The sequence below is a fragment of the Trifolium pratense genome, linkage group LG5 (assembly GCF_020283565.1).
Source record: "Trifolium pratense cultivar HEN17-A07 linkage group LG5, ARS_RC_1.1, whole genome shotgun sequence".
Lineage (NCBI taxonomy): Eukaryota > Viridiplantae > Streptophyta > Magnoliopsida > Fabales > Fabaceae > Trifolium > Trifolium pratense.
In genome coordinates this window covers 29490173-29550104 of record NC_060063.1, presented here as the reverse complement: position 1 = coordinate 29550104, position 59932 = coordinate 29490173, and the positions used below count along the sequence as shown (strand labels likewise).

Sequence of the window (59932 nt, the reverse complement as noted above, 5' to 3'; positions counted from 1 at the left end):
GTACTGTAACCAAAATTTTTTCTACGATCCTCGAATCAGCAAATTGAGTTCCGAGTAACCTAACCTTGTTTGCAATGGAAAGCAATCTATCTGAGTAATCTTTAACTGTCTCAGACTCTTTCATTTTCTGCAATTCGAATTCCCTCATCAAGTTCAGCACTTGCATGCCTCGAGTCCTCTCATCTCCTGCGTATTCTTCCTTCAAATAGTCCCAGATGGCCTTGGCTGTTTTGAGTGTCATGATTCTGGTGAAAACAGTTTGTGAAACACCGGCAAAAAGACATGATTTTGCCTTTGCCTTTCTGGTTTTTTTCTCCTTGTGATTTTTTAACTGAGCCATGGTTGGATTATTCGGCAGCGGAGGAACTTCATAATCCTCTTCCACGGCTTCCCAAAGATCCAAAGCTTCTAGGTAAGACTCCATTCTTACTGCCCAAAGGTCATAGTTGTCCCCATCAAAGACAGGAGGAGCAACTTGTGAGAAACTTGAGAAACTTGTTTCAGTTTCCATTTTCACAGGTCCCGTAAGATGATAGCTCTGCTACCAATTTGTTGGTTTATAGTAGAATAATATTGAAAACTAAAGTAAAGTACGTTGAAGAGAATAATACTGAGATGAAATAGGGAAATTCAATTTATTAATGACTGCAGCAATACACTAAATAGTAAGTTCAAAATATCAAAACAGAACACAACCACATCACCATAGAATTAGGAATGTGGGATAATAAAAGCTACTTTCTCTCCTAAGATGTAGAACCACTTATTGACTCAAATAAAAAAAAACTGAAACAATAGAAAATAAAGCCACGTAATGCAGTCCAAAAGCAATAATTAACAGAAATAATAGATGGACAGCAACTGGAATTAAGCTTGCAACAAATTGTGTTGGATGATCTGCCTATGATGACTTGTCTTTTTGTGGGTCCCAAATATTCATTTTCCCTCAAAAACCTTACAGACATAAGTTTCATGCAATGTGACAAATTGAAAATTGCATTCTCCACTTCCATTTTAAGATTCCTACCACAATTGCATAAATTAAAAATAGAAAAATGCAATGAGTTGGAACATATTTTTGAAGATGATGATGATGATTTGGAGAATAAAAAAAATTCAAATTCCTTGTCTTCAACAACATTCTTCCCAAAGCTAGAAATACTTTCTGTTATAAAGTGCAACAAGTTGAAATCTGTCTTCTACACTTCCATGTTAAGATTTCTACCACAGATGCATTATTTAACAATAGAAGAATGCGAAGAGTTGGAACATATTATTGAAGAAAATGATGATTTGGAGAATAAAAATAATTCAAATTCCTTGTCTTCAACAACATGCTTCCCAAAGCTAGAAGGACTTACTGTTATAAAGTGCAACAAGTTGAAATTTGTATTTCCATTCTCTGTACGTAAAGAGCTTCCGAAGCTAAAGTTTCTGATGATAACAGAGGCAAATGAGTTAGAGCAAATATTCAAAAGTGAAGATGATCAGAAAGTTGATATTCCAAATCTAAAAATTGTAGTATTTGATATGCTACCAAGCCTCCGTTATGCCCAGGGAAGTCAATTTCAGTCTGTGAAAAATCGCTTCGTGCGGAATTGTCAAAGACTCACTCTGACTTCAGCATCAACAACCGGCACCTTCAGCGAAGTTGGATTCCCAAGTACACACTATATTCAATATCTCAGTTTGATTTTACAAATATTTGATTTTTGTTTTACCATTATGTGATTTTAATTGGTGTTTATGAAGATTTACGATTGAAAGTGGACATTTTGATTTTATAATAATGCTTATCTATCTAATCATGTTGATAATGTATTTTTCTATAGGTTCTGAATTGCTTAACCATGTGTGGTCTCTATTCAATGGCAACCTTATAGGTAATAAAAATTCAAGTGCAGAAACAACTAATGATTTTGATGCTGGGATTGAAGCTCAAGCAACATTAGAACATGAATCAGATTTAGCAAGTGTTGAAAATGCTGGGATTGAACAACTACCAAATGCAGAAACCGCTAAAGATTTTGAACTGCGAAGTGTTGAAAATGTTCAGGATTTAACAATACTTCCAACAAATTCAGAAGTAAGTAATTTGCTTAGTAATACAGGAGTTGATGAATGAACAATCAATGGACCAACAACATTCACTTGGAGAAATATTTAATAATTTAATATAGTACCACCTCATTTTGCATATAAAGCTAACAAGAAATATTTGAAAAAGTTAATTTTATACTTAAAATATTATATTATAGGCTTAATTAGTCTATGGGTCCTTACAGATATTTTATGTTTCACAATGGTCCCTTAAAGAAAAAAATGTCGGATTGGTTCCTTAAAGATACATCCGTTAGTCATAATGGTCCTTTCCGTCAATTTTTTCAAAAACCATTAGTTTTGCACAATCCACTATTACTAATGGTGTACCACCAACATCCAATTTTGTTTTCCTTCCTTCATCTTCTCCTCCCTTCATTTGTTCTTCATGTTCATCAACATTTTCATAAACTTCCACAACAAAATTTTCAGATCTTCAAACAAACTCAAAATACACACTTCAACTCAAAATACACACTTCAACCCACCATTAGCAATGGTTACACATCTTAGTGGTGCTTTGCATCATAAACGACGATGCAGCATCACTTCTCGCCTAGTATGAGAAGTATCACGATATCAAGCAACAATGGCGGCATTTCCGAAGGAGTAGATGGCGAAGACAACAATTTGGGAATTTTTTAGAAGAATCTGATTTGAGATTTTTTTTTACTTCTTTCTTTCTGGGTTTTGATGTTTGAAGATATTAGAATGTTTGATGAAGATGATGAAGAAGGGGGAGTGAAGAATATGAAGAACTGGTAAATAGTATTAAGTGTTGCTAGTTCACGGTTAGATACAATGCACTTGAAGGATTCAATGGTGTTTTTTTTAATACAAAAATCAAATGGTTAAAATTAAAAATTTAATGAGGTCTATGGTGGACCATTTATAATATTGGTCCACCTTAGACATTTAGAGTTAAAAGATAACAGAAATGACCATTATGACTAACGGATGTATTTTTAAGAGACCAATCCCAACTTTTTTTTATTTAAGGGATCATTGTGAAACCTAAAATGTCTTTAAGGGAGCAATAGACTAATTAAGTCAATATTATAAGCTGCAACTAATTTACATTTTCATGCTATGAAAGGCAATTCCCCTCATTTTCCTTATATTCTTTTGACTCTCTTTCAAATGTAGGAATTAAATTATTCTATAAACATAAACATCCTTTTAAATTTTAAGCAGGGTATTGAGGTAGAAGGAACTCCTACGACTAATAATGATATAGGTAAAGATTTTTTGGATGGATTTTACTTTCTTATGTTACCTCATCATGGTTTTAATTTTGAACTCTCTTTTCCAAATGTTGTTCAGATTCTCTAAATGATAATGCTTTCATGAAAGTAAACTCAAAGGCTGAAGAACAATTTTCTAAATCCTCTCCTAAAGGTATCTTATTGCTTTGTGTTATTTTTAATTAACTTGTTGTGCTCAAATTGGCATAATAATTTTTGAATACTTTCAGGGGATCCTTCTCAAAATGTAGAAGATTTAGCAATTCTAACAACAAAATCAGAAGTAATTTTCAGGCCATGTCAAATTTATAGTCTAAGTGCTTTGTTTTAATTATAATTTCCACCACTGTCTTTGAATCAAACATGCTATTTTTTGTACAGATACAAATGAAAGAAGCACCTGAAGCAGAGCATGAATTTGTTGAAAATGTTCCGGATTTAGCAATATTACTAACAAAATCAGAAGTAAGTAATTTGTAGGACATGTCAAATTTATAGTCCAAGCCCTTACTTAGTGATACATGTATCTAATAATTTTGATCATAATCACCATGACAATGTCTTTAAATCAAACATGCTATTTTTTGTGCAGAAACAAATGAAAGAAACACAAGAGGCACAGCATGAATTAGTTGAAAATTTTCCAAATTTAGCAATACTACCAACAAATTTAGAGGTAATTAGCAGGCCATGTCAAATTCATAATCTAAGCTCTTACTTAGTAATAAATGTAATTAATAATTTTGATCTTATTACAGGAGTTGTTGAATAAACAATCACTTGGAAAAACTCATACTACAGTGAAACCTTCTCAAGTAATTAATGTAATATAGTACAACCTCATTTTGCATATAAACCTAACAAAGAACTATTTGAAGAAATAATTTTATTTAAAATACTAATTAAGTATTACATGCTGCAACTAATTTACATTTTCATGTTATGCAATTAGTTGGAGGCCTCGACATCGGAAAAAATAGCAGTTGCAACTTTGTCTACCGTTTCAGGAACAAAGAACGAGTCACCTATACAAGTAGTTGCTCCTAAACAAAAAGCAATTCTCCTAATTTCTCTTTTATTCTTTAGAGACTCTTTTTCAAATTCAGGAATTGATTTTTACTATAAACATAAACTTCCTTTTAACTTTTGAGCAGGGTATTGAGAAAGAAGGAGTTTCTAAGACTAATAATGATCATGGTAAATAATTTTTTATTAATTGCTACCTCATCACCGTTTTAATTTTGAATTCTCTTCTTTTCCACATGTTGTTCAGTTTCTTCTAATTGCTTTGTTTTATATTTAATGAACTTGTTCCGCTCAAATTGGCATAATAATTCTTTCCTATAATTTTAGGTGACCCCTCTCAAAAAGTAAAAGATTTAAGTTCTTCTTTACTTGTCAAGAGGGAGCTTGAGGAGCTGATCTCCAATAAACATTTGGATTATGAGAACTTGTCTTTGTTAACTGATTTTCTTGTTGAGAATCCTTCTGTTCGTTTAAAGGACACTTCACTTCGTTATAGATACAAGGGTTGTGCTTACAACTTACTAGCCGAGCTATTGAAATTCCTTGAAACCCATAGTTTGCTGGAAGTATCAGGCTCATGCCACTCTGAATTTGTGGAGCTATTACAAGATGCGCGCAACTTTGCTTTTGATAAGGAATGGTTGGATGGTGTCGAGAGGCGTGCTTTATTTTCTGAAATAAAAGTATCTCCAGATGCTTTGGAAAAATTGTTGGATTTCAAGAAACGGGTTACCAAGGATGTTGAAGACTTGCGTTTGAAGATAGATATTTTAAGTCAAGTTGCGGAAGATCTTAAGCATCAATTGACATCCTCTGAAGCTGTTTTGGAGAGTATCATTCAACAAGAGGCAGTTTTAAGTGCCCCTATTGGTTATTAGACTATATTTTCATTGCTAATTTGCTATGCTTTTTATTGTGTGTGTTTTTTATTGTCCTTCAATATTGTTTATTCCTTGAGTGTAAGGTTTCGTCATTTCTCATATGAAATGAACTTATATGAACCGTCTTATTAAGTTTGTGTTGGGTGGATTCACTCCTCAAGTGGAATCCACACAAATTATATTAAATGAAAAGACAAAAAAAAGTGAAAGAGAAAGAGAAAAAAAGAGGGAAAAAAAAAGGAGAAAAAGAGAAAGAAAAAAAGAAAAGAAAAAAGGTGTATTTGTGTTTTAATAGGCCATTTGTGTTGTTAATTGGTTTCTACTTTTCTTGAGTATTGTTGTTCCTATTGTGTACTCATTATTATTCATAGTGGAAGATTTATCTGGCTTTGGTCCCGTGGTTTTTTATTCTCTCACATTGAGAGGATTTTCCACGTAAAATTCTGTTGTTTGATATTTATTATACTGTCATTATTATTCTGCATTGGATTTGGATTTTTCTGGTTGTCTATTTAATTGCACAAGCTTCGGCAAGAATAATTGTGTTTAAGAGACTCTGCAATCTGATTTGTGGAATATGGTCTGTTTTGATGTTTTGTTGTGGAATTCTGTTAGAGTTAACTGAGTTTGTATAAAATGTAGAATTGAGTCAAACTCAAGCATTGTATTCATTCTTCAATATTCAAATAGGTGAAATCAGAGCCTTTAGAAACGATCAATCATGTTTTAGATGAGATATGATGGATGATATAGAGCCTTTAGAAATCTATATATGGTGCCATTTCTGTGCAAATGTGAATGATATGAAAACCGTTTCATAATGAAATTGATTTAGTTACTGATTTTGTCTAAATTTTTATCTTGAAAAATTGGTAATCATAAATTTTGCATTTGTTGTTCACTTAAAAGAGACTAAAATAAAGGTATGTCTCCGACTAAGAAACATCACTTAAAGAATTCAAGTTGAACAAAGTCCATTTTTATCATTGTTACATCACATAAATTGATCAAACATCACATAAATTTTGCATGCGTTGATATAAATACCATTTTTATCTTTGTTACATCCGTTGTTTTATACAGTTATATGCAGGTGGAGCATGTGGGCATGGGAATTTATATAGCCATGGATATGGAACCAACACAGCAGCTCTAACAATGGTGGTTGATGTAACTCTCTCCTTTGCAACATTGTATTGTAGGTGAGTGGATCTTTTTTATTGTCCTTTTTAAGAAAAATATAATTCATGCACTACATACATATATAAGATAATCATAAAGTGGATTGATATTTATATAGAAGAAGATACAATTTTTTTTTCTTTAGAAAATATTAAATTACAGGGGATAAAGTTTTGTCAAAAAGCTTATGGCTACAAAATGAATCATGATGAAATCTTCAACTGCAAGATACAATTCTATCATGTTCATGTCAACAACATCTTTTATTTGTTCTCAATTATTTCAGTAACTGTTTCCTTTACTTTCTGTACAAGTTCTTCCCTGTTATTCCATTGAACATGTTTAGAGACATAAATATTATTCATGTGAAACTTGTTGAAAAACAATAAAAACAAGATACTACATTGTGATAATTTGTAGTAACTTATTCAAAACAAATGGCTCATACCTTTCTGGTTTGAACACAAGGTTCTTTTATGCAAACCACTGCAATGAGAAACATAGAAGTTACATCACAAGGCTATGCTATGTCTCCAAAATTGTATCATATTCAATAGAGTCCAAAAGTCTATTTATCGGACCATCCACTATATTTATATCAACGCATCAAGCCCAATAGTATTTGTCATGAGGCGCTGTATTGAGAAAATTTAATTCACATGTTGATGCATCAGGGGGTGTATTGGGAAAACTCTAAATCCCACATTGAATAGAGTTCAGACGTGTAATGAATTTATAAAGAGACGCACCCCTCACCTTAAAATTTGGCTTCAGAGTTTTTTATCCCAACCCATGATTCTTAAAAACCGCTCATGTCTAGATTTAGTCATCTGGATAGAGAAAAATACAGTTTTGTCCGGATTTATTCATCCGGACACGAGAAAAACACTAGTTCTCATCCAATTATTATGATTCTCATGAAATATAGAATTGTGTAACCTATGCAACCAATTAAGCGTATTAATTTGACTTACCCCAGTTTAGCAAATTCCTATTAACTCAAGAACCCCAGGAATTAAAGGGAAGGCTGTCAATTGCCTGTTACAAGTGAAAGTAAACTTTTTTAGGACATTTATCATAAGGAAATATTAATTAGATTAGATGTATCTAATAAATTGATAATCAAATTAATAAAATTAGCATTTAAATAACTTAATGAGATCAACCCAGTTGAGCCCCATAGTGCAATCACACTAGCTATCCCTTACTCTCCAAATAACTGCTTTTTCAATGACATCTAGACGAGCTTTCTAAATACTTCTCCAAGTATAACTTGGGAAATAACAAATTGAAGCTCTCAAGAAATTGCTCTTAGGAAAATACACTTTTCATTCAGACATTATGAGATCAATATTTCTTCATTATGCATGATACGCCACCCTTGTTTAGACAACATTGCAAGGTTAAAATCATGGAATGTTCTAAACCAAACCCACCTTTCTTTCCCTGCATAATGTCTCCCATTTATTAATCTAATGAATTCGACGCTCACCTTATTTGCTAACTCGCGAGAGTTACTAATCATGTTTTCAATATGTTCACATAAAGTCATAGGAAAACAACCCATTTATTAATCTAATGAAAATACACTTTTATCAAAACTTCTCTTCCCCCATTTGATAAGAGTTTTTATTTCCAACTTTTCAACTTCTCTTCTCCGTAAAAAAAAAAAAAAAAAAAAACTTTTCAACTTCTTCCACACTCTATCATTGACAAAATTGAATATTTGTAGCTTAGATTAGACCTACCAACAAAAATGGGTAGCCCCAGATATTTCGAATGACACCTATGACAAAAAAATTAAAAATTGAGACGTATTTATTCATAAAATTACTGCAATATCATTTTTTTTTTCTTTTTGGACGAAAGTGACAAGGTATCACCAAAAAAGTTACACATGAAAAATTTCAAATTCATAATCAAGATTTTCTTCTAGTCCTTTAACACCCCTTCTTTAACACTCTACATAGATCAATGTAAAATTATTTAATTTCACAGATATTTTAATAATTAGTTTTGTTATCATTGTGGTAAAAAAAAAATAGTTTTTTTTTGTGTAAACCGAATATCTCTGTGCGTAACTGCAGAGACTAATCCCCCGAGTCTTGTGTAACCAATTCTTTCTAAAAATTTTAACACCGCTACATGAAAAAAAAAAAAAAAAAAAACTAAGTATAATCAAAACTAATATTAAATTACATGTTTACTTAAAATCAGGAATTCAGAAGTATGTTTGTTCTAGGATGCATTGGTGTAAGTTTATCATACTAATTATTTTTTAAAAAAATCACACACAACCATAGTAGACAATTTTTTATGAGACTATATATATATTTTCACATGACCCGGATTTTGTGCAGTCACTTTTTCGGTGCAGTCATGCAGTCAAGACATTTATAACCGTTCGATCAAGATCAAACGGTTATGATTTAAACTATTATATATTAAGTGCATTTGTTTAAATCGTCCGATCGTAATCGGGCGGCTATTAAACAACTGTATGAAAAAACAACTGCACGAGATCCGATTCCATTTTCACATATCTGGTTGTATTATTAAATTGCATTTTTATGAGACTATATATTTCGATATATCTATGAGTCAAAAAATATATATTTCGATATATCTAGTTGCATTATTTATTTGCATTTTTTATGCGACTATATTTTATTTTTTTTGGGTACATATATGCGACTATATTTATTTGCATTATTTTATGAGACTACAGGAGTATCTTGATATTTCTAGTTGCACTATTAAATCGTCTGCCGGCTGTGGTTATGAATTATTGGATAAAATTATTGGATAAAACAAAGAAATTGGTTGGTGCACTAGCTAGAAGCCTACAACTAGTATTTTGAATTAGACTCTTGCTAAACAGTAGTATTTTCGAACATTCTTTAAACATTCTATTTAAAGAAATAATTTATTCAAAAAGTGAAACATTTCAATTTTTAATGCGTTCACTTCACACATTTTCATAAAATGTTAACAAAAACTTACGTATTATTTAATATACTTAAAAGTGTCTGAAATACTATTTAGCATTTTCCTTAAAATTAATATTACTATAATAGTGGATGTGAATTTTCGCCATTAATTAAATACACTACTTGTAAAATATTACACCATTAATTAATATATATATATATATATATATATATATATATATATATATATATATATATATATATATATATATAAGGATTTTTTTAATATGTGCAAATTTACAAATGTTAAAAAATTGAAAATAGTAAATTTATATTAAAAATTATACATTTTATATTAAGGGTCCGTTTGAATTCGGCTTATTTTTTAGCTTAGGAAAAAAGCTTATGGAAATAAATAAATTTTTATGTTAATTTATAAGTTTTCACTAACAAAAATCATATTTTTATAAGCTATTTTCTCATAAACTATCTTAAAAATTTTATAATAATGCATAAAAACTTACTCCCTCCGTCCCAAATTATAAGGCAAAAAAAAAACACACTTATTAAGAAATGCATTTAATATTCTAAAATTTGTCAAAAACATAATTTTATTTCCAAAAGTACCCTTATTAACTGTTCTAATATAATGAACACTCAAGGGGGTATATATTTATTAATTTGGACCGTTCAGGCCATGATAAATACAAGAAATGTAGGCTCAATGGGCCTGGAAATATGATAAAGAATAAACAATAGGGGGGTATGCTTGTTGCCGAATATGAATTCGTCCTCTTCCATGAATGTCTTGAGGCTATTTATAATGTCTGATTTGCTTCTTCTCCATGTTTCGTCGCCGATCTTTTTGGGCGCCACGTCGCCAATCGTGGGCGGTTTATATTTCGTCATAGAGGATCGTGGGCGATACGGGTTACCTTTGCCCCCAAGAATAGCGATTGTGGGGGGTCATGGGAGAGAAGATATCGCCTTAGCAGATCGTGTCGCCCGCTATCTGGAAGTTGGCGCCGAAACTGTATCTTTTCCTCTTTTGCCTTCTGAACTTTGGATCATATTTGATTGAGCCATATCTAATTGGGCCTTGGTGATTTTAGTTAAGTCCATCAACCGTCCATTAAAATAATCACATACTTTTAATAGGTGTAACTATACAACTTCTACTCTAATTTCTAGTAAGTGCACGTACACATGTCTAAGCAGTAAACTCTACAACTTCTACAATTTTATGGTGCCTATTAAAGTCCAATACGGTATACGAGAGAGAAGTAGTATGCCAAGACTAATAAATGAAATTATTTTGGAAAACATAAGTAAGGGTATTTCTGGAACTTCAAAGTTAAATTGGTCAAATTTGAATTTTTCCCCTTATAATTTGGGACAAAAAAGTTGGTCTTTTTTTCCTTATAATTTGAGACGGAGGGAGTATTTATTTACATTAATTATACGTTTGGAATAAACTATTTTGCATTAGCTCCAAAATAAGACAATCCAAATGTACCCTAAATATATAACATTTGTTAATGGGTAGAGTGGGTCATAAATAATTAATACTCCTTCTGGTTCCAATTATAAGAGAAGATAAATTTTTTAGATACATTGAATGTTTGATGTATCTAGACTATAATATAGACTAAATACATCAAACTTTCAATGTATCTAAAAAGTGAATTTTTTCTTATAATTAGGACCAGCGAGAGTAAAAGAAATAATCGTTTTTTTACTAAAAAAAATGTCCTCAACAAAAATTGAACCCTTATCCTTTCTAAATTGATTTAGTGCATTTGTCACTAAGCTACATCAATCAATTTTAATAAAAGAAAGAACAGTTGCTTAAAGTCGTGTACACAAACATAATTTAATGGGCTGTGGTCATTGTTGTATAGCCTAAGATTATTGGTGTTAGAAATATTGTCATAGTCTCTCTCTGCTGCTATTGTTTTCTTTGAGTTCTCTCTGCTTGCAATTGGAGAAAGGAGAAGAAGATTTTTGTGTGCACCCAACGGAAATGAGAGGTAACGTCTTTTCGGCTTACTAAAGTTGACAAATCATTTATTTATATTGTTAGTATTTTTATTTGTCGATTTGGATATGATAGAGATCCTTGCATTAATTCAAGACTCAGGTATTTTTTTTTTTTTTAATAGTACATTTAGTAGTGTTTTTATTTTTACATGGGATTGAGCTGATCAATTGATTTAAGATAATAGATAAAGAAGTTGAAGGTATGAAAGGTTAAGGTATAAGCAGGGACGGATCCAGAAATCAATCACATGGGGGGCTGAATTTCTTTTTTTTAATAAATAAATAATATGGTTAAATATATTTTTTGTCCTTATAAAATAACGAGTTTTTATATTTAGTCCTATTAAATTTTAATCGAAAATATCCTCTAAAATATTATAGTTTGGTAACAATAATCCCTATTTTAAAATATTCTTACAAAAAATTGATATTTCTAGTCCTCAAAATAGTCCCTATAAAATGCAAATATAGACTAAAATTAATTTTTTGAGCGACAAAATTTAAAAACTTGTAATTTTATAAAGACTAAAAACATATTTAACTTAAAATTATCAAACAAAATCACAATTATTTATTTACAAGTACATAAAATAAGAGTGAGTAAATTAGAAGGTGTCATTAGCAACTCATATACATTAAAGCTTATACATATGAAACATCATGTATGCATTTGGGAGGGGGGGTTAGAGCCCCTGCTTGCCCCACCCTTGGGTCCGTCCCTGGGTATAAGTTGAATGAATGAAAGGATTAGGCTTTGATCGGTGAAGAAAATATACTACTCTTAAAAAAATAAAATAGATTTCCAGACTTACATGCATATACTAAAATAAAAAAAAATGGTGAAAAAGTAAAGTTAAATATGTATGAAGCCCTTACGACTTTCTAATGGTCCTTATAAATATTTTGCCTTTTTTTTTTTCTATAAAAAAATTCAGCAACTTTTGATCTCTAAAGTATTTTCTATCATGATTTTTTGTCCTTACTTTCATTCAACTCATGTAGACATTCGAAATTTTAATATTTTTTTTCTACAGTCATGTTTAGTATATTAATTATATGAATCTCTCTTTCAAAAGTTTAATTTTTTCTAACTAAGAGATGAATTAATAATGAATTTTTTTCAGTTTTGTCACATAAAAATTCATAAATAATTCATCTTACGTTAAAAAATTCTAAATTTTCATGGGAGATATTCGTATAATATTATAAACATGAAAAAAAAAACTATTAAAAAATGTTAAAGTAAACAAGAGTTTGATTAAAATTAAGGACCAAAAGTTATGATTGAAAATATTTGAGGACCAAAAGTTGTTAGAAAATTTTTATAGAAACTAGAGACAAAACTCGAGATATGTACATGGACCAATTTTTTTTATCTCTAATGTTTTTTTCTGTTTGCACAATTGTTATGAAATTTTTATTGGCTGGTCAAACAAAATTGCCACATATACACGTCAACGGGTACATGTGTACTCATTTAGTGATGTGGCATACCCACTAACATTTAAAAATTATTTAATTTAAAAATGTAATATTTTTTTGACAAATTAAGAGTATCTAAATAGAGCACTGCTAGCGTCACACACTTAGGGGGGTGTATTGGATTGTGATTTCATGGGATTTTAAAAGACTTTTTTATGACAAAAAAATCTTGAGGTATTCAATCAAGACTTTTAAAAAAGTTAAATAAATCTTGTGGTATTCAATCAAGACAAATAAGATTTTTTTTTCAGGGCAACACAATCCGTTGGTATTCAATTGAGATTTGTTCCTACTTTTAAAATGTCCATTGGTATTCAAAAGTCTACCGATTTTGATGGATTCTTGTTTGGAATGGATTTTGAGAGACTTTTTAGTTGAAAATACACTTGATAGACTTTTTCAACAATCTCACCAAAAACCTTGAGACTTTTTTGAACTCTCCAAGACTTTTTACTTTCATATGTATAAAATTTATTCTTCTTCTTTATTACTTTCACAGTTCATCATCACTGCACCCGGTTTTTTCTTCTTTTCTTTGTTCACTTTTTCAACAATCTCCCCAAAAGCCTTTAGAATTTTTCAAACTCCTCAACACTTTTTACTTTCATCATCATTATACCGGTTTTCTTCTTCTTCTTCTTCTTTACCTATCAAATATGTTTTTTTGCAAAAAAATATTTTAACAAATTCTACATCTTTTTTACAAAGTTTTGATTAATTACAACGGCAAACAAAGTTTTTTCGTCACCCATTCATCTGCTTCTATTTTCCATCAATGGTAGTGGTAGTGATAACCTTTTTATTGGTGATTAGAAACATATACGTAAAAATGTACCAAAAAAAAAGAAACATATACGTAACAAAAATGTAAGGTTTTTTTTAAAATCTTTGGATTCCCAAAAAAATATAATTTCTTTTATTAAAATTTATTGATTCTTTTAAAATTTTCCTAATATACAAAAGTTTCCTAATATATAAAGTGTTATGAAATCTTGATTGTAAAAAAGTCTTTTGAAAAAATCTCTCAAAATCCATTCAAATCATGTGTTAAAAATCTTGATTGTAAAAAAGTCTTTGTAAAAAAGTCTTTAAAATCTCACAAAATCAATATAGTCCAACAAAATCTCATAAAATCATCAAGACTTTTTTTGCCAAAATTGTCTCATAAAATCTCAATCTAATACACCCTCCTTACTCACACTCCAAAGAACACACGCTTGATTGTATTGCCACGTCATCTCACTTTCAAAATTCTAAACTTGTTAACCGGCACTTCCGGTTTAGAAAATTTAACATTTTTTATTTTATTTTTTATCATTAATAAAGTCTCAAATGCATACTTTTTGTCCACATCTTCATTCAGTCTCATATGGTAGAGACTTCCAAATTCCACCGCTACACAAAAACAAGTTAGATAAAAACAACAAACTCCATTAAGAATTCATTGCCTTCATGTTAAATAAAGATTTCAAGATGGAACATTTTCCTACCAGCTTCTCCACGACATGGTTTATCTACGGTGTTCATGAAAAATTAAAAATAAAAACTCTCCACAGGCTCCATGGTTACTTTCGATCATTCTCATACTAATTCCGCCATTGCAGGTCAAACTCTTATGGATGTTTATGAAACATCTTTAGCCGTCCTCGTTGATTCCAAACAAACCCATTTACGGTCACATATCACATCAAATCAAATTAAAATTCAAACTTCACCAAACCCTATGCAAACAAGGGTACCCAAATCGAAACCCTTTCATTGTTGAATCTCGAACTTAAAGGAAGATGGTGGGTGGGAACCGGGAAGACGATGGTAGGATGAAGTGCAGAGAAAGATGAAAAGTTTTTTTTTGTTTTTTTTGTATAATAATACTCAAACAAGTTTTGACCAAAAAAAAATACTCAAACAAGTTGGAACGGCAGTAAGTTAAAGTGTAAAATAAATAGATGATGTGGCCAATTATGATTGGAGTGTGTAAAATGGTGTGACCCTAGCATTACTCATCTAAATATCAAGGTAGGAGTAGGCATCGCAATCATCTCGGTACCCCTATCATTTCCCATCTCATATTAAATTAAAAAAAAAAGGAAAAAATAATGATTACAAGGGCAGACTAGGTCTTACCCCAAATTAAAGAAACAAAAAGAGAGTCAATTAAAAGTTTCTGTAATAGCGGAACCCATGTTCATATCCAAGAAATCGTCACATAGTATGGTAATGATTCCCACTTGAGCGCAAACATACTCAATATTAGCAAACTTTTCCGCACGTGAGTTAGTCGCCACCCGCTGCTGAAGAGCGGGTATGGTATGGTGGTCTGTGCATCTGGCTCTTGATCTTCTTTTTCACGATTTAGACAACTGGCATGAATGGTTCTTGTTTTCCTTGTTTTGCTTCTGCCATATCAGCCCAGATCTTCTTTACTACCTGTAACTCTTTTTGAACCACCTCATCAAATTCCTCATCATTAACAACCCTCACAAGTTGTGTTGTAGGGATCATGATATCCTCTCCATCATCATCTTCCGACTTCTAGCAATTGCTAGTAACTTCAACCTGTTGCAAGACTGACTCTCACTGTGCAAGTTTTCTTCGGCAATCTCATCATTAACTTCCTTCAAAGCCATGCTAAAAGTGCCTTTATGAATCAATTCCTCCATCTGAGGTTCAGTATCAAGATATGGCACTAAGTTTCAATTTCTAGTCGTGAATCATTATTATTGACGGTTGTTGCACTGGCTCCGCATGAGTTTCACCCGTAGCAGGCACCTCCTTATGTCTTCCTGAAACCGATGAGTTCGGAGTTAGTGTAACAATATCATCTGCCGTAGCCTGCTCATTGTCCACCTCAGTCGCGGGTCGTTTACTACAACCTTTAAATTATCATCTTTTTTAGTAACTGTTGTAACAATATCTCAGATTCCGCAATAGCCCTAGTCACATATTCATGTTTAACAATCTTCTTGTTAACCTCATGCAGCTCCTTTTTCTTAATATCAATCTTCTGCTTTACCTTCGGCGTGTGTAACCATTTGCCAATCGAAACATTATGACCAACACATGACGGTGGTGACAAAACTCCGAAAGTCGTTCATACACTACAAAAAAAAGCGCTCTTTAGCCACGGTCAAAACCGTGGCTAAACACAACATTCACCGTAGCTAATAATGTTTTCCACGGAAAACTTGAGGGTGGCTTATGTCGGCGTCGCTAAAGTTAGCCACGGTTAAACTAGACATTTTCCACAACAATTTAAGGCGTGGTAACATATTTATTGTCACAACGGTTAAACCGTGGCTAACATTATTGTTAGTGATCGCCAAATTGCAAGTGCACAATTGTTGTCAAGTAGTATTAACATATCGATCCACGAGGATTGTTTAGATTCCGATCAACGCAATCATATCTAGACATATTTTAAAATTAAAAGACATTGTTTGGGGTGAAGTTATCAAATTGATTTCGGAAGCTTTTCAAAGTTTTAACGAAACGATTCGAGATCCTTCGGATCCTTCACTCGCACACAGCAACGTAATTTCATACATGATTAAATCGATCAAGTTCCGCTTAAGATAGAATTTCAACTAATTGAGTCTAATCTCTTGGTACTCAATTCTCCCAATTGATCACAAATCCCTAATCTCTTAGGTGATTTGTGATTAATTGAGGTTTTCCACACATAATTCCAAGATCATGATGGATAACATCTAATCTTTTAAGTATTACCAACCATTCAAAGATTCCTAGTTTCATGATTAATTCCTATTCTCATATCAAAATAATCACATGAATCATCACATTACTGGCCAAGAAAAGTAAAGCATTAAGCACAAAGAATATTTGATTAAGTACAACTTGATTCAATTACAACCATGGACAAAATTACATTGAAGAGTTGAAGTGAATTCACCTAAGATCTCCCATCAATGGAGTCTAGTGACTCATCCTAAGCACCAATTCAAGTAAAGAAGATGAAGATCTCTTCAAAACCATCTTCTATGCAAGAATCACTGATGAAACTGGTCGAAAATCGCAGATCCACAAGCTTGAACTTAATTCTTCGTCAAAATTCCGAACCATATCAAATTAGACTATGTTTTCTTTTATAATCTTCGCACCTACGCCATGCGCAGGCCCTCTGCGCCACGGCATGACCTGGCAGTTAAAACCTGCGCCATGCGCAGCCAGCAGGAAAATCTCCTCCTTTGAAAACCTTGTATTGCGCCATGCGCAGAGCCACTGCGCCATGGCGCAGCCAACAACTGAATTCTGATCTTCCATTCTTTTTATTGCGCCATGCGCAGAACTCCAGCGCCATGGCGTAGCCGACAGCTAAATTCTCAATCCAAGATCCTCGAATTGGGCCATGCGCAGACCTGGCGCAGCTGACAGAGTTTTTGCTCCTTTGATTTGCTCAATTGCGCCATGCGTAGTGTCTCCTGCGCCACGACACAGGTTCATCTTCAAAATTCATTCTTTTACTTGTACAACACTCCAACTTCAAAAGAGGTCTTTCTCCACATTACCCACATATTTCTTGAACTTCTTGACATCGGCCACTTCTTGAACCCACATGTCCCCATATTTTAATGCCACCAATTGATTTCGTCTTCTCCTCCCCATAATAGTCTCATGGAAATATCTAGAATTGGAGTCACCTTCCTTCACCCATTTTGATCGGGTTTTTTGTTTCAACAAACTATCTTTATAATGTAGTTGCTTCTAAAATTCCTTATTAAAACCTTCTCTTCTAATCATATCCCCATCATCGATCTGCACTCACCGATCAAACCTTCAATGTCATTGAGCTCTTTCACTGTCTTCTCAATATTTAAGCCGAGAATTCCAGCGCCATTCTTTTTATTGCGCCATGCGCAGAACTCCAGCGCCATGGCGTAGCCGACAGCTAAATTCTCAATCCAAGATCCTCGAATTGGGCCATGCGCAGACCTGGCGCAGCTGACAGAGTTTTTGCTCCTTTGATTTGCTCAATTGCGCCATGCGTAGTGTCTCCTGCGCCACGACACAGGTTCATCTTCAAAATTCATTCTTTTACTTGTACAACACTCCAACTTCAAAAGAGGTCTTTCTCCACATTACCCACATATTTCTTGAACTTCTTGACATCGGCCACTTCTTGAACCCACATGTCCCCATATTTTAATGCCACCAATTGATTTCGTCTTCTCCTCCCCATAATAGTCTCATGGAAATATCTAGAATTGGAGTCACCTTCCTTCACCCATTTTGATCGGGTTTTTTGTTTCAACAAACTATCTTTATAATGTAGTTGCTTCTAAAATTCCTTATTAAAACCTTCTCTTCTAATCATATCCCCATCATCGATCTGCACTCACCGATCAAACCTTCAATGTCATTGAGCTCTTTCACTGTCTTCTCAATATTTAAGCCGAGAATTCCAAACACCTCTTTGTTCCACACTTTCAACCTATCCTTCAAAAGTTTCAGCTTTTCTCTCAAAACAAAAGTTTTCTTACCACTGACATTAAAACTCTTCCATGATGCAAAATTAAGAAAATCGGGGTGCTCAAGCCATTCATTAATGAATCTGAAAGATTTAGGTCCCCAATTACTAGAATCTTGAATTAACTAAATCGGACAATGATCAGAAATGTCGTGTTCACCAATTCATTTGCTAGTGATCCCATTTTTCTCCATAAAATCTGACGATACTAAGAATATGTCAATACGACTCAGAGCCTTGCCATCTGCACTGAACCATGAAAACTTCTTTCCCTACATTGGGACGTCCTCTACCTGCATATCTTCCACAAATTCTCGGAAGGCAATAATTTCACCATAATGCATGTCTGAACTACATCATTTTCTTTCAGATGAACGTAAAACGACATTAAAATCACCTCCCAAACACCACTCTCCCTCTTCACCCCTAGCTTTTAATTTCACTAGATCATCCACAACTATTTTTTACCTTAGAAGTTTCACGAAAAATACACGTACATTAACAATATTCAACTTCATTTCCTCTCATTCCACACACACTCCCAAAAAAACCTTAACCATTAAAACTATGCAATAATTTAAATAAATTTGAGTTACAATTTTACTTTTGATATTGGTTCTCGACATTTATGTCATTTTACCATGTTTTTGTCTTTTTGTTGATTTTTTTCTACACATCTAACCTGACACTTGCCAAGTCACTAAACCAATGTCACATCACAATCTAATTTGGTACAAATCCTATTAAGGAGTAAATCACCTATTAAGGAGTAAATCATGCAGGTTTTTTTTTGTTACCATGATATTGATACGAAGTTTCCACCGTCGATAGCGATGCAGGTTTAAATTTTATAAGGGTAAAATGAACTAATTTTATTTTATAGGAATTAAAATCTAAATTCGTTAACTTTACCGGAACTAAAACAACATTTTATCCTATTTTAAAATATGGGGCCAATTCTACAAAATAGGGAAAATAACATGATAAAACTACAATTAAAGCCAAAAATTTATAAATAATACAATGTAGAGAGGAAAAAAAAAGATAGGCTTAAATGCAGTTTTACCCCCTATTTTGAAAAATGCGGAATTTTGCCCCCCTATTTTAAAATGCGGAATTTTACCCCCCCTATTTTATAATTTGTTGGATTTTGCCCCCCACCAAAATCTACTTTTGAGCTTCAAGGTCAAAGCTTCGCACATAACTCAATTTAGATCAATAATTCACCAAACTGGTACCGAAACGACTGCAATCGAGTTAGTTTTCCACAGAATCGAACTGCACTAAATTTGGAGTTACAGAGAGAGATTAATTACCGTTTTAGTGAAGGTCTGTCCAATAACTAAATTGAAGATCACAAGTAGATTTCTGCAGAATTAGTAATTGGACAGACCTTCACTAAAACGGTAATTAATCTCTCTCTGTAACTCCAAATTTAGTGGAGTTTGATTATGTGGAAAACTAACTCGATTACGGTCGTTTCGGTATCCGTTTTGTGAATTATTGATCAAAATTGAGTTATGTGCGAAGTTTTGAACTTTAAGCTCAAAAGCAAATTTTGTGCAGAATTGTGGTGGAGGCAAAATCCAACAAATTATAAAATAGGAGGATAAAATTCCATATTTTAAAATAGGAGGCAAAATTCCGCAGTTTTCAAAACAGGGATAAAACTGCATTTAAGCCAAAAAATAAGCATATCTCCTCGTCAAACACACCTCTCCGATCTCCATCAATCAATATCATAACCGTCCATCGTTGCCAATTCCTTATCACCCTCCCTCTCCTTCATCGCCATTTAAACTACCAAACCAATTCCAAACCTAAAATTGCTTATAAGCTCTTCCTGATCTCATCCATGGAGGTTAAAATCGGAACAAAAAAATCCACACTCTCACTAACATCACCATTTCCTTTTGATGCGACGATTGAATGTTCTCAATTGTATCGGTTCAAATACAAATCAAATGGATCCAATTATGAAATTGCTCCAAATCCGCTCCACCAACCTCTTCGCTCGCAGAAGCATCAACATGCAATGTGAGTTTTCTGGGTTAACGTGAGGGAAAGGAAGTGGTTAAAGTGGGATTTGGGTTTTTTTTTTTCTCCTTTCATTTTTGGTTTAATTACTAAAAGATCCCTTAAAGATATTTTTGGTTTTAGATTGATCCCTTAAAAAAATATCCGAATAGGTACCTTAAATTAAAAAAAAGTCCGAATAGGTCTTAAAAACATCTCCGTTAACCAGTTTGGTCCCTAAAACAAGGTCCAAATAGGATCAAACTGATTAACGGATATGTATTTATAGGACCTATTCAGATTTTTTTTCTTTAAGAGACATATTCAGACTTTTTTTTCCTTAAGAGACCAAATAAAACCAAAAATATTTTTTAAGAGACTATTTTACTAATTAAACCTTTATTTTTCATTCATTTTTAATCGTTTTATTTAATATTAGATTTTTTTTTAACCGTTTTAGTTAATATTAGATTTTTTTTATGTTAATGACACGTGAGATGCCAAATCATTTAATGAATCCACGTGACATCCAGCAATGTGTCTATGTGGTCATTCAATTTGTCCAGTCAATAATAACTTTCACCTAACTTCAGGCAGGACCAATTCTGCAAACAGAAAAACAACTTTAGGACCAAAAATTTATTAATAACTAGTAACCGGCCCGTGCGATGCACGGGTTCGTAGTAACTTCATTTATATATCAATCATGGTTGTTGCCAATCATGGATGTTATGGGTCAAAATAAGCTAGACGTAAGCATATCGATATTAATCAAATTGGTCCATTCCACATCTAGTAATTTAATTGCGATATCATTACATCAAGCATCTCTATTAAACTCGTACTCGTAGTATTAGCGATTATCTTAAAAATTATAAGCATGTGTTAGTGATATATGGAGGTTTATATATGGTGTAGAGATTAAGAAATTATATAAAAAATTAGCATTAATTATAAGAAAACATGAGGAAACACCATTTATATATCAATCATGGATGTTATCAATCATGGATGTTGTTGACCATAGTAATACTGCATAAGTGAAATTGGAGTGATCATAATTTCACACACTTATACACCATGGCAAATTATAACTCTTTCACATTCTTATTATGGCAAATTATAACAATATTTCATTTTAGGTTTTGCTACCATTACACATTAAGTATATAGCATGTTATATTAAAAAAAGTGTAGCTATATTCTGAACCCAATTTAAGTATTATAAGATATCCAATTACATAATCAAAACGAAATGTACAAATAAGTAATCGATTTTCTGATACAAACTATCTCCAAATTACAAATTAGTCGGATAATAGAATTCTCCTCAACTGATAATTTATTTTCAAATGCTAGTTTAGAGAACTGGTTGGCCTTCTTCTATAATGAATTTGGATGACTGAATGAGAGTTTAAGTTTCATCCCTGGAAGTAAACAATACGAGAGAAAATCAAGCAAAATCAATACAAACATGAAGCATAGGAATCTGGTTTTACATTTAACAATATAGTCCAACTTGAAATTTGGAAAGAAAAAAAAAACAATGTAATGTGTTTCCATTCTAAGATAGAAAGAGAAGTCACATATACTCGTTATGTATCATTTTGGTTTTGATTATCATTGTAATGTGTACTATAAATAGAGATAACAAACAAATAAAAGGCCAGAATAATAAGTTACACAAACCTTGTGAAGTGCAGGAGCATCATTCGTTCCATCCCCAGTAACAGCCACAACATGACCCTTCCTCCTTAATGCTTGTACTAACAATAGTTTGTCATTGGGAGATGACCTTCCCATAACCTAATAGACAATATTCATTAATAATGTATATCACTAAGAGCACAAAAATAAGGATGCCATAGTAGCTAGACTCTACCGATATTGAGTCTGCAATTTCTTCTCTTTCTGACTCTGACAAGGCTCGAAATGTTTTGTCTTCAATGACAGTTCTCTCAATAGCATCAGCAAGTGAACTAAGTATTCCACATTCCACAGCAATTGCCTTTGCAGTTTTCACATTGTCACCCGTGACCATCTTTACCTGGGATCAGAAATCCAAACGGTGAAATCAAAAAATTATATATAAAAAATGCATAAGGAAATTTCAGATGATCAATTTGCAAGCCATTGAAAACCAAATGAGTTTAATAATATGAATTTGGATCCTTAAAATCTTTGGGGTAAAATTAGAAAGAAAATACAATGCATATGTTGACACAGTCCATCAAATGATGGTCCACAGGAGCAATGTCCTCACAAATACCCAAAATTGACAGTTTTCAATTTAAGTGGCTAGAGTTATATTAGTATGCAAGTCATGTTGTACGTTTCACAATTTTAACATAACTTGCATATTGTCTACTATCACTGCACCAGCATCATGACAACGATGACACTTTGAAATGTAAAAACTAAACATGTTCATTCAACAATAAGAGCCTTTTGGGACGCTAAAAAACATTCAAAACCAGAGATTTATAATACCTTAACCCCGGCTTTTTAGCAAAGCTGTACTGAATCCTTGACACCAGGTCGGCAAGGGTCCTGTATTTTAACACAATATTAAAAAAAATATTCAAAAGCCATGTAAATTTAACCGGTGGAAGCATATTCCAGAGACATGGTGTCAGAAAGAAACTATAATTTTCAACATTTCTTTGTGTGAGAAATGTACAGATAGACAACTCCTTCATAAATTATAGGTAGAAATTGAATATTTTTAATGAAATCATTATTATATGTCTGCAGTCATATAACAGCGGCATGACATTAGTAAAGGTAAAAGATATGCAAAGAAAAATGGACCAAGAATGCAAACCTTTTCAATATATGCAATTGTACGATGAGCATCCAATTGGCAGTCATCTGGTAGAAATGCAGCCGGGGTGTCTTAATCCACCATCGTCACTCACCGACCGACATCAATCTTTGCTACCAAGAATAGGATGTCTGTTTGAAAATCAAAAGAGAAAATAACCCTTTCCAAAATTTATATCCATAGATAACACAAGGAACCGAAATGAAAATAATCTTTAGTTATGCAAGTTTCATAGAGTTATTAGCCATTTATACCTCTGCTCCATCATCAGACAAATAGCTACCGTCCTCAGCTTTTCTTTTGCTTGGTAAGACATCAAGCAAATCTGCACAAAGAGCAGGAAAAGCAGGAAAGAACATACTTAATGCAAAAACAGGAACTGAAAAAATAATCTGAATAAAGTATACATTGTAAAGCAATACATAAAGCTAAAAAAATGGTATACCTCTATTGGTCTTAACTTCTTTAGGATCTTTCTTTTCTTTAGCTACCCCAAAAACATCATGGCACAAATCTTTCATAGTAGTAGAACCCTGCAGCACCCATTCACAATTCATTTAAATTCATGAACACCACTCACAAGCTTAATAAAATCATCACACATTAGATATTCATTGTACATATAAAACACTTACACTGGAAAATTCAGCTTCAGATGTACCACAGAGTTCAATTAGCTTAATCTTATCAACTTTGAGCTGCAAAGAACAATCACAAATCATGTCATTACAATATATAAGTCTAATCTTATCTCATTTCATTCGATGGCAAAATTTATTGGCAAGACTTATCTCACATAAACAGAATATAACCTAGACCTTCAAATGTACTGTTACAAAATAGATTAGGAGAAACCACAGCACCCCAATAAAGAAAAGTAAAGAAATGTAATGTAGAAATGTAAAGAAAAGTTTGGTTTTTAATATATTAGCTACAGAGGTACCTGTGATCATGGACAACATCACCAGCAAATCATGCAAGGTGGATTCCCTGGTCTGTCTGCAGAACAGTCAGTTCTACCAAGTTTGGAGATTGTCCATCAGCATGCTTTAGATTGCCTACATTCAAATTAGGAACTTGCAGCTTCTCCAAAGTTCTAACAACTTCATTCATGTTAGGCCTGAACTTGGATTCTAATGATAGGCATTGCAAAGCAAGAGTGGCTACCTTGTATGCCTCTTATAGACCAAGTTGTCTCTTCCATATTTAGTCATGTCAAGTACCAACTCACCAGTTAATATTTCTAGCAGGACAACTCCAAAACTATAGACATCACTATTAGTAGTAAGATGGCCTACAATAACAACGATTTTAGCGATTAACCGTAAGTAAGGCTACTAAGTTGAATCAGTAATACCTTAACAAAATTAAAAAAAATGAGAAACATCAAGCCGAAAATACCCGAGTCTACATATTCGGGATCTGCATATCCCTCGGTTCCCATTATCTTGGTGGAGACGTGGCTTCCGTTGTCATTCGGACCATCCCTTGCCAGGCCAAAATCAGAAAGCTTTGCATTATAATCCTGTAATCAAATCCAGAATTACGATTCGGACATGTTATCCAAATAATCACTTGCATTTATCTATCCTAGGTTTTCAGCAACACATTTTAGTGTTTTTTCTCAATAGCATTTCATCAAACATGTAGCAGACATTATTAAAACCACAAAATCAATAACTTACAGCTTAAGACCGTCACGAACATAAGGTATAATCCGAACACAACCGAATTGAATCGCCAATTCTCTCACATCTAGCTTCAACCTAAAACACCAAATTCATCAATTAAAAAACAGGAAAATCTAAATAAATCAAAAAATAAATCTATAAAAGGAAATTATAGATTTAATATAAGCTCTTTCAGACATTCCACTTAGTTTCACCACAGATGATCGATGGAAGAGAACACCATCCACTATAACCACCACATCCTCACCAACAACAAAAAAAAAGCAACGAAAAAAAAAATAAAAATAAATAGAGCATATAATTTGAGATCGAACCAGAGGAAAGACGGAGCAAGAAGCTTCATTGCCGCCGTTGCCAAGCACCGCCGTGTCACCACAAACGGCCACAAGAACTCTCTCAGCCGGAACTCCTCCTCCTCGCCAGAACTTCTCTCCCGTCGGCTTCTGTCACTCGGCCGCTCCCTCACTCTTACGAGTGGTTGATTTGTAGATGGTGGTGGAGGCTGTGGTGTGGATGTTATGGTGAAGGATGAGATGGGGAGGAGAAAGAGAGATGAAAGTGTGAGGAGAAAGAGTGAGAGCGTACGAGAGAGGAGGGGGGGAAGAGAGAGAGAAAAATTTGACAAATGAAAAAATGTTTTCATAAACTACTTGTGCCAATTGTTTCTATAAACCAGCAATCTCAAAACCAGCCAGTTGTTTGCAGGCAAAGAATTGTATTAAGCCATGTGTAAGATGGTATATGAATATAAACCTAAACCTAGAATGAATTGTTTGCCTAAACCAGCAATAAAACCAGCCCATTGTTTGCATAAACAGTTGTTTGCATCAATCATAGGAGGGGTCCACATGAGACAAAGATGTTAAGTGCTCATTGGGCAATAGATTAGGGTTACCAATGTATCACACAATTAGGGTTACAATCTATAAGGAATTGAAAAACCTAAATTTGGCAACATATGATTGGTCAATCTACAAAGTTGTAAAGTGCTAATTGGCCAAAGGATTTAGGGTTTGCATTTGGTGGTTGAAAAACCACTCATCCTTTAGTATATAGAGATGTTAGAAGATCGCATATTTATAAGATCTCAATCATAGTTTAAATAAAAAATTTATCATCATGTTCAATTCATGTAAAACAGGATACAAAGGGAAGTATAGACCATGTTCATATGTTTAGGTGGAATTGTTGACAAATTTAAAGTGTGGCTAAACATGTTATAGTATCTACTGCTAGTGTTTGCATTAAACATTACATGATTGTTTGTGTAGATTGGAGAAAGAAGAAGAATGTTCATAAAACTTGATCATATGCACTGAAAGTAGGCAAAACAAGGTATACAAAATATTCATGCTTACCTTTTATTTTACTATTTTAGTTTTTGTTTATGCAGATTTTGTTTAGAAGCATAAACTTAGAGATTTAATGATACGAATGTACAATGAGCTAGTACTCTAGGAATAGACATGCAAATGCAATGTTCTCATAAGATTTATTATCAACCATTTTAATTTATATTACACAATGAAGTTTGAAGTATATATGTAATTATAACATCTCATGTCAATTTATCTAGAATGTCGACAAGAGTGTACATAACTGAATTGGGAAACATTAAATTTTCATTACATATTGTCCGAATACATAAATAGGATTACAAAATCCAAGAGATTAATACTAAATTGAGCTAACAACTGAAAACATAAAGAAACTAAATCTTATACAAACTATAAGATAACATGACGTCAGCTCAACTAGCATAATCCAAGTATCTGAACTCCATGCTTGTAGACCATGATATCTCGATCAACCTACTTATCTGAAATCAATAAGTGGCGGATGAGAACATATCTCATTGTAATCAACTCCTTCCTTTTGCGTTTATTATATATATATATATATATATATATATATATATATATATTACATCAAATTTAATATTTCGTCCAAATCATGCTCTTATTATTGAATAAACTACCGAGCCCCATCTTGTAATAGTAATAACAAATTATGGTGGCTCGGCATCTTGCTCCTTCTACACCGACCAGTTCAGAAGTATATGATAGTCCCATTTGTGTGACCCTGGATGTGAATGTGGTAGAATCCGTTTCGTCTAATCTTACCATACCCAATTTGAACACAACAAGTCCTTCGTCGGTGGTTAGCCGGCGAAGGACGCTGCGGCAATTTACACATGAAATGAGAAAATTTAAACAAACTAAACAAACTAAGTGGGAGAGGTGTGTGCCCAGATCCTTCCTAAGCCCAGATCTTCAACTCCAAACCTCTCTTCCACCTTTTTATCATAAAGAGTGAACTAGTGGCGATTAAGGTTGGGGGGAGGCCTTTTGGATTTGTGTATTGAGGAAGGGTGGACGAACGGTTGCTCTAGGGATGAGGGCTCGATTGTGGCTCCAAAGCTATAGTGGCAGAGGGAGAGAAAAGGAAGTGGTGGGATCGATGAAAGCTAATACTAGGAATGATCTTTTGGCTGTCTTGAATATGCTGCTACATTACCTTCAACTTCAAGTACTAGAAAGAAATAAGTTCACTGCAAGAGCCATTCAAGCTGTCTTTATTGGTTATCCACAAGGCTACAAAATGTTACAAACTTTTCAGCATTAAAACTCAAATTTTTTCATCTCATGAGATGTCACTTTCCATCAAAATACCTTTCCTTTCCCGTACTAGACCTTTTTTCTGATGTAGTAATTGCCCTTCCAACAGTAGATACTCCTTCTGAGGCTGCTCCTCATGATCAACATCCCTCCCTATCCACCTTGTCAACCTATCAACCCTGAAACTACTGCACCCGTACCAGTAAGAGAATCAAGTAGAATATTCCACCCTCCCTGCCTATTTGAATGATTATGTTAGAGATCCACAATCCTCTACCTCCGCATTCAAATTTTTTATTTTTATGTAAAGCTTAATACAAATCCTTCGTATATGCAGCAACTTCTGCTTTAGAACCAGAATTCTATCTTCAAAGCCTTCTCCTAAATGGAGACAAACAATGAATGAGGAAATCAATAATACTTGGTCACTTTTCCAACTTCCACCTGGTAAACATTGTATTGGAAGCAACTGGGTTTACAAGGTGAAATTCAAAGTTGGTGTAGATAGAAATTAAGGAAGGCTTTTTTTTTTTTTTTTGAACAACCAATATTATTAACCCCACAAAACCAAGGTATAAGACATACCAAGGGAGGAACAGAGATACAAAGAAAAAGGAGGAAAACAAAGGGCACAAAACAGCCAGCCATGCTTAACACCAAAACAACAGTAAAAACAATAACAATGATGCAGACTACAACAAAAATTAAGCGGAGAAACGAAAAACAACAGGACCCCCACGATTAAGGAAGGCTTGTAACCAAGAGCTATACCCAATACGCTGACAATGATTTCTCTGACACTTCCTCTCCAGTTGCCAAGCTTACTTTTGTTAGTGACTCTTGGTTTTGCACAATCTAAGAATGATTACTCACTCTTCACTTCAAGTTCTGGATCCTCCCCAAAATTAGAAAATTGCTGAAATTCAAGTCCGGTTGCAATCCTTGTTAAATTTGGAGGTCATTGGAGACTTTAAATATTTCTTGGGTTTGAAAATTGCTCATTACACCAAGGGCTTATCATTATCTCATATAAAATACACTCTTACTCTCCTTGATAATTCTGTTTCTTTGGATGCAAGCCAGCTTCCTTACCCATGGCCATGGATCCCAACCTGAAAATTAGTTGTTGCTAAAGGCTCATTGGACGTTTAATGTACTTAACCATTTTATGACATAAGCTTAGTCAATTTATGCATCAACCTAGGCAGGCTTCATTCCTGCCAACAAATCTATGATTTTCTCAGCATAAGCATATGCACATGCTGATTGGGGCAGCATATACACTGGTTTTTGTGTTTTTTTGTGATGACTTAGTATCTTGGTGGAAGGCAAAGAAACAACGAACAATCTCTAAATCTTCAGCTGAATATAGAGCCCTATCTTCTGTTGCAAGTGAAATTGTTTGGTTAAAATGTTTAATTGTGTATTTTGTGAGAATTAATCTACAATTCATTTGATTGTTAATCCTGCTTATCATGACTTTGACATTGATTTTTATTTCATTCGAGAACTAGTTCGATCAAATTTTCTGAAGTTAATCCATGTCAACACTTAGCACCAGCTAGCTGACATCTTTACCAAAAGAGTCCATGGTCCTAACTTATCTAACTTCATTCACATGATGAGAATAATTAACATATTCTTCACCTTGAAGTGGGTTTTAGAATATACACAATAAAGTTAGTCCAGTTAGTTGTTATTTTCTATTTTCAATTGCTATATCAGGTGGTTTGGACATGTAGAGAGAAGAGAAGACCTAGAAAAACTATAAGAAAAACTATTAAGAAAGACTTAGCGATTAATGAGTTGGATGTAAATAAGATTTATGATAGAATGTTATGGCGTCGTTTGATCCATGTAGTCAACTTCACTCAGTGGCGTAAGGCTCGACTGTTGCTGATTAATTAATATATAAAGACGATTTTTGAAATTATAAATTGTTATTCTTTCATCTTTTTGGAAAGAGAAAGACTCTAATTTTAGGACAGAGGGTATGTTGTAGTGAATCATTATCTACATTGATCCTAATAATACCTTTCATTCTATATTTATTACTCATAAAATCAGGCTCAAAATTAAATTAAGTCTATCTGAAGCTAGTGACCATATATAGATGACTTTGTTTTATTGCAATTCATTTAGATGGCGAGTTTCCTCCTAGATTTGATGAAGCCATATGTGGCGAAATTCATTGACGGGGCAATAGCAGAAGCACGTTATGTATTTTGCTTCACATGCATTGTTAAGGAATTTGAAGAAGAAAGGGCTATGTTGGAAACAGAAAGGATAACTATCGAGCAACGTGTCAAAGATGCAAGACAAAGAGGTAAAGATATTCTAGCTAAAGTTGGTTCTTGGGAAAAGGAAATTGATAAGCTCAATCAAGCGGACACAAAAACAAAACAAACATGTTTCTTTGGATTGTGTCCTGATTGTATATGGCGATATCAAAAGGGAAAGGAGTTGGCAAATAACTTGGTGAAGATCAAACAACTACTAGAAAAGGTTGAGAAATTTGGAAATATTGAACTTCCTCACCCTGTTCCAGGTATTGAACGCCATTCAACTGAATATTACATTTCTTTTAAAAGCAGAGAGTCAAAATACAAAGAACTTTTAGATGCACTAAAAGATGACAAAAACTATATAATCGGATTGCACGGGATGCCAGGCACCGGAAAGACTGCATTGGCCATAAAAGTGGGTAAAGAACTAAAGCAATCTGAACAGTTTGCTTATGTCGTTGATACGACTGTGTCGTTTACTCCTGATATAGAAAAGATTCAAGATGAGATTGCTGGACCTTTAGGATTGAAATGGGAGGATTGTAATGAATCAGACCGACCCAAAAAACTATTGAGCAGATTAACAAATGGTGAAAAAATTCTTGTGTTACTGGATGATGTGTGGGATCTAGACCCACCACTTGATTTTGATGCAATAGGGATTCCAAAACAGGACAATCACAAAGGTTGTAGAGTTCTTGTAACCTCACGCAGTATAAAAACTTTCAACATAATGGATTGTGATAAGAGAATTGAGTTGGATGTTTTATCTAAAGAAGACGCATGGATCATGTTCAAAAGTTATGCCAGAATAAGTAATAGCACCTCTAAAAAATTGACCGATAAGGGACGTCAAATTGCAAAGCAATGCAAACAATTACCCATTGCAATTTCAGTTATCGCCAGCAGTTTAAAGGGCCAACAAAATCGAGAGCATGAGTGGGATGTGACATTGAAATCCTTGAAGCAGCCTGTATCCGTGCATGGTGTTGATGATCATGTGGTTGGAATTTATAACTGTTTGAAGATTAGCTATGATAATTTGAAGGATGAAAACACCAAGGTGTTGTTCCTCTTATGTTCGGTTTTTCGAGAAGATGAAGAATATTCTGTTGAAGATCTAACCAGACTTTGCATAGGAGTGGGTCTTTTTGCGGAAGATTATGGTAGCTATGATGATGCTCGAATCGAATTAGTTGTAGCCAAAAACGAGCTTGTAGATTCTTGTTTGTTGTTGGAGGACGGTGAAAAAAGTCTAAAAATGCATGATTTGGTTCGTGATGCAGCTCAATGGATAGCAAACAAAGAGATTCAATGTGTAAGATTGTTTGATAAAAAAGAAAAGTCATTGGTTGAAAACCAGACAAATATCAAACATTTATTATGTGAAGGGAAGTGCATGGATATTTTTAACTTGAAATTTGATGGTTCCAAACTTGAGACTTTAATTGTCAAGGTGGATAGAGATGATGACCGCAAACGTATAGAAGTTCCAGATTCTTTCTTTCAAAATGTTATCAAGCTTCGTGTTTTGAATTTTTCAGGAAATTATGGACGACCTTTATCATTACCAGACTCAATTCAGTCATTGTCCAATATTCGATCTGTGTTGGTTGATAGTGTGGATTTAGGTGACATCTCTATTTTGGGAAACCTACAAAGTCTAGAGACTCTTGATTTGGTTAAATGCAAAATCAGTGAATTCCCAAACCAAATTACAAAATTGGGGAAGTTTAAATTGTTGAAGTTGGAAGATTGCAAAATTAGAAAGAATAATCCATTTGAAGTTATTGAAAGATGCTCATCACTTGAAGAGTTTTATTTCAAAGATAGTACCAATGATTTTTGTCAGGAAATAACCTTACCTGTGTTGCAAAGATATCATATCAATAGAGGTGGGATGTTCTATTCTTCTTCAATGGAGATGGAGATAATCAATTTCCCAAAATATGTGGTGTTTCATGGAGGTAATGATGAAGAGTCTCATTTTTCAAAAGGAACACTCAAGTACTGCATGCAAACAGCAGAGGCTCTTTGGCTACATGGAATTAAGGAGGGGTGGAGAAATCTCATGCCTGAGATTGTTCCTGTAGATCTAGGTATGAATTTCCTTGTTGAACTTCATTTGTTTTGCATTTTACAATTAGAGTGTCTCATTGACACCATTGGTTCTCAAGTACCAAATGTCTTGTGCATGTTGGTTGTACTAGAACTGAAAGAAATGAAAAATATGGAAGAACTATCCAATGGACCCCTTTCCTTTGAATCTCTGAACAATTTAGAAAATCTATCAATCATGGATTGTGAACAGTTGCAAAGCTTGTTTAAAGGTAAGCTGAACCTCTGCAATCTAAAGGCCATCACACTTGAGAATTGCCCTATGTTAGTTTCCCTATTTGAAGTGTTAACTTCTCGAAGCCTAGTGCTACTAGAGACATTGAAAATAGCAAACTGTGAGAGACTGGAAACCATAATAGCAGATGCAAGAAGAGAGGATGAAGAAATAGATGACGGTGATAATAATAACAAGAGTCATGGTTCAATGTTTTCGAAACTAAAAGTTATTGATATTGAGAGATGTCACCGATTAGAATCTATACTACCTTTACTCTCTGCTCAAGACATTCCAGTACTAGAAACTATCAGAATAACAGAATGTGATGGATTGAAATATGTGTTTGATCAATCCCAAAATGTTGAACTTGTTTCGCTAAGTAAATTGATGCTCTCTAAATTACCAAACTTCATTGGTATTTTTGAAGAATGTTATGATCCCACGTCTTCATTTGTGAAGGGATCATCATCCACTTCCAATTATGGTTCCAAAGCACAAATACAATTGGATCATATCAAATGCAATATCTTCTCTTGGACTCATATATGTTGTCAAACCAGAATCCCATTGGCATCAGTAAGCCTCTCATCTTTTTTCTATCATATTTTGATACACTTTCTGTTTTTACAAGCTAATAGGTTGTATCTTATATTTATTTATAGATAGAATTTGTGCATAAAACACCCCAAAATTGAATATTACTGTTAATACATTAGTAAATCACCAATTACTATTAAAAGTAATAATAACTTATAACACTGTAATGTATACATTTTTGGGCGTTGATACCATTATTGTAAGTTCCTTAATTTATTATACAGTACAACCATGTCTTCCAATACAATCAAAGTTCCTTAATTTATTATTTTGATTGAGTTCCTTTTCATTGGGATTACATAACTACATTGTAGGAATCAAATTCATATCGCCTTAACATATGGGAACGTGCTCAATGTCTTCCAATACAATCAAAGATCCTCTGCAATATTAAAGAGCTTGTATTGATTCATTTTCCGAAGATGAAATCAGTATCTATAGCTCCACTAATGCAGTTGGAAACTTTGAAAATTAAGTACTGTGATGAACTGAAGTACATAATAATAGACACCGGGGATCATAACACTGGTGGCAACAACTTGGTCAAGGTCTTCCCAAAATTGAAAGAGCTCTATGTTGAAGGTTGTGAGCAATTGGAATACATATTTGGACACGACACTAATGATCATCAAAACCACATGGAGATCCACCTTCATTTTCCAGAATTGAGAAGTCTTAGGCTTTTTTTTCTGATAAGTTTTGTTGCCATGTGTCCCAAACAGTATCGAACAACATTTCCTTCTCTGGGTAATACAATCATTAAGGTATCCCTCTTTTCATATATCTTTGTTGTTTGTGAGATTTCAATCTTACTCAAAGAATGGCATTAGTATGCAATTGATTTCTTAGCAATTAGAGAAAAAAATTGTCCCATAAGTGTAGCTCAAATGGTAGCTACCAGGGACATTATTGGAGTGGCTGGGGTTCAAACCCCGAATTCCACATTTCTCCACATTTATATGTGCGAGAGTCTAGCCACTAGGCTACTTGACAAAAAAAAAAATTAAAAATTAAAAAGGTTTGTTCATCAAATAAATCTGTCACACTAGCACCTAGCCTTAGTGGCTTAATGCATTTTGTCAAAATAAAAATAAAAATTAGTGGCTTAATGCATTTTGTCAAAACAAATAAAAATTAGTGGCTTAATGGTTAACGTGACAGAGTATAACAAAACTGTTACCCTTGTAATCCATGTCATTTACCTAATGTTTAAAACTAGATATTTTGGTTGACATGGCCAAGCTCATTTGCTTTATCTTATTACACAAATTAATAATAAGTATGTATATCTATTATGAGATTATTTTAAAATTTATAAGATTATCTATATTTACTGTGACAATGTCTAAAATAAGATTACCTTTGGTGAAGAAAATCCATGAAAAAACCCAAAACAAAAAAATCATGGCCAAAGAAACATACAAATGTCTACGAATATGATCTTTTAATTTCATGTAACATACAAATGTTGCACTTTTGTCTCCTTAACTTTAAAAATAGATATTTTGATACCTAATTTTAACCCATTTTTCAAAAATTACTCTCACTGATGTTGACCAAGTTAACACATATGTGGACATTAATTAAACCGAATCACATTCCACATATGCATTTTATTATTTTTAAAATTTATAAATTCCATATAATAATTAAAATAAACATAAAAATAAATAATCTGTATAAAATGAGTTATTTAATTTTATAAATGTTAGTTTATTGAGTTTTAGAAATTCTATTATCATACTAGTAATTTATTTATGTACGTACATGTAGGAATTAAGTGGGAACGCGGAGCATTTTCTCACATTGGAAATGCTTCAGTTACACTATTGCACAGTAGAAAATATATTTTCTCTCAGTGAAGTAAATGTACAGCCACAACTGGACTTAGGTTTGCAAGACATTGAGTTGCATGATCTGCCTATGATGACTTGTCTTTTTGTGGGTCCCAAAAATTCATTTGTCCTCAAAAACCTTGCACGCATAGATATTGTGCGATGTGAAGAATTGAAAATTGCATTCTCCACTTCCATTTTAAGATTCCTACCGCAGTTGATTTATATAACAATAGAAGAATGCAAAGAGTTGGAACATATTATTGAAGATGATGATGATGATTTGGAGAACAACAAAAATACAAATTCTTCAAGAACATGCTTCCCAAAGCTAGAAGGACTTTCTGTTATAAATTGCAACAAGTTGATATCTGTCCTCCCATTCTCTGTATGTAAAGAGCTTCCGAAGCTAAATGTTCTGTTGATAACAGAAGCAAATGAGTTAGAAGAAATATTCAAAAGTCAAGATGATCACAAAGTTGATATCCCAAATCTAAAAATTGTAGCATTTGATAAGCTACCAAGCCTCCGTTATACCCAGGGAAATCAATTTCAGGCTGTAGAAAATCGCTATGTACAGAATTGTCAAAAACTCACTCTGACTTCGGCATCAACAACCAACATCTTTGAGGAAATTACTGAATTATGTCGAATAAGTACACGCTATATCTAATATCTCAGTTTTTTTTTTTTTTATTTTCTTTCTAATATCTCAGTTTGATTTTACAAATATGTGATTTTTGTTTTACTAGATTCATGACTGAATTTTCTTATAAAATTCATCTCTAATAGTTGTTTTTATCTTATATAAAATATAGCAGTGGTAAATTCTAATGATTAGGCAGCCCTGGATTTCTTTAAACTTTAATTTATGATTGTAGATAATTTGATTTTATAATAATGCTTATCTATCTAATGATGTTCATAATGTATTTTTCTATAGGTTTTGATTTGTATATGAATGTGAAAAATCTATTTGAACAAATAGTAAGTGCAGAAACCACTGAAGAAACCACTGAAATTTTTGAAAATGCTGGGATTGAACAACTGCCAAGTGCAAAAATCACTGAAGATTTTGAAGTACCAGTTGTTAACAATTTTCTGTATTTAACAATACTACCAACAAATTCAAAAGTAAGTAATTTGCAGACCATGACATATTTATATTCTAACCTCTTACTTAGTCAAAACTTTATTTATAATCTAATCTATTTGAACAATCAATGGACCAACAACATTCACTTGAAGAAATTGATAATATAGTTTTACCTCATTTTGCATATAAAGCTAACGAGAAATATTTGAAAAAAATAATTTTATACTTAAAATATTATATGCTGCAACTAATTTACATTTTCATGCTATGCAATTAGTTGGAGGGATCAACATCAGAAAAAACAGAAGTTGCAACTGTGTCTACCATTTCAGGAACAAAGAATGAGCCACCTATACAGGTAGTTGCTCCTAAACAAAAAGCAACTCTCCTAATTTCCCTTTTATTTTTTAGACTCTTTTTCAAATGTAGGAATTGAATTACACTATAAACATAAACATCCTTTTAAATTTTAAGCAGGATATTGAGATAGAAGGAACTTCTAAGACTAATAACGATCAAGGTAAAGATTTTTTGGACCGATTTTATTTTCTTATATTACCTCATCATTCTTTGAATTTTGAACTCTCTTCTTTTCCAAATGTTGTTCAGATTCTCTAAATGATAATGCTTTGATGAAAGTAAACTCAAATGCTGAGGAACAATTTTCTAAGGGTGATGAAATAATTGTTTCCAAATCTAAACCCTCTCTTAACATCACATCTCCTATTGCTTCTCCGTTCCCTTCAATGCCTTCTATAGGTATCTTATTGCTTATTGCTTTGTTTTATTTTTAATTAACTTGTGCACAAATTGGCATAATAATTCTTTCGTATACTTTCAGGGGATCCTTCTCAAAAAGTAGAAGATTTAGCAATTCTAACAACAAAATCTAAAGTAAGTAATTTGCAGGCCATGTCAAATTTATAGTCTAAGTGCTTACTTAGTAATACATGTAATTAATAATTTTAATAACTATCACCATGACTATGTCTTTGAATCAAACATGCTATTTATTGTACAGATACAAATGAAACAAACACCTGAGGCAGATCATGAATTTGTTGAAAATGTTCCGGATTCAGAAATACTACCAACAAATTCAAAAGTAAGTAATTTGCATGTCATGTCAAATGTATAGTCTAACCCTTACTTAGTAATACATGTAATTAATAATTGGGTAAAATATGCTATTAGTCCCTATAATATGGGCAAATTTGAGTTTTAGTCCCAAAAAAAAACCCTTTCCTTTTACTCTTGCAATATGAAATTCCTTTCATATTAGTCCCTCGTTTTGACATGACACTCAAAAATATTGGTGTAGCCATAATTTGCTAACTAGACCGCTGCCACAGGTGTAAGGAACACTGACTTGACATTTTTTTTGTCTGACTCGAAGAAAAAATGAAAATAGTGTGAAAAGACGTAAATGTCCATGGACTAATTTTAAAACACAAATCTCAAAAACCTTTTATTATTTTCAAGAAAGAAAAAAATCCCAGAAAAATCACTCAAAGTTCAAACCCAATAGTTTACATCTCTTCATTCCAAACCAAATAATTTTCAACACAAAATTAAATTCCTCAACCTAAAAAATTATTAAAGTAAACAAAACAAAATCAAGCGTGCTTCATTAGAATGAGTGACGGCAGTGTCCAACAAAATTCTCCTCTGTCTACTCTACACCACAAAATCACAAAATTCAAAACATTTCCTTCAGAGCTCCTCACACACTAACCAAACAATCTTTCCTTCAAAAAAATTTCCATCGCCGGAACCCGGAAAATTTATCCCTCATCTCCCATTACTGGAATTTTCCCTCCCTGTAAACTGCCACCATGTCCAATGGTCTAGTCAGCAGATCCAATATCATGTCATCTTTTTTGTGTGATGTGTGTTAAAATGAGGGACTAAAATGAAAGGAATCTAATATTACAGGGCAAATCGTAAGGATTTATTTTCAGGGACAAAAACTCAAATTTGCCTACATTACACGGACGAAAAATGCATATTACCCTTAATAATTTTAATCATAGTCACCATGACTATGTCTTTGAAACAAAGATGTTATTTTTTGTACAGATACAAATGAAACAAACACCAGAGACATAGCATGAATTTGCTGAAAATGTTCCGCATTTAGCAATACTACCAACAAAATCAGAAGTAATTTGTAGGCCATGTCAAATTTATAGTCTAAGCCCTTACTTAGTGATACACGTATATAATAATTTTGATCATAATCACCAAATGTCCTTAAATCAAACAAGCTATTTTTTGTGCAGATACAAATGAAACAAACACCTGAGGCAGAGCATGAATTTGTTGAAAAATTTCCAAATTTAGCAATACTACCAACAAATTCAGAAGTAATTTGCAGGCCATGTCAAATTCATAATCTGAGCTCTTACTTGGTATGGTAATACATGTAATTAATAATTTTGATCTTATTACAGGAGTTGTTGAATGATCAAGTAAATAATGTAATATAGTACAACCTCATTTTCCATAAAAAGCTAACAAGAAATATTTGAAGAAATAATTTTATTTAAAATAATAATTAAATATTACATGCTGCAACTAATTTGCATTTTCATGTTACGCATTTAGTTGGAGGCCTCAACATCAGAAAAAACAGCATTTGCAACTGTGTCTACCATTTCAGGAACAAAGAACGAGCCACCTAAACAAAAGGCAATTCTCTTAATTTCCCTTTTATTCTTTAGACTCTTTTTCAAAATCAGGAATTGAATTTTACTATAAACTTAAACTTCCTTTTAACTTTTGAGCAGGGTATTGAGAAAGAAGGAGTTTCTAAGACTAATATTGATCAAGGTAAATAATTATTTTATGAATTTTATTTTCTTTCCTCATGACCGTTTTAATTTTGAATTCTCTTCTTTTCCACATGTTGTTCAGTTTCTCTAAATGATGACGCTTTCATGAAAGTAAACTCAACTGTTGAGGAACAGTTTTCTAAGGATGATGAAATAATAGTTTCCAAATCGAAACCCTCTCCTAGCATCACATCTCCTATTGCATCTCAGTTCCCTTCAGTGTCTTCTAATGGTATCTTATTGCTTTCTTTCTTATTGCTTTGTTTTATTTTTAATTAACTTGTTCTACTCAAATTGGCATAATTATTCTATCCTATAATTTCAGGGGGGCCTTCTCAAAAAGTAGAAGATTTAAGTTCATCTTTGCTTGTCAAGAGGGAGCTTGAGGAACTGGTCTCCAAGAATCATTTGGATTATCTGAACTTGCCTTTGTTAACTGATTTTCTTGTTAAGAATCCTTCTGTTCATTTAAAGGACACTTCACTTCCTAATAGATACAAGGGTTGTGCCTACAACTTACTGGCCGAGCTATTGCAATTCCTCGAAACCCATAGTTTAGTTGAAGTATCGGGCTCACGCCACTCTGAATTTGTGGAGCTATTACAAGATGCGCGCTACTTTGCTTTTGATAAGGAATGGTTGGATGGTGTTGAGAGGCGTGCTTTATTTCCAGAAATACAAGTATCTCCAGATGCTTTGGAAAAATTATTGCATTCCAAGAAACAGGTTACCAAGGATGTTGAAGATTTGCGTTTCAAGATACACATTTTAAGTCAACATGTGGAAGATCTTAAGCATCAATTGATATCCTCTGAAGCTGTTTTGGAGAGTATCATTCAACAAGAAGCGGTTCTTAGTGCCCCTATTGGCTATTAGTTTCATTGCGTGTGCCATTGTCCTTCAATATTGTTTATTCCTTGAGTGTGAGGTTTCGTCATTTCTCATATGAAATGAACTTATGAACCGTCTTATTTTGTTTGTGTTGGGTGGATTCACTCCTCAAGTGGAATCCACCCAATTTATATTAAAAGAAAAAAAAAAGAGAAAAAAAAGAGGCAAAAAAGAGAAAGCAAAAAACAAAAAATGGGCGTATTTGTGTTTTAATAGGCATTTGTGTTGTTAATTGATTTCTACCTTTAGTGTGTATTGTTGTTCCCTAGTGTTTACTAGGAAGACTATTGTGTAATTATTATTATTTATAGTGGGAAATTTAACTGACTTTAGTCCCATGGTTTTTTATTCTCTCATATATTGATAGAATTTTCCACGTAAAATTCTATTGTGTGATATTTATTATTATGTTGTCATTACTATTCTGCTTTGGAATTGAATATCTTCGACTTCAACTATCTTCTTCTCTTACTAAGAAACATCACTTAAAGAGGCTAAATCAAAGTATATCTTCAACTATCTTCTTCTCTTACTAAGAAACATTACTTAAAGAATTCAAGTTGAACAAAGTCAACACTATTACTACTATTTTTATTTTTAAGTATGTATGCAAGTATATGGAAATGTATATGGAATTGAAAGGAGATTTCAATTGTGTTTTCCATTTTCCATTATACTTCTCAGTATTGCAAGTCAAGATGATTGTTTATATTTATATTTTTCATTTCAAACTTTCACTATGTCATTTGTATGATAATATAAAGATATGTGAGTCTGCTTGATGAAGTTCTTAATTATGACTTTGGAAAACATTTTGTTTAATACAGTTTGATAAATGACTATATATAGTCTTCACATTGATTACATTATGGAACCATGTTATTGAAGGGTTCTACATTTCTACTACTCTTTCTCAAGTCATGGATGGACTAAAGCCAGTTAATTAAATATAGGAAAACAAGTAAACTGAGCTCTAAAACAAGTGTTGTTCAAGTTTTTCTTCTACGACGATCTCTATTTGGCTGTTGCTTCTCCTCACAGTTCACACATATTATGGAGAAAAAGTACTGTCTTTTGGATTGCCTTCAAGTAAAGAAAAAACAAGATATTTTTTAACTAAATATAGAAAAACAAGTTAACTGAGCTTTAAACAAGGTTGTAGATATTTTTTATTATGAAAATAAAGTGTTGTTCATGTTTTTCTTCTAAGACGATCTCTATTTGGCTGTTGCTTCTCCGGAGAAAAAAATACTCTCTCTTTTGGATTGCCTTCAAGTACCTCTATTTGACCTAAAGGACATCCAAATGGAAGATGTTTGTAAATTGAGGCTAGCATCGGACATTCGAACATACGAGTTAAAACAAATAGAGAGTAACTGATAAGGTAGGTGATAGATTATAATTTATGGTTGATGATTGATAACTGATAGTTTATAACTCATAAACTAATTAAAATGTTTGATAAAATTAGTGGTTCCAAGTTGTTCGTTGGTCGATTTTAAAGAAATTAGCTGATAAACAAATTTCTTAATTTGGTGATTGTGCATTGGTCGATTTTAAAGAAAAAATGTTTTGATCGTTTTAGTGCGGAAAAACGTTGCTTGTTGGTCACGTTATGGCATTGGCAGATAAAAGTGTTGTTTGTTGATCGCTTAGAACGGATATAAAAAATTATTCTTAGGTTGGTAGTGATTGTTTTAAGAGGAAGAGATATTCATTCAATTAATCTTTTTTTAGTCCAATTTTTGTTTGTTAAAGAGCATAGCTCAGTCGGCACGGATATTGCATTATATATGCAAAGGGTCGGGATTCGAACCCCGGTCATCTCACTTACTCATCTTAATGGTGAAATTTCTAGTCATTATTCTACTCTGTTTTTTCAACTTATATTATATTTTTTTTTATCCTATTTGTAGAGGAGAGATATTCTCTTTGTTCTGTTCTGCCTCCCCCTTCCTCTGTTTCGGTTTGTTTTTATATTCTGATATATTATTAAAACACATCATGATTAACGGTTTAAGAATTTTTATTAATTACCATTAAGAATAAAGTATAAAGTATTTTGCCAAATATTAAAATAGTGCCTCAGGAATACTCGTTAAGAATTCAAATTTAAAAGTTTTTCTTAAAAATGATGGCGTCAACACAATAAAAATCTAAATTTTGATATTTTCACTTCGAATTTTTTCTTTTTATTTCTCATTTTACTTTTATAGTTAATGATGACAATATTGTGGAGTAAAGTATATATTTTTTTAAAAAAAAAAATTGAAAATGAGTAAAGTATATATATATATATATATATATATACTAAAACACTTGTGGAAGTAAAGTATAAAGTATGTACATAAATAATGAATAAAAGAAAGAACCGTTGGCGGAGTAAAGTATATACTTAAACACTTATTGTGGAGTAACTACTGTACACATATTTTTATTTTTATTTAAAGGGTTGGTTGTCGTAAAGCATAGATTATTGGAGTTAGAGAGATACTATAGTTTCTCTCTTGTTTAAGGTTTCTGAAAAACGGGGAAGGAAGGGTCCGGAAGGAAAATAGTTTGTTCACTGAACGGAAAATAGTTTATTGCAGGTAACCATGCATTTCATTCAAAACATTTTTTTTTGTTGTTGATACCTCCGGCCAGTTTTATAAATGAATTTTTTTTTTATGTGTATATATTCCGCGCCAGTTTGTGTTTATTATACAAACTTATGTCAAAAAAAAAAATGATATGTCATATATTATGATGAGTTTTTTAATAAAAGACTTTTGCTGCTAAAAAAAATTCTTATGTTATGGTAAGTTTGTTAATAAAAAAAATTTGCTACTAAAAAAAAAATATTAAGAGTATTATTATTTTTTTGAAGAAATGTTAAGAGGATTATTTGTATTATGAAAAATTCACACCAAAAGTTTATATATATATATATATATATATATATATATATATATATATATATATATATATATATATATATATCATTAATTTATATTACTGTTAATATTTTTATTTGTATTTGACTACATTTCTTTCATTAATGCACGCCTTGAGATGATTTTTTTTTGTCAGGTAGTCTAATCGCTAGAAATTTCACCCTTAAAGTGGATAAGCGGGGTGTCCGCGATTCGAACACCAGCACCTGCATTTATTTATTTGTTATTTAAATTTAAATCCACCACGATATTTATAAATTTTTAATAAAAATAAAATGGTTTTTTTTATAAAAAAAAACAAAATGATTTTAATTTGTGTTTTTTGCGTTTTATTAAAAATTTATAAATATCCGGATGAATTTAAAAGTAAATAAAAAAAATTACAAATACGCATGTCACATTACTAAAATGTACAGCTATATGCCAACATGTGTGGTCAGGGGTTAGAAACATGGAATCTTTGAATTATAGGGGGATAAAAGATTTTTTTTTACAAGGGGTAAAACAAAACTCTCCCAAAAGGCGGAGCTTCCATCCTATCCCATTGGCAAGGATAACGTGGCCTTACGGGGGGAGAGTGGAACCTCGAGGACTAAAAACTGAGGGGGGTGGCAAAAGGTCCGGACTCACGACAAAAACACCTATTCACCCTGAGAATTTCTTTTAGCACCCTACCATTTTTCTAACACGCCTTGCTAAATTACTAAAATATTTATGTCAGCTACTTAACTAACAAACATAATCACTATTAAGAATAAGTGGAGTGTCTGAAGTTCGAACCGCGACTCCTATGATGTCTCTACCAACTAAGCTAAGCTGACGGGGCCGATAATGAGATTACTCTACTTGTGTGTTTTGTAATTTTGTATGTTTTCAATCAATATATTTTGCTGATTCTAAAAAAGAATATGTTACTTATTATTATTTTTTTTGCTATTTAGAGTATGTAAAATGGTGACAAATTTAAAGTGTGGTCAAAGCATAGATTGAATTGAGCTTACACGTGTTATAGTGTCTATTGCTTTTGCTTGATGCATAACTTCAACTACATTAAACATCACATGATTCTTTGTGTGTAGATTGGACAAAGAAGAATATTGTTCATAAAACTTGATCATATGCACCGAAAGTATGCAAAACAAGGTATACAAATATTCATTGCCTTATACTCTTTTAGCTTTTTTGGTTGGATTTTGATGTACGATTAAAATTAGAGATAAATATATTATATGAAATTAGAATATACTTATTTGTTAAAGCAATAATTATGTTTATTAGAATAGTTGATATAGAAATCATCAATATGTTAAACCAAATTTTCCTTTGTCTGATCACATGTTACATGATTTGAAGTTATCAATGGGGCAAATCTCAGACAAACTTATTTCGGCGTGATGCTCGCCTGATAACGTGGTGGCAAATGAGACCTAACCTATCTATTTATAAGATAACAACCCTAGTTAGTACTACCCATCATGTACCCTAGGGTTGGGCCTACACTTTGTTTCTGCACAAATCAGAATTAGTGTTCAAAAACCCATTATTACTGATCACATCAGGCCTAAACATCATCAAATGGATCACAATTTTTATTAAAACCAAAAACCGACAATTGATTGCAGCTCACAAAATATTAGAAAATATTCTAACATTCTCCCACTTGGACAAAATCAATTGTGTATATTTAATATCAAGAAAACATTTTAAAAATGACTCACTGGTTGATAACGTATTTATTAATGTGGCTACAATGATCCCAAGATGCATCATCTAATTAAGACTCCATCCAATAAAGTTAAATGATATCGAATCATGGTGGTAATTATATCCTTGTTGATACAACACCTTCCACCAAACTCCATCGACTAGTCGTTTGTGTAGAGTGTAGCGAGAAAATCATATGTGTGAAAATATTCTACCAAACTCCACCAAATATTAGAAAATATTCTAACATTCTCCCACTTGGACAAAATCAATTGTGTATATTTAATTTCAAGAAAACATTTTAAAAATGACTCACTGGTTGATAACGTATTTATTAATGTGGCTACAATGATCCCAAGATGCATCATCTAATTAAGACTTCATCCAACAAAGTTAAATGATATTGAATCATGGTGGTAATTATATCCTTGTTGATACAACACCTTCCACCAAACTCCATCGACTAGTCGTTTGTGTAGAGTGTAGCGAGAAAATCATATGTATGTGATCCATCAACCATACTATCATTTTCTTCTTCGGTCCTTAATTTCTCTCAAATGCCTTAAAGCCAATTAAATTCTAAGCTCTATTTGATTAAAATACTTTTAACATTACAAAGGAGTTAATATAAAATTTAAACTCCCACTAATCAAGCATATAAAAAGAATCTTAATTATTTGTCACATACTCAAATGTTCTTTTCAAACTCCCACTAATAAAGCATATTAAAAGAACTCACAATTAATGTTTGTGCTTGCAATGTTACTCCTTAAAACAACACACCTCAATCTCCTAATTAGGGGATCAACTAATATAAAATTTTAAGAAGATCAATGCGTTAATCAATTGTAATCAATTCTCTCCCACTTACCCAAATATTCCTTCTATTCAGGTGTGCTCTCCACATTATTCATAGACTCATTCTCGCAAATCTTGCTTTCATTTCTCATAATTTTATTAAAACAAAAAATCGACAAATGATTGCAACCCATAAAATATTAGAAAATATTCTAACATTTGATTCCCTAAAATCCTATATATTTCTTACATTTAGCTTTTGATTGGTTTGAGACCGATAGAGACGAGATAGATAGAGAAGAGAGAAAAAGAAGAGAATTTGAAAACTTCTCTTGTTGGCAAGGAGAGAAATTGAGAACACAGAAGAATAGTTTAGAAGTCCCACATCGGCTGCGAGGGCTATCCTCACCTTACAAGCCGGTTTGTAGGGTTGATTTAGGCCAACTCTCAATTCTAAGATGTTATTAAAGTATCTCCACGATCCAAGCCGTCTACTATCAAGTTTCTGCCCTGAATATAGGTTTATAATTGAGAATAATTCTCACCTTACAAGTCAATTTTCTAGGGTTATGAGGAAATATGAAAGATGGACCTTTTCATAGTAAAAAGTCATTAAAGTATATGGTGGGTCCCATATTATTACGTTAAAATAACTAAATTACTTAAAAATAAAAAAAATAAAAAAACTCTCTTAGGTCGTTGTTATAAGGAACACTTTGAACAAATCACATAGACCAAGGAAACACATTGTACATAGTTCTTTTCATTTAATACTTTGTAAATTTAAATGTATTTCATGTATACCCTTATTTAATTACTCTTAATTCAACTAACTTAGTTATTTTTAATATTCTCTCTCATAATAAATAAGGGCATGAGTGAAATTAAACATTTGAAAATTGATCAAACTTTCTTATAAAAATGACCAATTTTTTTTCACTTTTGTTTCTTATATAAATAACCGTAGGGAGTATAAGGATGTTATTTTCTTTTTAATATTAAATAAAATTCCCTCTCTCTCTCTCTCTCTCTCTCTCTCTCTCTTATTTCTTTTATACCAATCAATATATCAAATCTACTCTATTCCTCATCATTTTCTCTCTTCTTATACTCTATCTCTCACAATTTAAGGTATTTTTTTGTCTTTACGATTAACATAAATGCACTTATGCTATACATATTGAAAAGACAACGAAAATTCATACATTTTTCTCTTTAACAGACACACACTCTCTCTTTTTATGCATATTTTAGTCAAATACCCTCATGTTTTTATAAATTTCAGTCAATTATTCTCATGTGACACATTGATAAGTGACATATATGCAGTTAACGCTACATATTATCACCATTAACGGAGTAAATGGCAATAGAGTAAAATTTGATAGATGAGACACAATACAAAATTTTAGAGTGAGATTTGACATTTAAAAAAATACAGGTGGATATTTGATGATTTTGGCAATTTCAAGAGGATGTTTGACTATGAACTCCAATATTTTCACTTTCTTGATTATCTTTTTGGTGAATATAAGTGAATTTATGAAGCTCAAATGTAGAGACTAATAGATTTAACTAGACTTCATGCCCGTGTGTTCGCACGAGTCAAAAATTATAGATCAATTATATTATATCTCTTTGGGCTATAAACAAGTAATTTATACGCGTAGAAACCAAAAGTATTTATTGTCTAATTTATTTCCACCAACTTACATAAACATGAAAGTACAAACAATCCTACAAATTACGAAAAATTTCTTTATAAACTACATTTGAAGTGGTATTTATAAGGTTGTTGTTATCATCAACGACTAAAATCTTCAAACCATTTCTCGATGTGACTCTTGACTCTTAACTGACCATGTGAAAATACTAATTGCAGAAGATACACTCCAACATTTTTTAGTGACTGACCCCGACTCTTGTTAATAGTCATGATAAATGAAACAACATAGGAAACTGCCGACGTTGAAATTTTAAAGGAATTCAGACGTCATATGGTGTTAAGGATAATCCTACAAAACAATCCTACAAATTACGAAAAATTTCTTTATAAACTACATTTGAAGTGGTATTTATAAGGTTGTTGTTATCATCAACGACTAAAATCTTCAAACCATTTCTCGATGTGACTCTTGACTCTTAACTGACCATGTGAAAATACTAATTGCAGAAGATACACTCCAACATTTTTTAGTGACTGACCCCGACTCTTGTTAATAGTCATGATAAATGAAACAACATAGGAAACTGCCGCGTTGAAATTTTAAAGGAATTCAGACGTCATATGGTGTTAAGGATAATCCTACAAAACAATCCTACAAATTACGAAAAATTTCTTTATAAACTACATTTCTTTAAATAAATTGTTCACAAGAGACACACCCCGGGTTCGAGCTCTGCTAGTGTCTTTGGAGGAAGATAAATATAATTATTTTTGTAAGTTCTTTTTGAGCCCTAAGATCTTCTCTTCATTGGACTGTGGAACCATCCCCTCACCTTAAATTTTTCCTTACCAAAAAAAAAAAAAATACAACTAGGACCACTATAAACAAATTAAAAAAATGCACATCTCATAATACTCCTCTGTAAAAGGCATGATAGGCTCCTCCCTATCAGCATCACATACAATTCTCCATTTTGGTGGAATTTGGTATTTGAAATTCTTAAAAGAATTCCATGAATTCCTCTTGATTCCTCTTGATTATTGGAGTAAGAGTGATGTTATAGGTTCTTTCTCCTGCTAACTGTTTCTTTAAGGTTTCTGCTTGCAATTTGAGAAGATAGATAATTTGTGCACTGAACATAAATGAGTCATAAGAGGTAACGAAGCATTTCATTCGGATCATATTTTTTTCATGCTGTTCATACCTCCATTATTATAAATGCATTTTTCCATGTGTATATTTATAATTTGGGTTATGCTAAATGGTGTTTTCGGACACTTGTTAAAGATATTAAAAAAATAAACTTAAGAATAAAATTAATGTTAAATAGATATTATTTTTTATGTTTTTAAGCTATTAAATGTATAAGTTTCAAAATAAAATTTCTATATTAGTATACTTAACTAGTGTCGGGATCCTGTTTAACATTTTTCACTATTTTTATGTGTTTGAGACACTTTGAGTACACATTCCTTTCATTAATGCATGACTCAAGACGATTTTCTTTTTTTTATTAATAATGTTAATAGTATTTGAGTTTATTTGAGAAGGTAAATAAGCTAGTTTATAAGTCCGATTGATCTGCAATATATAAGTATTTGACAGAACAATACATGACAGTACAAGACAGAACATCACATGACAAAATTTAAGGTGTTGAACAAATTTTATCTTTGTGTTTGGTGGACAAAAAGTTGTCCAATGATTCAATGGGGACAAGAATATAGGATTTTTTTATAAACTAATAACTCCCATGATAGATCAAAGTTTAGCGGAGTTAACAAAAAATAAAAAAATAAGATTAGTGTGTTTCCGTTAAGAAACAAAATTAGTTATGTATGTTTAGGATCAAAATTACAAAATTAACCTTTATAGGGAGTGTTTGTTTTATGGTTAAAAAATTTATTTTCAAGAATATAAAAAACTTATAAATATAAACTCCTAAATTTGTTACAAAGTTAGGAAATTAACTCCAAGGAATAAAACATTCTCAGCAAAAAAGTAATTTACACCTTAATCCCAAAAAAATGGATAGGAATAAAAGGTTCCCATAAAAATGGGAATAAAATTAAAATAACTACCCACATACCCGCTCTTACATAACTCCAAGGAATATGATTTTTACTAACGAAACACATTTTCTTTAAAATACCTGAGAATAAAATGGCCATTATTATTTCTTGGGAAAGTTATTCCCGATAGTGAAATTTTCAACCGTGAAACAAAAGCCCTGTTAGTTAATGTTGATTTTTTTTTTTTTGTGAAGACAATGTTGGTTTAAAATAGCACCCACTCCGTCCTAAAATATAAGAGAAAAAAAATCAAATTTTATTAATCTTTTTTAAGAAATTTTTTGTTTATTTATTTATTTATACTTCTAACTATATATAAAGAGAATACATAAGTTTGGTGTGAACTTTTCATAATACCAACAATACCTTTTGATTTTTTTAGTACCAACAAAAATATGTTATTAACAAACTTACCATAACATAAGACATATCTTTTTTTTTAGCAGCAAAAATCTCTTATTAACAAACTGACCATAACATAAGGCATTTTTTTTACATAAGTTAGAAACAGGCAGACGCGGAACGCGCCTGCCTGACCCGCTAGTTCTCATAAGAGTAAATATAAATTGCATTTAATTTACTCTCTTTCTTATCTTTTTATAAAACCTATTTAAAAAAAAATACATAAAAATATACTCCAAATTATTAGGTTTTTATTTTCTTAATAAATTAATTTAAAGACCCGTGCATTCGCTCAGGCACGGGTCCACTGATTTTATTTACTCTCTTTCTTATCTTTTTTATCTTTCTATAAAACCTATTTAAAAAAACACATAAAAATATACTCCAAATTATTAGGTTTTTATTTTCTTAATAAACTAGTTTAAAGACACATGCATTCGCTCGGGCACGGGTCCACTGATTTTGATTCAATATTTGAGTGTGTCACTATATTAATGTAAAAAAATATTAAATTAAATATTTAAAAATTTGTTATATAATATTTTTTTTATAGATGTTATATAATATTGTTAAAATATAACTGAAATTATTGTGTTAATTATTTCTCTTAAACTTATTTATCCAATTTTTTATGGTTTAGTGACAAATAATTGTCCCGTGTATATTTTTAATCAAAAATTAGAAATTTTATAAGGAGTATTTCGGATAATTTAAGTTTGATACTAATTAACTTTATTATATTATTATTATAAATTATTGATTTTTTTTCCTTCCTATTTTTATGTATAGATTATTACGTTTTGTTTCTATCTATAATCTATTTTATTCCTATTTTTAAGCATATTATCTTTCTATATTTTTTATTTATTTTTATTTTAGTGAAATTACAATGAAGCGTATAAAACTTGCAACGTGGTTAAAACTAATACGGATAAATTAGTAACTTTGGTGGTAATTGATTTTAATATATTAGTAATAGATGTGATTTTTATTTATATTTTATTAATTTAAAACAGAGCAAGTAAAATTATAATAGGAGCAAATTTGATATCTTTCTCTATAATAGTCGGTCTCGTGCATCATAAGAATGGACTATGTTCTACTCCCTCTCCGAGACTCGTCCCAATATATATTTAGATTTTTTGCTATTTATAGTATGTTGAATTGAACATTACATGATTCTTTGTGTAGATTGGTGAAAGAAGAAGTCTGTTCATAAAACTTATGCATTGAAAGTACGGAAAACGAGGTATACAAATATTCATGCTAACTATTTACTACTTTTTTAGCTTTTTTGTCTGCATATTTTTTTAGTGTTCGATTTCATGTATGAACGAATAAGTTCCACATTGAGTATATAATATTTCACCTAAATGTCAATAAAGCTTTCCTTAATGGTGAACTTTTTGGAAGAGGTTATATATGCAATTTGAACCGTTTCAATTTCAAATCAAGACTGATACTAGTATATAGTTGTACTGTTGTAGTGAATCATTATTTATATTGATCCTAATACCTTTCATTCTATATATGCCTGACTTTGTTTTCTTGAAATTGATTTAGATGGCAAGTTTCCTCTGTGATTTGGTGAAGAAATATGTGGACAAATTGATTGATGGCGCAATAGCAGAAGCACGTTATGTATTTTGCTTTACATGCATTGTTAAGAAATTTGAAGAAGAAAGAACTACGTTGGAACCACAAAGGATAACTATCGAGCAACGTGTCAAAGATGCAAGAGAAAGAGATAAAGATATTCAAGCTATAGTTAGTTCTTGGGAAAAAGATATTGATGAGCTCAATCAAGTGGACACAAAAACAAAACAAACATGTTTTTTTGGATTTTGTCCTAATTGTATCTGGCGATATAAAAAGGGAAAGGAGTTATCAAATAACTTGGAGAAGATCAAACAACTAAAGGGAGAGAAATTTGAAAATATTGAACTTCCTCGCCCTGTTCCAGGTGTTGAACGCTATTCATCCAAAGATTACATTTCTTTTGAAAGTAGAGAGTCAAAATACAAAGAACTGTTGGATGCATTAAAAGATGACAATAACTATATAACCGGATTGCAAGGGATGGGGGGCACCGGAAAGACAACAATGGCCAAAGAAGTGGGTAAAGAGCTAAAGCAATCTGAAATATTTGCTTATGTCGTTGATACGACCGTGTCATTTACTCCTGATATAAAAAAAATTCAAGATGATATTGCTGGATCTTTAAGACTGGAATGGGGGGGTTGTAATGAACCAGACCGACCCAAAAAACTATGGAGTAGATTAACAAATGGTGACAAAATTCTTGTGATACTGGATGATGTGTGGGATCGAGGCCTGCCTCTTGATTTTGATGCAATAGGAATTCCAAAACAAGACACACACAAAGGTTGTAGAGTTCTTGTAACCTCGCGTAATCAAGAAACTTTCAACAACATGGACTGTGATAAGATAATTGAATTGGGTCTTTTATCAGAAGAAGAAGCGTGGATCATGTTCAAAATGTATGCCAAGATAAGTGATAGCACCTCTCAAAAATTGATCGATAAGGGACGTAAAATTGCAAAGGAATGCAAACGATTACCTGTTGCAATTTCAGTTATCGCCAGTAGCTTAAAGGGCCACCAACATCGAGAGCACAAATGGGATGTGACATTGAAATCCTTGAAGAAGCCTGTATCCATGCATGGTGTTGATGATGATAAGGTTGGAATTTATAACTTGTTGAAGATTAGCTATGATAATTTGAAGGATGAAAAAGCCAAGGGGTTGTTTCTCTTATGTTCGGTTTTCCGAGAAGATGAAGAAAATTCTATTGAAGTTATAACAAGACTTTGCATAGGTGTGGGCCTTTTGGGGGAAGATTATGGTAGCTACGATGATGCTCGAAACCTAGTAGTTCTAGCCAAAGACAAGCTCGTAGATTCTTGTTTGTTGTTGGAGGGCGGTGAAAAATGTCTAAAACTGCATGATTTGGTCCGAGAAGCAGCTCAATGGATAGCGAACAAAGAGATTCAATGTGTAAAATTGTTTGATGAAAAGCAAAAGTCATTGGTTGAAAAGCAGACAAATATCAAATATTTATTATGTGAAGGGAAGTGCAAGGATTTATTTTCCTTGGAATTTGATAGCTTGAAACTTGAGACTTTAATTGTCAAGGTGGATAGAGAAGAAGAGGATAAATGTATAAAAGTACCAGATTCTTTCTTTGAAAATGTTATCAGGCTCCGTGTTTTGAATTTTTCAGGCATTCATTTCAGCCAATCTTTATCATTACCACCTGCAATTCAGTTATTGACAAATATTCGATCTATGTCGTTTGATCATGTTGATTTAGGTGATATCTCTATTTTGGGAAAACTACAGAGACTTGAGACTCTTGATTTGGATAGATGCAAAGTCAATGAATTGCCAAACCAAATTACAGAACTGAAGAAGTTTAAATTGTTGAAGTTGGAATTTTGTGAAATTAGAATGAAAAATCCATTTGAGGTTATTAAAGGATGCTCATCACTTGAAGAGTTGTATTTCAAATATAGTTTCAATGAATTTTGTAAGGAAATAGCCTTACCTGAGTTGAAAAGATATCATATCCATGGTAGAGGTTCCTTTTATTTGGAAAGACAATCCAGGTTTTCCAAATATGTTGTGTTTCGTGGTGATGAAAAGTGTCAATTTTCAGAAGAAACGCTCAAGTACTGCATGCAAACAGCAGAGGCTCTTTTTCTAGAAGGAATTAAGGGGGAATGGAGAAATCTCATGCCTGAGATTTTTCCTTTAGAACACGGTATGAATGATCTTGTTGAACTTCATTTGGATCGGATTTCACAACTACGGTGCCTCATTGACACCATTGGTTCTCATGTACCGATCTTGTCCAACTTGGTTGTACTAGAACTGAAAAACATGAAAAATTTGGAACAACTATTCAATGGTAAGGCAAACCTCTGCAATCTAAAGAGCATCAAAGTTGAGAATTGCCCTATGTTAGTTTCTATACTACCTTTCCTCTCTGCTCAAGACCTTCCAGTACTAGAAGCTATCACAATAAGAAAATGTGATGGATTGCAATATGTGTTTGGTCAATCTCAACATGTTGAACTGGTTTCACTAACTGAATTGGAGCTCTCTGAATTACCAAACTTCATTGGTATTTTTGAAGAATGTGTGAAGGGATCATCTTCCACTTCCAAAGCACAAATACAATTGGATCCTATGCGTGATAGGGATCAACCGCATGACTGCTCAGTGGCATCGGTAAGCCTTTCTTTCTAGTAGGTTGAATCTTATATTTATTTATACATAGAGTTTGGCATAAAACACCCCATAATTGAAGACTACTGTTAATATATTAGAAAATCATCGATTATAATAGCTAAAATTTGAATAGTAACTTTTCCTTAATTTTTGTGCACATTACAACAATGTTTGCTTTGATTGAATTCGATCCTTTTTCATTGGGATTACATAACTACATTGCAGGAATCAAATTCATATGGCCTTAACATATGGGAACGTCTTGGAATACAATCAAAGATCCTCCGCAATATTAAAGAGATTGTGCTGACTCATTTTCCGAAGATGAAATCAGTATTTATCCTATCTATTGATCTAATAATGCAGTTGGAAACTTTGACAATTAAGAATTGTGATGAACTGAAGCACATAATAATAGATACTGGATATCATAACATTGGTGGCAACATCTGTGTCAATGTCTTCCCAAAATTGAAAGAGCTCTATGTTGAAGATTGTGCTCAATTGGAATACATATTTGGACATGACACTAGTGATCATCAAAACGATATGGGGATTCAGCTTCATCTTCCGGAATTGAGAGAACTCTATCTTACCAGTCTGCCAAGTTGGATCGCCATGTGTCCCAAACAATATCGAATAACATATCCTTGTTTGAAATATCTTCGTCTCTGGGAATGTTCCCAGGATAATACAATCATTAAGGTATCCCTCTTTCCATATATCTTTGTTATTTGGTATCCCTCTTTAAATTTATAAATAAAAATACTTAATTTCTAGACAAAACATTTAAAATATCATGAAATAGATATATCCATAAATCCTAGAGATGAAATTTTTGAAATAGCCAAGAAAATATGAAACTAAGTTAATCAAGTATCATTGAAGTATGCAAAGAAAACCTATGAAAAAAAAATCATGGCCAAAGAATACTAAATAAATTCCTATGATCTTTTAACTGCCTATAATTCATATTTAATTTTATAAATGTTTTTCCATTGAATTCTAGAAATTCTATTATCTTACTGGTAATTTATTTGATGTACGTACATGTAGGAATTGAGTGGGAACGTTGATCATTTTCTTACTTTGGAAATCCTTGATTTATGCAATTCCAATGTAGAAAATATATTTTCCCTGAATGAAATTGATGAACAGCAACTGGACTTAGCTTTGCGATACATTGTCTTGATTGATCTGCCTATGATGACTTGTCTTTTTGTGGGTCCCAAATATTCATTTGCCCTCAAAAACCTTACAAGCATAACAATCATGCGATGTGACAAATTGAAAATTGCATTCTCCACTTCCATTTTAAGATTTCTACCACAGTTGTTTTATTTAACAATAGGAGAATGCAAAGAGTTGGAACATATTATTGAAGATCATGATGGTTTGGAAAATAAAAACAATTCAACAACATGCTTCCCAAAGCTAGAAGGACTTGCTGTTATAAAGTGCAACAAGTTGAAATTTGTCTTTCCATTCTCTGTATGTAAAGAGCTTCCGAAGCTAACTTTTCTGATGATAACAGAAGCAAATGAGTTAGAGAAAATATTCAAAAGTGAAGATGATCAGAAAGTTGATATTCCAAATCTAAATGTTTTAGTATTTGATATGCTGCCAAGCCTCTGTTGTGCTCAGGGAAATCAATTCCAGACTGTAAAAAATCGCTTCGTGCGGGATTGTCAACAACTCAAACTGACTTCAGCATCAACAACCAACACCTTCATAGAAATTGAAAAGTTACGTTACGTCATAGGTACACAATATATCCAATGTCTCAGTTTGATTTTACAAATATGTGATTTTTGTTTTACCTTTATGTGATTTCAATTGCTTTTAATTAGTCCTTAACTACATTCTTGGCTGATTAAAATTCATCTCTAATTGAATTTTATATAACAGTGGTAAATTCTAATGATTAGGCACACCTGGACTTCTTTAAATTTTAATTTACGATTGAAAGTAGTAGATATTTTGATTTTATAATATTAATGCTTATCTATCTAATGATGTTCATAATGTATTTTTCTATAGATGATGATTTGTATGAGAAAGTGGAAGATCTATTTCACAAAGAATTTGATAAAGATTTTGATACTGAGTTGAATTTAGCAAGTGTTGAAATTGTTGAAAATGCTGGGATTGAACAACTGCCAAGTGCAAAAATCACTGAAGATTTTGAACTACCAGTTGATCAAGGTATATATTTTTTGGATCGATTTTATTTTCAAATGTTACCTTATCATTCTTTGAATTTTGAACTCCCTTCTTTTCCAAATGTTGTTCAGATTCTCTAAATAAATGATAATGTTATCATGAAAATAAACTCAAATGTTGTGGAACAATTTTCTAAGGGTGATGAAATAATTGTTTCCAAATCTAAATCTATGTTCCCTTCAATGCCTTACAAATCTAAACCCATACTAATTAATTTTTAGTATAATAATTAATTTGTTGTGCTCAAATTGGCATAATAATTCTCTCATATACTTTCAGGGGATCCTTCTCAAAAAGTAGAAGATTTAGCAATTCTCTCAAAAGTAAGTAATTTGCAGGCCATGTCAGATTTATAGTCTAAACCCATACTTATAGTAATACATGAAATTAATAATTTTAATAATAATCACCATGACTATGTCTTTGAATCAAACATGCTATTTATTGTACAGATACAAATGAAACAAACACCAGAGACAGAGCATGAATTTGTTGAAAATGTTCCAGATTTAGCAATACTACCAACAAAATCAGGAGTAAGTAATTTGCAGGCGCCATGTCAAATTTATAGTCTAAGCCCTTACTTAGTGATACATGTATTTAATAATTTTGATCTTATTACAGGAGTTGCAGAATAAACAATCACTTGGAGAAACTGATACTACAGTCCAATCTTCTCAAGTAAATAATATAATATAGTACCACACCACCTCATTTTGCATATAAAGCTAAGAATAACTATTGAAAAAACAATTTTATTTAAAATACTACTTAAATATTATATGCTGCAACTAATTTACATTTTACGCGCTATAAAATTAGTTGGAGGGATCAACATCAGAAAAAACAGCAGTTGCAACTGTGTCTTCCATTTCAAGAACAAAGAATGAGCCACCAATGCAAGTAGTTACGTCTAAACAAAAGGCAATTCCTCTTATTTTCCTTGTATTCTTTTGACTCTATTTTGAATGTACGAATTGAATTATACTTTAAACATAAACATCCTTTTAAATTTTAAGCAGGGTATTGAGATAGAAGGAACTTCTAAGACTAATAATGATCAAGGTAAACATTTTTTGGTCAATTTTATTTTCTTATATTATCTCTCCAGCCTTTTAATTTTGAACTATCTTCTTTTCCACATGTTGTTTAGCTTCTCTAAATGGCGATGCTTTGATGAAAGTAAACTCATATGTTGAGGAACAATTTTTTAAGGATGATGAAATAATAGTTTCCAAATCTGAACCCTCTCCGAGCATCACATCTTTTGTTGCATCTAAAGGTATTCTATTGCTTTGTTTTATTTTTAATCAAATTTGCATAATGATTCTTTCGTATACTTTCAGGGGATCCTTCTCAAAAATTAGAAGATTTAGCAGTACTACCAACAAATTCAAAAGTAAGTAATTTGCAGGCCATGTCAAATTTATAGACTAAGCATGTAGTTAATAATTTTGATCATAATCACCATGGAAATGTCTTTGAATCAAACATTCTATTTTTTGTGCAGATACAAATGAAACAAACACCAAAGGCAGAGCATGAGTTTGTTAAAAATGTTATGGATTTAGCAATACTACCAACAAATTCTGAAGTAATTTGAATGCCATGTCAAATTTATAGTCGAAGCTCTTATATAGTAATGCTTGTAATTAATAATTTCGATCTCATTACAGGAGTTGCTGAATGAACAATCACTTGGAGAAACTGATACTATCATCAAACCTTCTCAAGTAAATAATGTAATATAAAGCTAACAAGAAATATTTGAAGAAATAATTTTATTTAAATATTATATACTGCCACTAATTTACATTTTCTTGCTATGGAATTAGTTGGATGGATTAACATCAGAAAAAACAGCAGTTGCAACTATGTCCACCATTTCAGGAACAAAGAATGAGCCACCTATACAAGTGGTTGCTTCTAAACAAAAGGCAATTATTCCCCTCATTTTCGTTGTATTCATTTGACTCTCTTTCGAAGGTAGGAAGTGAATTTTACTATAAACATAAACTTCCTTTTTAACTTATGAGCAGGGTATTGAGGTTGAGATAGAAGGAGTTTCTAAGACTAATAATGATCAAGGTAATGTATCAATTTTGTTTTCTTATCTTACCTCATCACCGTTTTAATTTTGAACTCTCTTCTTCTCTACATGTTGTTCAGTTTCTTCAAATGGCGACGCTTTCATTAAAGTAAACTCAAATGTTGCCAGATCTAAACCCTCCTTTCCTAGCATCACATCTCCTATTGCATCTCAGGGTATCTTATTGCTTTGTTTTATATTTAATTAACGTGTTCTGCTCAAATTGGCATAATAATTCTTTCCTATACTTTCAGGTGACCCTTTTCTTGTCAAGAGGGAGCTTGAGGAACTGGTCTCCAAGAATCATTTGGATTATCAGAACTTGTCTTTGTTAACTGATTTTCTTGTTAATAATCCTTCTGTTCGTTTAAAAGACACTTCACTTGGTGATATATACAAGGGCTGTGCCTATAACTTCCTAGCTAAGCTATTGAAATTCCTCGAAACCCATAGTTTGCTGGAAGTATCAGGCTCGAGCCACTCTGAATTTGTGGAGCTATTACAAGTTGTGCGAAACTTTGCTTTTGATAAGGAATGGTTGGTTGGTGTCGAGAGGCGTGTTTTATTTCCTGAAATACAAGTATCTCAAGATGCCTTTGAAAAATTATTGGATTCCAAGAAACGGGTTGCTAAGGATGTTGAAGACTTGCGTTTGAAGATAGATTTTTTAAGTCAAGTGGCTGAAGATCTTAAGCATCAATTGACATCCTCTGAAGCTGTTTTGGAGAGTATCATTCAACAAGAGGCAATTTTAAGTGCCCCTATCGGTTATTAGACTATATTTTCATTGCTAATTTGCTATGCTTTTCATTGTGTGTGTTATTTATTGTCCTTCAATATTGTTTATTCCTTGAGTGTGAGGTTTCGTCATTTCTCATATGAAATGAACTTATGAACCGTCTTATTATGTTTGTGTTGGGTGGATTCACTCCTCAAGTGGAATCCACACAAATTATATTAAATGAAAAGACAAAAAAAAAGTGAAAGAGAAAGAGAAAAAAAGAGGGGAAAAAAAAGGAGAAAAAGAGAAAGAAAAAAAGAAAAGAAAAAAGGTGTATTTGTGTTTTAATAGGCCATTTGTGTTGTTAATTGGTTTCTACTTTTCGTGAGTATTGTTGTTCCTAGTTGTTACCATGAAGACTATTGTGTACTCATTATTATTCATAGTGGAAGATTTTTCTGGCTTTGGTCCCGTGGTTTTTTATTCTCTCACATTGAGAGGATTTTCCACGTAAAATTCTATTGTTTGATATTTATTATACTGTCATTTAATTGCACAAGCATCGGCAAGAATAATTCTGCGTTTAAGAGACTCAGCAATCTGATTTGTGGAATCTGGTCTGTTTTGATGTTTTGTTGTGGAATTCTGTTAGAGTTGACTGAGTTTGTATAAAATGTAGAATTGAGTCAAACTCAAGCATTCAAATAGGTGAAATCAGAGCTTTTAGAAACGATCAATCATGTTTTAGATGAGATATGGTGGTTACATATGATGGATGATAAGAGCCTTTAGAAATCTATATATGGTGCCATTTCTGTGCAAATTGATTTAGAAATCTATATATGAATGATATGAAAACCGTTTCATAATGAAATTGATTTAGTTACTGATTTTGTCTAAATTTTTATCTTGAATAATTGGTAATTATAAATTTTACATTTGTTCACTTAAAAGAGACTAAAACAAAGTATGTCTTAAAATATCTTCTTCCCTCTATGTCTCTGACTAAGAAACATCACTTAAAGAATTCAAGTTGAACAAAGTCAACACTATTAGTACTAGTATTTTTATTATGGGCAGGTGGAGCATGTGGGCATGGGAATTTGTATAGCCATGGATATGGAACCAACACAGCAGTTCTAACAATGGTGGTTGGTGTAACTCTCTCCTTTGCAACATTGTAGGTGAGTGGATCTTTATTATTGTCCTTTTTAAGAAAAATATAATTCATGCACTTACTTACATATATAAGATAATCATAAAGTGGATTGATAATTATAAGATACAATTTTTTTTTTCTTCAGAAAATATTAAATTACAGGGGATAAAGTTTTGTCAAAAAGCTTATGGCTACAAAATGAATCATGATGAAATCTTCAAGTGCAAGATACAACTCTATCATGTTCATGTCAACAACATCTTAGCATTTCCAAACTGTTTTGTTTGTTCCCAATTATTTCAGTAATTGTTTCCCAATGACATAAGTACTATTAATGTGAAACTTGTTGAAAAACAACAAAAAGTTAATAATAGCCTTTCTTAGAGATGGTATACATTAAGAGGCATACTATTGGGAAAAACTCAAATCTCACATTAAAATATATAAGCCTCGAAACGAGTTTATATAGAGTAACCTTAATCGCTTGCTGCTTTTTTCCCCTATGGCAGATTTTA

General features: G+C 32.3%; 3 protein-coding genes across 8 annotated transcripts; 2 read left to right on the top strand and 1 right to left on the bottom strand.

Moving 5' to 3' along the window:
- Positions 1 to 21586: 21586 nt before the first annotated feature.
- Positions 21587 to 25665, bottom strand: LOC123883616. 6 transcript variants are annotated; one of them, XR_006800313.1, is made up of 12 exons: positions 25216 to 25539; positions 24896 to 24976; positions 24612 to 24735; positions 24154 to 24504; positions 23846 to 23908; positions 23656 to 23743; positions 23465 to 23535; positions 23211 to 23341; positions 22877 to 22936; positions 22269 to 22433; positions 22076 to 22192; positions 21587 to 21813 (listed from the first exon to the last, which is right to left on the bottom strand). XR_006800313.1 is itself a non-coding variant. In XM_045932512.1 (3 exons), the coding sequence occupies exons 1-3, from the start codon at positions 25542 to 25544 to the stop codon at positions 23884 to 23886; spliced, it is 435 nt and encodes a 144-aa protein (XP_045788468.1). In that variant the 5' UTR covers positions 25545 to 25665; the 3' UTR covers positions 23750 to 23883. The 6 variants fall into 6 exon arrangements, 1 of the variants encoding a protein (XP_045788468.1); XR_006800314.1 differs by lacking the exons at positions 24896 to 24976; positions 25216 to 25539 and having other exon boundaries at positions 24154 to 24306; positions 24378 to 24504; positions 24612 to 24671; XR_006800315.1 differs by lacking the exons at positions 24154 to 24504; positions 24612 to 24735; positions 25216 to 25539 and having other exon boundaries at positions 24896 to 25035.
- A 509-nt stretch (positions 25666 to 26174) lies between these two features.
- On the top strand, positions 26175 to 39717 carry LOC123886408. The gene is made up of 16 exons (XM_045935726.1): positions 26175 to 26236; positions 29662 to 32715; positions 33051 to 33500; positions 34510 to 35233; positions 35515 to 35705; positions 35945 to 36025; positions 36145 to 36187; positions 36277 to 36426; positions 36509 to 36561; positions 36689 to 36772; positions 37950 to 38033; positions 38121 to 38138; positions 38275 to 38358; positions 38457 to 38499; positions 38584 to 38733; positions 38827 to 39717. The coding sequence occupies exons 2-16, from the start codon at positions 29662 to 29664 to the stop codon at positions 39375 to 39377; spliced, it is 5760 nt and encodes a 1919-aa protein (XP_045791682.1). The 5' UTR covers positions 26175 to 26236; the 3' UTR covers positions 39378 to 39717.
- A 7831-nt stretch (positions 39718 to 47548) lies between these two features.
- Positions 47549 to 58544, top strand: LOC123886407. The gene is made up of 19 exons (XM_045935725.1): positions 47549 to 47653; positions 50163 to 50220; positions 50535 to 53225; positions 53451 to 53930; positions 54282 to 55051; positions 55201 to 55430; positions 55728 to 55771; positions 55901 to 55984; positions 56073 to 56129; positions 56271 to 56372; positions 56471 to 56513; positions 56602 to 56730; positions 56795 to 56847; positions 56959 to 57042; positions 57125 to 57190; positions 57284 to 57385; positions 57488 to 57536; positions 57618 to 57713; positions 57792 to 58544. Exons 3-19 carry the CDS (start codon positions 50535 to 50537, stop codon positions 58310 to 58312), a joined length of 5601 nt encoding a protein of 1866 aa, XP_045791681.1. The 5' UTR covers positions 47549 to 47653; positions 50163 to 50220; the 3' UTR covers positions 58313 to 58544.
- The last annotated feature ends 1388 nt before the right edge of the window (positions 58545 to 59932 follow it).

Coding starts and splice junctions, on each gene's coding strand:
- LOC123883616 (XM_045932512.1), bottom strand. CDS start 25,544: ATGAAAACATTTTTTCATTTGTCAAATTTTTCTCTCTCTCTTCCCCCC. Junction 24,977..25,215: donor CTTGCTCCGTCTTTCCTCTG/GTTCGATCTCAA, acceptor TTGGTGTTTTAG/GTTGAAGCTAGATGTGAGAG. Junction 23,909..24,895: donor GTTCGTGACGGTCTTAAGCT/GTAAGTTATTGA, acceptor TGTTCTTTGCAG/CTCAAAGTTGATAAGATTAA.
- LOC123886408 (XM_045935726.1), top strand. CDS start 29,662: ATGGCGAGTTTCCTCCTAGATTTGATGAAGCCATATGTGGCGAAATTC. Junction 33,501..34,509: donor TGGGTAATACAATCATTAAG/GTATCCCTCTTT, acceptor ACGTACATGTAG/GAATTAAGTGGGAACGCGGA. Junction 36,427..36,508: donor CCCTTCAATGCCTTCTATAG/GTATCTTATTGC, acceptor GTATACTTTCAG/GGGATCCTTCTCAAAAAGTA.
- LOC123886407 (XM_045935725.1), top strand. CDS start 50,535: ATGGCAAGTTTCCTCTGTGATTTGGTGAAGAAATATGTGGACAAATTG. Junction 56,373..56,470: donor TAGTTACGTCTAAACAAAAG/GCAATTCCTCTT, acceptor AATTTTAAGCAG/GGTATTGAGATAGAAGGAAC. Junction 56,848..56,958: donor TACTACCAACAAATTCAAAA/GTAAGTAATTTG, acceptor TTTTTTGTGCAG/ATACAAATGAAACAAACACC.